The sequence below is a fragment of the Cryptomeria japonica genome, chromosome 3, assembly GCF_030272615.1.
Source record: "Cryptomeria japonica chromosome 3, Sugi_1.0, whole genome shotgun sequence".
Lineage (NCBI taxonomy): Eukaryota > Viridiplantae > Streptophyta > Pinopsida > Cupressales > Cupressaceae > Cryptomeria > Cryptomeria japonica.
In genome coordinates this window covers 177,080,956-177,153,044 of record NC_081407.1, presented here as the reverse complement: position 1 = coordinate 177,153,044, position 72,089 = coordinate 177,080,956, and the positions used below count along the sequence as shown (strand labels likewise).

Below are 72,089 nucleotides of genomic sequence, written 5' to 3'. Positions count from 1 at the left end.
TACTAGGGTAATCTGATTTGAAGTGTTGTTTCATGATAAAGGATGATAGATCTTAATAGTGAAACTCTGTTGAAAATTAGAGATCAAATTGATAATTAATCACTTTGAGTTGTTTGATCTAAGTTTATATGAAAGGTTGCACTTGTAATAACTTTATTTTCCCAAGTTTAAACTGATGCTTTTGATGGAAGAAAAGCTCAACTCTGAAAAGGGTGTCTGAAAATGATTCTAGTTTTTTTTTTTCAGAAAATTCTAGATTTGCTCTCTGTCTGAGATGATATCAAGTCTATGTGCTAAAACATATAGTGTATGCGCTACTTTGGACCACTTATGCACTAATTTGTCCTCTAGATGCGCTAAAATGTCCTATATATGCACTAAACTAGGGTTAATTTGACTCTTCTGACGGTTTTGGAGTTCAAAATTTTTGCTTGTCTGATGCACTATTGTTGACACTATATGCGCTACTTTTTTTCTTATATGCTCTAAATGATGACTTCTGTGTGCTATTAAACTTGTTGGACGCACTAAGTTTTGCTGTTTAATGCGCTAGACTGCTCTGTAACTAGAAATTTTGACAATTTGACTGTGTTTTTTCGTAAAAAAAAAGAGTGTTTAATGGATGATCTTCTAAAAAAAGATGGAAAAAACAACATCCAACAATAAAACAACAGTTTTCAATTTGTTTCACCCTATAATCTAAACAATGAGTGTATGTTCAAGGATCTTTTCCAATCTCTCTTGTTGTCACTAGGTTGAACAATAAAGACACATCAATCAGACTCTACTCTCAAGGGTCATCAATAATACCACAACTCACATCTTGATACTCCTTCAGCTCAAACAACCTTGTCACACCCGAGGGTGCGCCTGTTTTTTTTCCTTTTTCTATAAGTTGTACCAAAGAGAATTGCTTATCAAATGGATAACTTTCTTGGGAGATGTATAATGAGTGTCTTGGAGGCAGATTCTTCCCCACCCTTGCACTATGATACTACAATGTCTGGATAACTAACTCGTCTTGGCTTCTACCTTTAAAGTTTGTAGTAAGGGTTTTGTTTGGTGCATCAATGATAAACTCCCTCAAGAGGCTTCCCAACCTTTAAAAAAAAGGTTTTATGTATCACAAGGATATTGGGGGAAGGCTATCAATGAACACTACCGTTGGATGTGTTTTTTATCACAATCCACATTTGATTATAGTGAGTTAGAATACATGGAATTAGTCATTCCCCACTTAGGTCATTCTCCTATCACCAGCCTTATGGGCTTCTCGGGAGGGCAAGCCTGCTAAAGGATTTATCCTAATGCAAAAAATGAAAGTGAGTCTGGCATTTTGGTCACCCAATCAAGGGGAGAGCATATGCCTATTACAAAACAAAGCAGATATGTTGGTTCATTAACCCTTTACAATAAGAAAATAAAATCTAACTTGTTCTTTTTAGTCTTACACCAAAACGAGATGTGAGCTACTTGCAAAGAAATGAAGGTTCATTTGTTGTTATTTTTATCCTTAGCAAGTAAAGAAAGTGAAGTTCCTTTTATGGCACCAAATGAAATGTGAAGTTCTTTTTATCTTGCACCAAATGAATTGTAAGATTATTTTTAACTTTGCAAGAAAAGAAAGTGAAGTTCTTTTAAACCTTTGTAACCAGAAAGGAAAACTTGAAACAAAAATGTAAAATAAAAAACTAATCTAACTCAGGATTTATACCTGCAAACTAAGTTAGCCCCTACAAAAAACTTGAAATGTTAGTCCAATATTGTGGGCTCACAAGCCTAAAATCCTTCTTGGCATTACAAAATTTGGCTCACTGCCTGTGATAAATGCGCTACTCTGGTAAAATAGAAGCGCTAGAATAGAGAGAAAACACACTAGAAAACAAAGGATAAGCACTAAAGTTTGCAGTAAATGCGCTATTTTGATGACTAAATGCACTACAAGAAGGTAAGGTAAAGAACATAGAAGATTGTGGGATGCACTAAAACTGTGTATATGCGCTGCTCTCGACCTCCAATATGCTATTTCAAAGTTCTGATGTGCTGAAATATATGTTCAAAGTGCTACAAATGGCCACTTATGCGCTACTCTGGGATTGTTAAAAAAAATTCTTTGAACTTGTGCAAAACTGTTAAAAATATTGGGGACAAACCCCATAGTGGGTGCCAAAAATGTATGCTACCTAATTGTGGTATCATCCAATTAAGAAAAAAGTAACTAAACATACCGATGAAACATTATATATATATATATATATATATATAAAGGGATTAATTTAAACAAACAACCCTTTCCAAGACGTTTCATTGTTCTTTATCTATAAGGATTCTGCAAATCATGATTTGGCTCTTAGATCATTGAGCATTTGACTTTCAGAATGACAACTTAAAGGATGAGTGTTATGATGAGATTATCTATATGCTATGCAATTAAGATCTAATGAGATAATGAAAATGTTTCTATAATTGATCTATGATTTATGTGAGATTATGATACTACGATTAATGAGATTATTATGCTATGATAATTAAATTATTGATATGCTTCTAAAACACTTGATACCTAAAATGCTTCTAAAATACTTGATATCTAAAATTATTGATATGCTTATGAGAGATACAAAGAGGAACAAAATATAGATAGAGCTAACCCTGATAGACAAAAATGTGGATCTTTGATAATGAAAGGATGAGCCCTATTTATAGAGGAAATTGGTAATTGGATGGCTAGGATGGATTTAGCTTAGCACAAGCTAGGATTGTGTGAGGAGGGCATGATCCTCAATATATGTTTGCAACTTCCACTAATGCAATGGTGACAAGTGGCATCATGAGAAGGCTTGAGAGGAGAGGGAAGAAACATTAAATGCTTGAGGAGACATGAGGGTTACCTCATGTGGTTGAGTTAAAGCTAGGTTAATGGATAAAGATTTTATCTAGGGGATAAAAGAATGCACAAGGGTTAAATGGTTACCTTAGTCAAAACATTAAATGCTTGAAGAGACTTGAAGGTTACCCTGGATGGTTTGGTTAAAGAATAAGTCTCTAACCAAGAGTCAAAAGGTGAGTTAGCTTGTTGGAAGAGAAAAGGCTTTTAATGCTTTGTAAGAACCTTAAATTCTTTTAGAAGACTTTGAGGTTAAATTTGTGGAAGGAAAAAGCTTTTAATGCTATGTAAGAGCCTTAATTTTTTTTGAGAAGTGACTCCTTCCTAATCCTTAGTTTAGGAATGTGCAAATTCTTAGAAGGGGATTAGGCTAATTTTAGAAGGGTTTAGAAGAAAATTAGTGAGCGAGTGGGCATTGTAGGAGAATGCAAGTGGGTGAGGATAAGTAGGATTTTAAACAAATAATAATTTATTTAAATGTGACAGATGGGATTTATTTAAATAAATCTTAATTTATTTAAATGAGAAGAAGGGGGATATGAGTAATTAAATAAATTGAATAATTTGTTTAATTAAATAGAAGAATATAAGGTAAGTGAATTAATTAAATATGAATTTAATTAATAGTTGGGTGAATGATAATTAAAAAAATATAAAAAATATCTATTTAATTAAGTGGACAAAATAGGTGTCTACAATTATAAGTATTTGATTTCATACATAACAATAACATTCATGCATAAAAGTAGCGATTTCGTAATCATGCAAAATTATTACGTATTCTAAAGGTGGCAATTTAATCTTTCTACCATATCATTTCAAAACAAAACATAATGTAAACAAGGCATCTTCATAAATATCATTTGCATTCTACATTCAAACTACATATCAAGATTTCCAAGAATGCAAAACTTAAACATCTCAAATGCAATTATGAATATACTACGCGAGTGTGTGCAAGTACATTGGGTTCCATCATGCATATTCTTACTAAGTGACTAGGGCACTTCTACCTCAACCAAGTTCTCATCTTTGACATGTACCTGCACTAACTTGCACCCATATTTGCATCAGTGGGTCAATACCATAAACCATATTCAAAGCATGTATAAGATATTAAGCTCATAATCATAATATAACTTCATTGAAAGGAAACACAAGAGCAAGTAAAAAAAAAGAAATCCAAGTAAGTATGTTGATTGAAGTAATGTTACCAAGGTAGAGAGCAACTTGAGAGCAATCACCCAAAACTTGAAGACGAGACACAAGAGCTTTTGAAAGGGGAAAATCAAAGAAAAACCCCTTTATGTATTATGAATGAAGGCAAATCTGAGAGAGAGAGAGAGAGAGAGAGAGAGAGAGAGAGAGAGAGAGAGAGAGAGAGAGAGAGAGAGAGAGAGAGAGAGAGAGAGAGAGAGTCATTACAATAATATCTAAAGTGAAGAATGAGAGGAGAAGCATCTCTTAAATAGAGATGAGGAGAGGAGATACAAAGTAACTCCAAAATCTATCAATGCCACCATTCAGAATATGTGTGTGCAATGTGTCAAAATCCTCTTAAGGAGGATAAACTAATATTCCTTAATAAAGGAAAATAAAAGAAATGGCTTGTCGTAACACATGTACTAGAGGACAAATTACATGTAGGGATTCCAAAGGAATATCCCAAACTAAATACAAATAAACCTAAGCCAAGTAAAGATTAAATATTATAACACCCCCCCCCTCCCCCCCCCAAGCTTTCCTTGGGGAGTTTACATCAAACCCTTCAATGGGTTGAAAACCAATATTTTTACAATGAAATTGGAACTTCTCTTTACAAAGTAGCTTTGTTAGAATATCTACAACTTAATCTTCGCCCTTTCAATATAGAAGTGAAATTTTTTCGTCTTCAATTTATTCTCTAATAAAGTGGTGTTGGAGAGAAATATGTTTGGCCCTTGAATGGAAGATAGGATTCTTAGCCAAGGCGCAATGACACTTTGATTGTCACAATACAAAGGTATTGGATCTTGTTGAGGTAGCCCCAAATCTTCAAGCAATCTTCTAAGCCATAAGACTTCTTTAAAGGCATTAGTACATCTTTTATATTCAACCTCGATGGAACCAAGTGAAGTAGATTGTTGTTTCTTACTATTTCAATAAATGGCACCTGAACCAACAAATAAATAATATCCACAAGTAGATTTCTCATCATTGGGATCTCCCCCTAGATCTGAATCAGTAAATCCTTTTAAAGTAAAATCACAATTTGTATCATAAAATAAACCAACATTAAGAGTTCCTTTAATATATCTCAAAATTATTTTTGCAAGTTTAAAGTGAGTTTGTTGAGGTTTAGACATAAATCTAGAAAATAAACCCACACTATAAGCAATATATGGTCTAGTAAGAGCTAAATAATTTAAACTTCCAACTAGTTGTCTATATAAAGTAGCATCAACTAAAGGAGTATTCATATCAAGCATTAACTTTGTTCCTAATTCACAAGTAGTAGAAACATCATTAGCATCATTCATTTTAAACTTGTCTAAAAGATCTTGAGCATATTTACTTTGAGATAGAAAAATATCATTACTTGTTTGTCATATTTGCATTCCCAAAAAATAATGTAAAAATCTTAAATCAGTCATTTGAAACTTTTGATTGAGTTAAAGTTTAATTTTAGAAATCAAATTATTGGAACTTGAAGTTAGAATTAAATCATCTACATATAAAATAATAATCACAATGCCATCTTCACTATGTTTAATATATAAATTTGGATCATTTTTACTTCTAATGAAACTTTGAGAAAGAAAGAATGCATTAATCTTAGAATACCATTCCCTAGGTGATTGTTTCAAATCATAAATTGATTTCTTTAACTTGCAAACTAAATGGTCATTACCTTCATTAACAAAACCAGGAGGTTGAGAAATATAAATTTCCTCATGTAAATCACCATTTAGAAAAGCACTTTTAACAACCATTTGATAAATAGGTCAATTCATATTAGAAGCTAAAGCAAGAACAAGTTTAATAGTAGAAATTTTAGCAATAGGAGCAAAAGTTTCATTATAATCTAAGCCTTCAATTTGAGAAAAACCTCTAACAACTAATCTAGCTTTAAACTTGGTAACTTCATTATTTGCATTCAACTTAGTTTTATATAACCACTTACAAGAAACAAGATTTTTACGTTCAAGTAAAGGAACTAAATCCCAAGTTTGTTTAGCAAGCAAAGTACCATATTCTTCTTGCATAGATTTTTGCCAATGAGGTTGATTTTTAGTTTGCTCAAAAGAATTAGGATCATTTAAATTCATAATAGTAGACATAAAAACATAATTGCAATAATGTATTCTTCTAGCCTTAAGTTTATCCATTCTAGCTAAATAATCATCACTTTCTTGAATCAAAGTCTTAAACCATTTAGGCTTCCTTTTAGAAGTAATAGAATCATCACTAGAAGAAGAATCATTAGGAGTAGAATTATCATGATCATCATCACTATCACTTTTAGAAATAGATGCATTAGGAATAGGGTTAAGAGAAAGAGTAGGGTTTAGAGAAGGAGGTTTGTCCTCCACAACCACAACCTTACTTTCAACAAATTCATTATCCTGCACATTACAACAATCATGAATACCATTTTCAGCAATACAAACATCTCTATCAACTTTAACTTTGTTAGTGATAGGATTGTAAACTCTATATGCTTTAGAATGTTCATCATAACCAACAAATATATAAGGAGAAGATTTAGAATCTAATTTATGCCTCTTTTGTTTAGTCTTATGAACATAAGCAGTGGAACCAAAAATCCTTAAATGCTTTAAATTGGGCTTTCTACCAGACCAAGCTTCTTCAGGAGTTATATCCTTTAAGGCTTTGGTAGGTGTTCTATTAATAAGATAAGTAGCACAAGCCATAGCTTCAGCCCAAAACTTATAATGCATATTCTTAGCATGCAATAAACATCTATCCATTTCAATAATGGTTATATGTTTCCTTTCCGCTACACCATTTTGTTGAGGTGTATAGAAAATAGTAAGCTCATGTTTAATACCAAAAGATTTCAAATAACCATTAAATGCATTATTAACATATTCCTTACCATTATCAGTTCTAAGGATTTTAATTTGAAAACCAAATTGTCTTTTAACAAGAAAATGAAATTCAATAAAAACATCGAGAACGTGATCTTGATATGAAGGAAATAGATCGAAGTTCTCATAGAAAAATCATCAACAAATGTAAGTGCATACATTGATCCTTGGATGGAGGTATTCTCCATGGGTCCCAAAAGGTCACTATGAACAAGGTACAATTTATGATTTGCCCTCCATGATTGACCATGAGGAAAGGGCTCCCTATGCATCTTACCACTCATGCAACCTGTGCATACAAAATTTTAGAAGGAACAATGCTAGGCAATCCATCTACCATATTTTCTTTTTGCATCAAGGCAATATTATTAAAATTTATGTGGCCAAGTCTTTCATGCCAAACATTAAAATCAATGGTAGGAAGCAAAGAATATTTTGTATGAGCAAACTAATAAAATTTGAATAAGTTATGATTGCCCATTTTAGCATTAGCAATAACTTGGTTATGCTTTGGATCAATGATATAACACATCTCTTTATAGAATTCAATCTTATGATCTTGGCAAAGCTTAGCAATAGAAAGCAAATTTGATTTTAATTCAGGAACATACATAACATCATGTAATTTACCATTAGAAACATTGACATCACCAATAGCTTCTACTTTACATGTATAATTGTTAGCAAGTTGAATAGGAATATTCAAAGTATCAGGATGCATAAAATAAAAAAAAATTGAATGAGAAGTAACATGTTGAGATGCACCAAAATCAATAATCCATTCAAGAGACTTTGAAACATTGTAACTACAAGTAAATGCATGATTAGATGAATTACCATTATGATTACCTTTCTTATAATTAGGTATATGTTGTTGATTATTTTTATTATTTTGGTTCATTGGCTTTTTACAATTTTGTTTCTTAAAACAATTATTAGTCACGTGACCATCCTTACCACAATACGTACAATGGGGCCTCTTAGAGTAATTTTTTTTTTTTTAGTTATTATAATTGTTATTATAGGATTTAGAATGAAATTTATTATTAGAATAATGATTATTATGATTATTATTATTGGATTTAAAATGATTATTATGATTTTGATTTTTAGACATAAAAGCATATTCACTACTTTTAAGAGTACCAAATTGAATTAATTTGACTTCCCCTTGATGTAATAAATTACGAAAAATATCATAAGTTAATTGAGTAGCTAAACTAGGAATAGCAAGCTGAGCATGAATATTAGTAATAAATTGCTGAAATTGATGAGGAAGACATTTTTTAAGAATAAGATGAATGAAACGTATATCAGCTAGTTTAACTCCTAAACTAGTTAATTGACTATTGATAAAATCAAACTTTAATAAGAATTCATCCATGGTTTTAAAATCTGTATACTTGACGTCTTTGAGTTGATCTTGAAGTTGAATTTTGCGGGATTCACTTGAACTATCATAAGTTGTTTTTAAAATTTCTCATGTTTCATACACTTTTGTACAATTTCCAATAAGAACATACAATTCAAGAACCATCGAAATACCAATTAAACCAAGTGTTTCCTCATTTTGAGACTTCCACTTGTCTTGGTCGGCTTGAGGAGCAGTTGTAGCGAGATCTGAACTTTTATCAGTTGCAACATCCAAAAGGTGCTTGAAATGAAAAATAAAGGAAATATGTGTCCATTAATGATAATTAATGCTATTTAATTTAATTTCAGAAATTAATGTAGACATGATAGCAAAACAATGAACAAATTATGATTAGTATTGAAAAAATACTTCCTTTGATTAAAAACGAAAAAAATTAACCTCCATGATTAAAAAATTAATTAAATTTCAATAATAAAAAAAATATTTATCAAAAAAAGTTATTTTCAAATTTTTAATAACAAATTTGAATTTAAGAAGCCTTAATTTTAATTAAATAAATTTAATATTAAAAAGGTTAGATTTTTAATAGCAATAAAATAAAACTATTAAAAAATTTATTTAAAAAAATTAATATATATATAAAAAATATAAACCTTTAAATCTTTTGATTAAATTTAAACTTTTTTTAAACTTAAAAGCTATTAATACGTGGAAGCTTTTTATTTTAAACTTAAAACTTTACTTTATTTTAAAGTAAGGAAACTTTATTAAAAGATAACTTTGCTTTATAGTGGAGGAATAAACAGATTTTGTTTCAAAACTTTAAATTATACGTGCATGATAGAAAAGGCCTAAGATAAATGATAACGCTCATTCGCATGTAACCAAATTAAGTTTCTGAAATAAGGCAATTAGAGGACAAAGAGACATTTTAGGCAGAGAATACGATATAATGAGAGAATAATTTGTAAGCTGGAAGGTATGTAAAGAGGGCAGCGAGGAGACGTTACAAAGAAGAGGAGAAAATAATCAGAAGGCGGGAGGAAGAAAAGATCACACAAGTACAAAGCACACAACAATAACAGAGAATAAAAAAATTCAAAGAACACCTATCCTCAGGTAAGATGAGAAATGCTAAGATGCAACTTGCAAGACACTTCTATTTACCACAACCACAGAAAAGATGAAGTCTTTGTATGGACACTAAAAAGCTTAAATGCTAATACGAGGCGAAACACAATATCAAACACGAGGTGTTGTACAGGGCTATGCAGATAGAGAAAAAATTATTAAAATAGCAATGTTACGAAACTTCAGGTTGAGCAGAGATAAGTTAGAGATAGATATTTAACAATATAGCAATACCCTGCAAGAAGTGAAATGTTAAAATTCTAGTAACCAAATCCTGCAAGCAAAATCAGAGAACTTATGAGATTTTTAAGATGATTTTGTAAATAAAACAAAGAATGTCTTGACGGAAAGCCTTCCAAAACAAGTTATACAAAATGGGTTTGACGGCAAGCCTTCCTAAACCACAACTCAAACTAGAAAGAAGACTTTGGCGGAAATATTTCAAAAGCTTAAAAAAAATATTTAAACTAGAATAAAAATGGATTAGACCTGCATGCAAACTTGTTAACAAGATTGAAATTTAAAATAAAATAAAATTACAACTTAAATTAAAACTTGCACAACGAAACGTTAAAGAGCAAATTTCTTCTCTTCTCTCAAAGAAGTGCCTCCAAGAAAGATGAGCTCCAAGAAAAAGACAATCTTCATCAAATTTCACTTAAACAAGGATTAGTAACTTGCTCTGATACCATGAAAGGAAATACAAGAGCAAGAAAATAAAAAAGAAATCCAAGTATGTATGTTGATTGAAGTAATGTTATCAAGGTAGAGAGCAACTTTAGAGTGTTGGGATTAAGGTGTCTCAACCTTGGAAATCCTAACATTGGCTAATGCATTTATTTATTGCCTGCAAATGTCTAGTCATCTAGTGGGATCTACAGGCTTGGTGGCATCCTACTTGGAGATGACTGTATGACACATATGCTACACATGTGGAGATAGGCATCCCATGTGAGGATCTTGACAAGTGTTAGCCTATGACAGATTATGTGACAGAATGGACAAGTGGCAAGAGATACCTTTTGCATGGAGAGGGTTATGACGAGTTGTAAGAGAATAAGCTAAAATTAGTCATTTATGACAGATTCTCTTACAGCTATAATTGTTGTAAGATGCGTAAGAGCATCTGTCATACCTCAAAATAGTAAATTTTGAGTGCCCAACTTAGGAGGTTTGAATGGGGAGTCATTTGGAGACGTAAATGTGTCATTTGCATGCTTTTTGGTGGTCAAAAATAAGGCCAAATGCTATGCATGACCCCATCTTGATGCTTCATCTAGAAGCTTCCTCTTGAGTTGTATTTCTCTATAAAAGGTAGTCTTGAGGAGTGCCATGAAATGTAATGTTTGTAGGTGAAGTACTATGCTACCATAATTAATCCAGATTGTGGGTTGTAATTGTAGACTCATGTTGAAGAAGCTAAGTGTTGGCATTATATTGTAAGATTTCGATTACTGGAATACAAAGTACTATGCTTTTGGAGTGTGGGGTTTTTACCTGAAAGGGTTTTCCCCACGATATATCTTGTGTTCATTGTTTATCTTTATGCATGTTTATTATCTCTCTATGAATGTGTTTCTATTTCTGTAATAGAAGATTTGTAAGAAAAATTGTATTATCTCCCCCATTAGATTAGTGTTAGGAAGCGTTTTCCGCACCTTAGCTTCCTTTTAGTTGGTATCAGAGCTTGGCCAGTTTTGGTTCCATTGTTGGGTAGCTGGTTTTTCGTACTAATCTTAGTTTGAGTGGAAGCTTTTGCAGAGTATTTTCAAAATCTTGTTGCAGGAAGAAGATGGCAAGCACATCCATAAAAGTTGATATGGAGAAGTTTAATGGCAACAACTTTGAACTATGGAAGTTGAAAATGAAGGATATGCTTGTGGATCGAGATCTATGGGCGACAATATTTGGAACAAAACCTCAAAATATAGTGCAGGATGTTTGGGATATAATGGATCAAAAAGCTAAGGGCCTTATAAGGCTTTGTTTGGTAGACTCTGTATTATGAAATGTCCATGAAGAGAAGAATGTGAAAGATCTTTGGAAGAAGCTTGGAGATGTTTATCAAGTTGAATCCTTGGTAAATAAGCTTTTTCTGAGAAAGAAAATGTGTTCTCTAAGGATGGAAGATGGAGGATTTGTTGTTGATCATCTCAACACATTCAACATGATTATTGCTCAATTAATTTTTGTTGGTGACAAGATTGAGGAGGAGGATAGTTGCATACTTCTATTGTGTTCTTTGCCTAACTCATGGTACCAACTTGTTATGGCTATTGGGAGTACAACCACCAAGTTCAAGATGGATGAAGTGGTATCATCATTTCTTTCTGAAGAGATGTGAAGGAAGACTCCCTTGCAATTCATGGTAGATCAAAAGAGAAAGGCAAGAAGGAGGACAAGAAGATGAAAAAGGAAGATCCAAATCTCATGGGAGATCTAAGTCTCTTGGAAAGTCCAAGGCAAAGTGTTGGAACTGTGGAAAAACTGGTCATTTTCGTAAAGAATGTAAGTAGGAGAAAAAGAAGAAGAAGAGACCCTCCAATTCAGATTTAGACAAATCCTCTCAAGATGATGGTGAAGCATTCTTTGTCCTTGGCAACACATGCATCAAAAGATGTGTGGTTAATCGATTCAGGTGCACCTTTTCACATGACCTCACATCGGGGTTGGTTTTCAAAGTATGAAGAATACGACAGTGGAAAGGTGTATCTCAGTGATGATTCTCATCTGAAGGTTGTTGGTTGTGGAAGAGTCAAGATTAGATTCCTGGATAGAAGAGTGAAGGGGATCGATGGTGTAATGCACATCTTGGGTTTGGCACAAAATCTACTCTCTGTAAGTAAGTTGATTAACATGGGTATGCAAGTTATTTTCTCACAAGGTGGATGTAAGATGACTAGAGGTTCTTTGGTGATAGCTAAGGGTGTTTGGATAGGCACCTTGTATAAGCTAGATGCATGCACTATACAGTGCAACAGTGCTTCTGTGGAGTCCAAGAAGAGGGCTCTAGACTCTTCATCCTCACTATCAGATTGGGTTGTGAAGAGGACTATTGCTTCTACATCTGATGGTCATGCTTTCTGGGTACCTAAGGGTGCCAATGCTATGGAGATGAAACTACCAGCAGAGAAGAAAATGTTATGGCACCAAAGACTTGGTCTTATTGGTGAGAAGGGTCTCAAAACCCTGAAAATTAAATGCCTCGTAGAGGGGCTTGAAGATTGTAATCTTGAGTTCGATTTCTACGAACACTGCATCTATGGTAAACAAAATCATGTTCAATTTTACTCCAGTTCTCACAAATCTTCTAGGTTGTTGGACTTGATACATTCTGGTGTTTTTGGTCATGTTAATTTTCCTTCGATTTCAAAATCTGTCTATTTTGTTTCATTCATTGATGACTATAGTAGAAGGACATTTGTTTATTTTCTCATAAGTAAATCTGAAGTCTTTAGTCAATTTAAGGAGTTTAAGGCTCTTGTTGAGAATCATACTAGTAGAAAGATTAAGTGTTTGAGGACTGACAATGGTGGTGAGTTTTGCTTAGCAGATTTTGACAGGTTTTGTAAGGATCATGGGATTGAGAGGCATAAGACAACTCCATACACCCCTCAACAGAATGGAGTTGCAGAGAGTATGAACATGATGTTGATGGAGAGGGCTAGGAGTATGCTTAGTGGTGCTGGCCTCGAACAATTTTTTTGGGTTGAAGTAGTAGCCACCGCCTACTATATGGTAAACATATCTCCTACATCAACACTTGTTGATAAAACACCTATGGAGGTGTGGTCAGGAAAGAAGCCCTCGATGAGACATCTCAAAGTATTTGGTTGTGAAGCTTATGCTCATGTTATGAATGAAAATAGATCTAAGTTGGAGAACAAGGCAGTGAAATGTATCTTTATCGGCTATGGTATCGGTGTAAAAGGGTACAAGCTTTGGGATCTAGTGTTAGAGAAGGTTATCTATAGCAAAAGTGTTATTTTTAGAGAGATGAAACCTTCCACTATTGAGCTACAACCAGAAAAAGAGGAGAAACAAAATAAGGAGGTAGTTCAGATTCCTTCTACCCCTGAGAAAGAAGAACTATGAGCTCCTGGTGGACCTGATGATGAGGAGAGTTCTAGCAGCTCTGAAAGTTCTGAAGAAGATGATGAATCTCAACCTCAACCTTTGAGGAGGTCTACTTGTGATAGGTGTCAACCTGGTAGATAAGGGTATTCACCATATAGGTTTGGATATTCATTGTTAGATTCCAATTGTATTTTTGCTTTGATTGCTAACACTGATGAGCCTAGGGATGTTAGAGAGGCTATGGGTATGCATGATGCAGATTCCTGGATGGAAGCCATGAATGATGAGATGACGTCTTTGAAGAAGAACAATACTTGGGATTTGGTACCTTTGCTTGAAGGACGTAAGCCCGTGGGATGCAAATGGGTGTTCAAGAAAAAGTTGGGTCTTGATGGCAATGTTGAGAAGCATAAAGCACGGTTGGTCACGAAGGGGTATTCCCAAGTTGAGGAAATAGATTATGGTGATATTTTCTCTCCTGTTGCAAAGCTGACATCCATTTGGTTCTTGTTATCACTTGCTATAGTTCATGATTGGGAAATCGAGCAAATGGATGTGAAGACAACATTCCTTCATGGTGATTTGGAGGAAGAAATTTATATGTCACATCTAGAACATTTCATAGTGAAAGGTAAAGAAAATATGGTTTTGAAGTTGAAAAAGTCTTTGTATGCTCTGAAACAGTCTCCTAGGATGTGGTACCAAAAGTTTGATACCTATGTGTTGAGTTTGGGATTTCAGAGGTATAAATTTGATCATTGTGTGTACTTTAAAACTGATAATGGTCACATTCTCATTATTACATTATATGTGGATGATATGTTACTGTTTGGGAATGGACATTTGATTTCTGACTTGAAATCTCAGTTGTCAGCACAGTTTGAGATGAAATATTTAGGTGCAACTAGGTACATTCTGGGGATGGAGATCATAAGAGATAGATCTAACAAAAAGATTTGGTTAAGCTAGAGTAAGTATGTGAATTCGGTGTTGGAGAGATTCGACATGTCAGCTTGTAGATCCATAATAATTCCTATTGCATTAGGAACAAAATTATCTGTGGAGGATTGTCCAAAATCTCCTTCTGAGATGGAGGACATGGCTAGTGTACCATATGTGAGTGCATTTGGCAGTCTCATGTATGCTATGGTATGTACAAGACCAGACATTGCCCAAGCAGTGGGAATCTTGAGTCGATATATGGCTAATCCTGGATGGGTGCATTGGGTTGTAGTTAAGAGAGTGTTCAAATACTTGAGGGGTACTTCCAAGTATTCCTTGTGTTATCATGGTTATCCTACTGGACCTTGGCATTCTATAAGTATTCGTGGATATGTGGATTCAGATTGGGTAGGTGACATTAACAACAGAAGATCCACTAGTGGTTATGTTTTCACTATGAATGGTGGTGCTATTAGTTGGATGAGTAAGTGACAAGTTGTAGTCGCTTTGTTCATGAAAAAAGAAGAGTATATGGCAACTACTCATGCTTGTAAGGAAGCCATTTGGCTTAGGCAGTTGTGTTCAGATATTGGGTTTGATGCGGGATTGATTACTATCTGTTAGTTAGAGTGCTATTTGCTTAGCAAAGAATTCAACTTTCCATGAGAGAACGAAGCACATTGATGTTCAATTTCATTTTGTTCGAGATATGGTAGAGCATGGGAAGGTAAAATTGGAGAAGGTTGACACTTTGACGAATGTTGTAGATGCATTGACGAAACCAGTGAGTATAGAGAAGTTCAGATGGTGTTCTAGTTCTATGGGCCTCTCAGCCCCCTGTAGTTGATTTATGGGCTATTTGAAAGGTCTTCGACGAGTGGGAGAATGTTGGGATTAAGGTGTCTCAACCTTTGAAAATCCTAACATTGGCTAATGCATTTATTTATTAATTTATTATTTGTTGCCTACAAATGTCTAGTCATCTAGTGGGATCCACAACCTTGGTGGCATCCTACTTGGCGATGACTGTATGACACATATGCTACACATGTGGAGATAGGCATCCCACATGAGGATCTTGAAAAGTGTCGGCCTATGACAGATTCTGTGACAGAATGGACAAGTAGCAGGAGATACATTTTGCATGGAGAGGGTTATGACGAGTTGTAAGAGGATAAGCTAAAATTAGTCATTTATGACAGATTCTCTTACAACTGTAAGTGTTGTAAGATATGATAGTTGTAAGATGCATAAGAGCATTTGTCATACATCAAAATAGTAAATTTTGAGTTCCCAACTTAGGAGGTTTGAATGGGGAGTCATTTGGAGACGTACATGTCATTTGCATGCTTTTTGGTGGCCAAAAAATAGGGCCAAATGCTATGCACGACCCCATCTTGATGCTTCATCTAGAAGCTTCCTCTTGAGTTGTATTTCTCTATAAAAAGGTACTCTTGAGGAGTGTTATGAAATGTAATGTTTGCATGTGAAGTGTTATGCTGCCGAAATTAATCCAGGTTGTGGGTTGTAGTTGTAGACTCATGTTGAAGAAGCTAAGTGTTGGCATTGTATTGTAAGATTTTGATTACTGGAATACAAAGTATTGTGCTTTTGGAGTGTGGGGTTTTTTACCTAAAAGGGTTTTCCCCACGATATATCTTGTGTTCTTTATTTATCTTTATGCATGTTTATTATCTCACTATGAATGTGTTTTTATTTTTGTAATAGAAGGTTTGTAAGAAAATTTGCACCATCTCCCCCACTAGATTGGTGTTAGGAAGTGTTTTATGCACCTTAGCTTCCTTTCAGAGAGCAATCACCCAAAAATTGAAGAGGAGACACAAGAGCTTTTGAAAGGGGAAAAGCAAAGAAAAAGCCCTTATGTATTATGAATGAAGGCAAAGCCTAAAGAGAGGAGAGAGAGAGAGAGAGAGAGAGAGAGAGAGAGAGAGAGAGAGAGAGAGAGAGAGAGAGAGAGAGAGGTTCATTACAATGATATCCGAAGTGAAGAATAAGAGGAGAAGCATCTCTTAAATAGAGATGAGGAGAGGAGATACAAAGTAACTCCCAAATCTATGAATGCCACCATTCATAACATGTGTGTGCAATGTGTCAACATCCTCTTAAGGAGGATAAACTAATATTCCTTAATAAAGGAAAATAAAAGAAATGACTTGTCCTGACACATGTACTAGAGGACAAATTACATGTAGGGATTCCAAAGGAATATCCCAAACTAAATACAAATAAACATAAGCCAAGTAAAGATTAAATATTCTAACATTCATTTTAATTTCAATTTTATTTCCATGCATTTGAATTTAACCATCTAATTTTACCAATCACACTCATTTTAAAATTCAAAATAACCAAACAACATGAATTATCTCTAATAGTCTATCAATTATACTAATAATAATGTAAGCACAGTATCAAGATGCGATAAAGGTAAGGAGATAGAGATGGGGAGAGAGAGAGAGAGAGAGAGAGAGAGAGAGAGAGAGAGAGAGAGAGAGAGAGATCATACCATTAACTCTAATACTAGCATAACTATATTTTATAAATAAAATTTATGTAGAGGACGCCGAGAGATATCAAATTTAAAAAATCTTTACCTTTAGCATAGATTAATTAATTTCATATGATTAACATTGATTAAAATTTAGTCTTACCTTTTAGTATAGTTTATTAATTTAATAATAATAATAATAATAATAATAATAATAATTGTAAAGCGGAAAATCGCGATCGAACCTTAGGTGTTCCTCCCACCACTCCAAGGAGAGAGAAAGGAGGTCACTAGGGTTGACGGTTTTCACTTAAGAGAGACTTTACATTCAAAAGAGGGGTTGAAACCCACAAGATCCAATCCCACACAATGCAAGATTGGATTCTAAATGAGTTTCAAGGGTTAAGACAGCAAGGCTACCCTCTTTTGTAAAGAATGTAGATAGAAAGATTGAACTAGGAATGCATAAAAAGTGAGAAAGATTCACTTATAAACAGAGATAGGAACATGGGATGAAGCTGCGGACCTGGAATTGGCAGTAAAATGTCGAGACGATGTTGTCCTACAAATTTGAGCGAAAATTGACGGGACGATGGCGCCCGGCGTGCACATGGTCCTCCGAAAAATCCGCAAAACGAAGGGGGATCTGTTCGTCTCTGCACAAGGATTCCAGATCTTCAATTACAGCCGCGTACCTGCAACCTACACACAGAAAAGAGAGGATGATTGGGGGGTTAGGGATTAGGGGTTTGCCTTTAGGTCAAACCCTGGTTTTGGAATTAACCAAGAAATGAGAATGTTGTAAATGTAAATGTTTGTAATGTAAACAAGTACTGATACCTTGTTGTAAGAATGTTTGTATTCTTACATGAGAAGGTGTAATGTATGTTATGTGTTATGTGTTGTAAGTGATCTCCTCTTCAATGGTTGAATCCTTGTCTTGAATGCAACACTTAGCCTTGAATGGAGACTTAGAATGCTCAATTGCTTGAAGGAATGCTTGAATGCTTGAATGTTTGAATGTTTGAATATCGCTCCCGCATTTTTCACATATATCTCCTCCTCCCTTTTGAGAGGGGAAATGTAGTTTATATACTTGTCAATTAGGGCTGATAGACTGATTTTTACGATCTTCGGCCGACCTAGAAACAATATTTTCCAATTTGCAAACTTAAAGACCCGATGCCCAAAAGAGACCGGGCCCAAAATAGGGCCAGGGACCAGGGCGCTGGGCGCCATGGTCCCACCTCCCGGGACAGCAGGGTGCAAGGAGGATCAGGCCAGGGTGCTGAAAAATGCAGTTTTTGGTGTCGTAAACAGGTTTCGGGGTCTCCATTCAGGTTCAACGTTGCGCTGCCATCGTGAAGACCCAAATGCAGTCGAAATTGCAAGTGTCGCAATTTTAGGAAGCTACAATAATAATAGAAAGTTTCTATTAAATCTAGATTTTAATATTTAATTTATTTTTAAATTTCTAATCATTAAAATTACATGGAAAAAAAAAGGGTGAGTGTCATTGTAGTGTTAGGCCTCTCGACGTAATTAACAAATCTGATATATTTTATCTTATTTTCTTCAAATAATTATGAAATAAATAGTTTTAAATATTATAAAATAGATATCAGTTAATTTGTTTTTTTAAACTATTATTAATAATTTTTTGGGTTGGATGGTTAAAAAGATTGTTAAGTGACCAAAAATACCAACATTTATCTATTGAAGTCCTATCTACATAAACATTGATCTAGGCAGAAAACTTTGCTAGCCAACGATTTTATCCATTTTGAAAATAGCTTTGTCCACCACGAAATCCAAAAAACACAATGTGATTTCACCAAAATCAAAACTAGCATCAAGGAGAACAAAAGGATACACAAAATCCTTATTTTTTGGGGTCCCACTTCACCCTTACGTGTGTTGATTGGTAAATGAAGGGATATGGTCTACATACCAAAGTTATTATAGAATCGCCATGTAACTTAAATATAGAACCAATTATTGTTATATATTTAGAACATTAGTCCCATTTTTTTAAGAAATAATTCTAACTTATACTCAAGTCATGGATGATTTGCCAATATGTTATTTCTTAAGTAGATCTATGTACATTATGTACATGGTAAAAAAAAACTATATACAAACATTTGTATTCATTAACATACATGTATTTACTGTTGTTTCAAAGTATAAACTTCAAAACTTTTTTTCAATTTTTTAAATCATTATAATTTGTATTTATAAAGGCTTGACCCTTTATACTGCAAATCCTCCCATTAAAATTCCTAATGTCACTATGCTAAAATTCCTATTGATATGATTTGAAATTGAGACCCATGGTGCATATAATTTTGATCAAAGGAAGGATGAAACAAAATTCATTGCCTTAGATGTTACAAGAGTTGACAACTCTATCTCCTCCTCTATTGCCATAAGCAAAAACATGAAATTATTTGAATCCATATTTCCCTTAAATTAAGCAATGTGTAGCTTACACCTATAAAAGATACATTTGACTAGAGGAAAAAAATGGTCCATCTTGATTTTGCAATTCATATAGAAATTTTACCCCCATTTTTTTTAATTTTAGATTTTTCGAATTATTTTGGCCTAGCCCACTGAACAAATTAAGTTATTTGAATTTAGCAACTATTCTAAACAATCTCCATTTCTCAAGTACTATTTAAGCATTAGTAAGGCTAAAACTGAATAGTTTCAAATAAATTATATGCTCTATTGTAATAATGGGCAATCCAAAATGAGGGTTTCAAAAGCCCCAAGCTTAAAATATATAGAAATTCAAGGGAGAAAATGAATGGTTATGATCAGGTAGCATCTACGAAGACTGGTTTGACACATCATCAGTTGCATGGTTGAATGTATGTGATATGATTTATTTGGTTCTATGTGGACATCAAATTCTTTCAAAGTGCTTATAGGTTGATGGTGTCAAATTGTGATTTATGTTTGAATCTTTTCTTTTTCATATAGTTTCACAATGAGAAAGAGATCTTTCTTTCTGATAAAAAATCAGTGACGAAAATGAACGATCAAGATGGGTACATCATCTTGCACGTTTTTGTGAAACTCCACACTGTTGATTCCTCAAATCAAATTGTTTTCTTTCATAAGGAATGTCTTCAATGCAATTAAAAATATTGTGTAGTTAGTAATGAAAAATTATAAATTTAAAGGTTAAATTTTGATTAAATTTTAAAAGATGCATGTACTTGACATTAATTGAAATAGTAATAAAATAAAATGAAAGAAAAATTCTTAACAATGTTAATGACACTAAGGTCTATAGGACCCTAAGATATTAAATGACTTGTTATGCACATAAGCCTCAACCAATAGGAACTCTCATCATGTTTAATTGTCATCTATTTCTTTTCTAAGCATGCCTCTTCTACTATGAATCTTGATCAAATAATTTATTGTTTTCGCTAGCCTTTCCTTTCTAAATAAGATAATCAAGATCAAACATTTAAAATATTAGTGTAGTTGATATAATATCCTTGTAAGATGGATAGTTTATAATGTAGTGGACCATTTCTTTCCCACTACCCCAAAGTACAAAAACAAAATATTCCATCTACCCAATATTTTTCTTGGCTTTGCCCACCTTTTGGTCTCATGCCTTAGATGATGCAAGGTAGTCCTTAGTTGAGCTACTAACATATTTCCCTTCCAGTTTACTTCCATTGATGTCTAATATATTTGCATCCTATTTATACTTGAAATGTCGAACATAGGATTCTCTTTTCCTCTCAAGTTGCTTTTTTTATATGGTTACCTTGACTTTTGCTAAGGAAATTTGGAAAATGTTTTATGTTGGATTAAAGAATTGGGATGATGTTAGAGATATTAATTGGAAGGATTTTCTTATTGCTACTCTTAATCATTTAGATATTGTGGAATTTTTGGAAGGCAAGAAATGATGAAAAGTTTAAAGGGTTTAAGAGGACACTTACCGAGTTGACAAAACGACTCATATTCTTCAATGTTGCCTTGCAAGTTACAGTGACAATGGAAATTTTTAGATTCAAATTCATAAAATTTCTAAGTGATGGTCTTATACGAGTCAACAAGGAATAAGTGAGATATGGCCACACATGGTCATATAACCAATTTGACAATACACCCTTCCTAAAGGGACTCAAGGAATTCCAAGAGAACTATAATGACACACACTTGAGAACCAAGAGAAAACCACTATAGAACATAATGCAAGATTTCACATCAATACTATAAATGATTATGTTATTGAGGTAGTTAGATCTACCGCTTGAAGGTTTCAACCATTATCTTCCAGATTGGTTGGAGGAACCTGGACATCTACAGTGCAAGTAGGAACTACTGAGGAGGCAATCTAACATGAATATGTATAGCTTCATATATTAGTTGTCTAAATATAACTTCATGTATGGTTTTGTATAGATGCATTTTGCTTTGTATACTGGTAGTATTTTCATTAGGGGTTGCAAACTCTATGCTCTAGATGGTTTAAGCTAAACTAGACCTTAATGGTCTCCTTCATTTTGTTGTATAACCTTATGGGTTGATCTAGAACTTGATATCTTGTACTTTTATTTTTAAACTATCATTAATATAAAAAATTATAATTAGAGAAAAATAAGCTTGTTTTCATTTTTTTGGTGACGTTTAATTTGACCTCCCATTTTTTTGAATTTTTCAACAAAAAAAGTTTGCCTTCAAATATATAAAAAATATAATTTTTCTTTAAACAATAGACATAAACTTCATGCATATTTTTACATTTCATTGGTTTATGTGATTTTGAAATTCAAAACATACATGCCACTTCTATGCAGTCAAATTGAATAATTTTTGTTGTGTTGGTCATGTCCTTTATAAAAGTGTGACATAGATTGTATTTACTCCCTCATGTCATCAATATTAGTTGTCTTGTAGACCCATTCACCTTACAATAATAATGTAGTCACAAATATCCATTTTGTTTTATAAACTAGTGTTGTACCCTCTCCAAGTGATACATACATGTAGATCAAATTTCATACAAGAATACAAATAGAAATAAAAAAGAGACAAAGTTTAATGCTTTTTTTTTAAATTTATTAAAAAAAAAAGACAATATACTCTTTTAGATTTTGAATTCCAAAATTTAAAAAGTCTTAATTTTCTTTTGTAAAATTTTATTTTGATTGCATTCATAGATAAACATATCAAACCATACTCTCTTTTTTTTGTCGATAATTTTTGTTTTGTATTAATTCAAAAATAAAAGATATACATATCAGCCAACATCCATAAACCATTTACATGTTGTAAACAACATCCCCAAAATGTCCGCATCCATATCCTATACTAAAGCCATACATATGCAAGCCCAAAAAGGAAACTGTCTCGTGCATCTCCGCACCAAATATTACAGAAATATGATTTAAAACAACTAATAACAGTATATCAAAAAAGCAAAGAGAAAACAATGGCCAAATGGCCACTCACTCGCTCTCGCTCTGGTTCTCCTTCTCCCCTTCCACCTTATTAACCAGAGCTTTACCCTTTGCCACTTCACTTTTCATCTTTGGAATGCAATCCACGCATCCAAAGTTGGGATCTTCTTCCAAACTCGCCAGCAGTTGGACAACCCGCCCTTCCTCAAACCTGTCTCTCAGCTCCCTCCCAACCTCCATCCGTGCCACCGCCTTTAAAGCCTTCAAAACCTCATCCATCCTAATAAGTTTTACACAGATCTTCATGGCTTCCCATCCAATGCGAGCTCGTTCGCAACATTGTTCCTTTATGCCATCCTCTGGCCCACGAACAAAGGGAAACAACTCTCCTTGATCATCTCCCTCATTGATGGGAATTCTTGTCTGGGGTACTAACCACTCCAGAATGGAGTCGAAATTGGTCAGATACTCCTCGTCGATCAATTTGGTCAAAGTGAGTTTGATTTTCTCCACCTCTGGCTCAAACTCACATGCCCATGCCAAAATCAGGGAATACACCTCCATATTTGTCTTGTAACGGAAGTGGATGTGTGCCACCTCTTTTGCGAGCATAAGACGCACCACACTCCACAACTTCTCCTCCTTGTACCGGAAGAGCCCCTGCATCCTCTTCTCCGACACTTTGCCCAGGAAAGACACCAACTTCTTCTTTGTACGTAGGGTGAAATTTGCTTCCATGAACACCTGTAAAATATATTCACTCCTCCTCCTACAATATGAATGTCATAAGAAACACTAAGAGTTGCAATAATAAAGAAACACAACTCCAAACACGCAAACCAAAGGAAATAAATTCCTCCATCGTCTTTTGAGTTGAGTAATAAATGCAGGATTGATATCGTAAGAGCCATGAGATTGCACAACAGATTTGTTGCCTCCACCACCCTCTCAAAAACGTATTGTCTGTCATGGACAACTGCCCCTTTAAAGAGCAAGCACCATCTTGCAATGTACTTGCCATAAAGGAACTTACTTTGCGTGCATATTGTAGACTACAAATTAGACCTACATTTAAGACCACCTCCACACACTTCCGTCTCCTCTCCACCACTTGGCCATATAACTATCCATGTCGTAACCAATATTAGAGAGTAGATCAACCACTGCATTTGCACCTCGCCTGGCATGGGAGACATGGAATTCCATAAATAAATTGAGTTTCTCTTGGATAATAGACACCCAACGATTTAATTTCTAGCTAGGAGTGTTGCCTTTAACAATTGGATTAATGACCACCTGAGAGTCTCCTTCCAAATGCAGTCGTTGGACTTTGATATTTAAAGCCAACTTGGTTGCCAGAAGTGTTGCTTGAGCCTCCACTTCGTTATTCGTACCATCCTATAGGTTTCGTGCTCCTTTGAAAAGTATAGATCTGACATCATTCCTTGCCACTACCCCAACACTTGAGATTCCTGGATTTCCTCTAGAAGCACCATCGAAATTTATCTTTATCCATTCTTTGCTAGGTGGCTCCCATATGACCTCCCCTTTATTTGATGAAAGATCAACCCCCAAAGACCCATTAACGAGTTAAACCATACTTTTAAATAAGATAAAAAAATATAAGATTTAGAGAAAACCTAGACCATCATTTTAATTTTTTTCAAAACTCGTACTTATTTGCCTTTATTTATCTTCTTATAAATTAGAAATATCATGGAATTCTTGAGATCTTTCTTGTGAGAGTTTAATACTCTCAAAATAAATTGGCTCGTCAACTATGATTTGACAAAGAACTTGATTGCAAGACATAAAGAGGTCCATAATTCTTCAAAATGAGTACATAATCTTCTTATATTTTCATGATATTTTCTCTTCTAGAGAGAGATATATTCAATAAAGTAAATTACATTTCTAAATTCTTAAGGCATTGGATGATTAATCTTTTTAGATTTTCAAATATGGTTTAGTTTTATTTATCAACTATGTTATGTTACATTTCTAAATTCTTAAGGCATTGATAGTCATGATTAATGATCCATTTAGGTTTTCCAAGGTGATAGTGATTGCATAGAGTTTTTAAATTATGGTGTGAATGGACTTTGCTATTTCATATTCTAACAAAAATTATAATGCTACATGGAAAGATCTTACAGTGTTCTCATTCATTAATCTTTTTTATTTAGATGGTTTAATTGCAAGGAACAATCTTTGATTGTGTGTTTTTTCATAGCTATATTCTTTTATCTCACAAAAGGTTGTCATCATAAATGTCTATGATAGTGCAATTTAATATAATAATCAATGGAATTGGATTATCTCTTCATTGTAACTCAAAAATATATCCAAAAATCCCAGAAAATCTAAACTTATTTGAATTGCCTTTAGTGACAAAAATTTCCTATTAAAAAAAAAAATGAGATGGTGTACATGCACTCCAATCCCTCTGGAATGAACTTGCATCGTACATGTTGGGAAATTTATGTCACATTAATAAATATTTTCTATTTACCTCATATCAATAAATGCTTTTTTGAATGAAGCCAACATGCTTAATAACATGAGATCTTGAGCTATAGATAAAGCACACACAATTACATCAAGATTTCACTAAATTTAAAAGTTTGAGGAAAGAGAACACACACAATCTACTAATTATAGAGAATTTAGAAGAAAATGAACCACATTCAAAATCAAATGAATGATGTTTAAGAGATCCATTTTAAAAATGTATTCCCTAGTTTTCCATAGCAATCGTTCAATTGATTATAAACGAATATGTAATATGAACATATTACACTTATTGTACTATATGTATTTCAAGCTACACTTCAAAATTGTAAATGAAATAACACCTTCAGACATCTATTTGTCATCATTGTCGATTTAATCCACAAAATAAAATTGAACCTACAAAATTGACATTCTCCACAAAAAATGAAATTTTAATGCACCATATCTTAAACATCTCTTTATATAAAAATGATAATTAAAAAAATATTTTTTTCTAATGCACTAATTAGATTGCACTCTCTAACTTAATAGATTGTATATAACTTTCTATCTGTATAATGAGTGTACCTCCTTCTGATACAAGTGCAACACACTATTATAAATAACCAACTTTTAATGTTTTATCTATAAATAATAGTCTAGAATCAAAATCCTTGTCTACCCTTTCATTGGATTGGGTTCTAATAAGTTAATCATCCATGTATTAACATTGCTATGGTTAAAGCTACTATATGAAAGGGGAAAGTGTCGGTATGTTATTATATTATGCATCTAAAATCTAAACTAAGAACAAGTATTATTGAACACATTGGTATGCTAGTAGTTGTGCTTCATTTAATGAAGAAAAAACAATGAAAAACATTAAATGGATTATGTAATAAATTATTATGGATATTCTACAAATTGATAATCTACCATTATCTTTGAATATATTATAACCACTATACATGGATCATATGTAGATTCTTAGAAAACGAAAATAATTCTCTAATAGTTTTGTTTATATAAATAACTATTCATTATTTTTTTTGATATTTGAGAGGAATCGACAAGTGAGTCTAGTGACTTGGAGCTTGGCTCTTTGATGAGACAAGCCCCCCTATAATCTCTTGAGGTGATCGACCAAGCTTGAATAGGTCGGTCATTAGACAATTCAAGGTAGAGAGAATTCATCTTGAGATCTTTACAGGACAAACCCAAAGTCCTTCGTTAGCTATGCCACCCCTTCAAACTACTATTCACCTATAATTTTTATATCTACAATTTTATGCTAAAAATGTTTTTTATTTTTATAGTCTTACTTGTTTCAAAGAAGGAATTTTAATTTATATGATATCTTAATGTTAGTAGGAGCACAAATTTAGATTATTTGAATATACTAACTAGGGAAGAGGATTCTATAGTGGAGCGAGACCCTATAATAAGTATAAGAGTTGATCAAAATGAACTCTTTAGTGGAGCACTTAAAGTAATCATATGATATTCAACTTATCTTTCAAAAATATTCCTTAGATCTAAAAAGCAACAAATCATGTGATGCTACATCATACACTAATAAAACATTACTTTGCACAACTATTAGTCTTATATTTTTTGGGGCCATTTTGGACAATTCAACAAAATAATATCAATGTAGAATCATATTTGAGCTTGTGAACATGAAACAAATAATATAAGGAGATTTACAAAATTGAAAATGATTTGAAATATCAATAGATTAAAGAGGCGGGGACATTGGTTTTGGATCGTCTCATCTTAGTTGTATTTTATACAGTAATGTGTTGTTTTCATAACAAGTAATTTTTTGTGTTCAATTATTGATCCATTTAAGTTGGATAAAAAAAGTTAAAGATAACAAAGATTTATGATTATTATTAGGTATTTGGTCCTTTTACGTAGCATATAAGTTATAGTTTACATAAAAATATGATTTTTTTTTTTTCACTTACTAGCAATTTTTAAATTAAATTTTGATTGAATCTTTAAAAATTCATTTTTTTAGATAATTCGTATGAATGTACTATTTTGATCAGTTGCATAATGATTAAATAAACCTTAATTATAGATAAATAAACCTCCATTTTATATTTTAAAAAAACAAATAAAAATCTTACAATATTCTATATAGTAACTACATATTGACAAAATTAACCCTCTTAGACACTCTCTACCCTACCCTATACTCCGTTGGAATGCTCCACCGTTAGACCCTCCCTATTCTTGTTTACCTGTTTATTGTGAATAGTTTGAAGCTTAAAAAGAAATTGATTTTGGTTCATCTCAGTTTCTGCTTTAGGTTCTGAACATTTTTCTTGTAAATTCTGCCCGTTCTTACTCATAGGCATGGTTGACAGCACGACACGACTTGTATCTTGAGGTAAGTCTCTTGCCATGTTTTCAGTGATTTTTTTATTTCCAATCTGTGTGTGGCCGGTTCATTTTTTTGCTGTGTCATCTCATTTTAAAACAGATCAAAGTTTTAAAAACTGGCCAGAAGACTGGCGATGGTTTTTATCTCCTGGTAGTGAAATGGGAATTTGGAGTAAATGAGGAGTGTAACAATATATCCGTCGCCTCCACTTCAGTTACAAAAAAAAAACAGGAGCTGATATTTGGGTGTATATGAACGGGGAAGACGGTTTATATGGAGGCGGCTATGGAGGAGGCAAGGCGGGCTCTTTCCCAGATGGAAGTTCCCGTGGGGTGTGTGATTGTTGAAAAGGGTCAAATCATTGCCCGAGGGAGCAACGCCACCAATCAGACCAGGAACGCAACGAGGCATGCCGAGATGGAAGCCATTGATAGTCTTATTTATCTCTGCCGAGCTGCCCATCTGACGCAACAGCAAGTAACTCAGCGCTTTGCAGCATGCGAACTCTATGTCACCTGCGAACCCTGCATCATGTGTGCTTCTGCACTCGCCGTCCTTGGGATTAGGCGTGTTTTTTATGGCTGTGCAAATGACAGGTTTGGGGGATGTGGGTCTGTCATGGAAATGCACGAGCATGGATCTGGCACTTGTGGGGTCAATCATGCTTGGGATTAATGGCCGATAAGGCGATTCATCTATTTAGGAGTTTCTATGAGAAGGTGGAACCCTAATGCTCCAAGACCTCACAGGCCTCTCATTTGAGAATTTGGCAGCATGCATGTTAAATTTTCTCACACAATTTAATTAGAAATTTTAAAAGAATTATAATATGGATTGTGGATATCTGATAGCATTAATAGTATGCATTCCTTTCAAATTGAAGGTGTGTGTTACATAGAGAGATGATTCATAGTTGAGCAACCTAATTTTGGTGGAAATCTTAAATCACTCTCAATTTTTTACAATAGTTTACTTGGCAAGTTTTATGCTTATAACTAAGGTGTAGGGCAACATCATCAAATATGAAGCCACATCAACATGTTTTTTTGCCAAGATGTTCAAAACATTTGAAAAAAAAAAGAGAGGGTGAAACCAATGGTCGTGCCAAAGGGAGACCCATAACTGATGTGGCATCACATGATTGGTTGCTTTTAACAACTATGGGTAGTTTTCATCAGCAATAACAATTTTAAAATCACAATTATTGGTGCAATGTTGTCAAAAAAAATTGGACATCAAATAAATAAGTGCGGGTATTAAATCAACAACTACTATCAAAGTTGTTGCAACATGCTTAGGTATTGGGTCCTCTCCCCTAATCTAATATTTTGGTAGTAAATGTGTTATGTCTATCAATTTTTTCATGTTGATTTTTTGTGTTGCATTTGCTAGATCATGTCATAGTCATTAAGATTTATTTACCAATGAAACATTAACATGCTTAATTCAAAAATTTTAGTGATATTTTTCAATCCCTCATAAGGCCAAATTTGGCTTCCGTGTTTGTTTATCAGTGGTCTTGTATCATTTTTAATAAAGTCTCACATGTTTTGCATAGAAGATTTTTTGTAATTGTTATCTGATAAATCTTTTATTGTGGTTTGCAGGGATGTTTAAGTTTGGTTCGTCGTGGATTTGGCCCACAACCTATGGGTTTAGCCCTACCAAATTTGAATGAAATCGAGGAGAATTTCACTGTCTTTTAAGGAATTTGGACAAAATTTGATCAAAATGCATTTTTTGACTTTTTAACAGTGAGTTTTTTTTCGCCAAAAAGGCAAATTTGACCTCCCAACCCTAATTTGACCTATAAAAAACCAAAAAGGTAAAACCTATTTCATTTTTTCACAATAAACTGAAAAAGGTGGAGGACTTGGTCTTTGTATATTCAAACTTATGGCTCCTCACACACAAAGAAAATGCCTAAAAACAAGGGGAGTCAAAGCAGTAGGGTATTGATCTAGAGAATGTCGAGTTGGATGATTCAGTTTCCCACCTTACTGCACTTGGAGTTGATGATGACCATGAGCTACCTAGTGATCATGAGACTAAGTATGCTAGTATTGTTGCCAGTGCTAATGCCATTACCCAGTGGCACTATTTTTGGTTCTTCTAATTTACCACAACATATGAAGAATGATGATGATATTTTTGATGACCCATATGATATTTGACAAGTGATAGCTGATTGTTGACACTTGACATTGTTATTTTTGAACAAAACATTAATGTAGTGGTATAATGCTCTATTTTGCTATGTTGTTTGTCATAACAATTGAGTTTTGACTATTAATATGGCAATGTATTTTGCTATGTTATTTGACTATAGCATAGTGGTGTATTTTGAATTTAACTTCTACTCCATATATGTATATATTTTTTATTTTTATATGTTTTTGTATTGACAAATCCAAAAAGAACCCAAACCCCCCAAAAAGTTTTTGAGTGAACCTGCAAACCTAAACCTCAAACCTAGACCCAAGCCTGAACCATGACCAACAATGTAGATTGTATGCATTAGTTTAATAGTTTAATTATTTTCTTAAAGGTTTATTTTAAAATTGACAATCTTTTTGAGCTTGCGGTTTGGTGAATGTGCCCTTGGGAATAACATCTTACTATCAAAAGAAAACTATAGTTTAAATACATTATAACTGTTATATTTATATTCATTATGTTGTGACCAAGTTCTTTTTATGCTTCCTATTTTAAAATTAATTACATCAAGGTTTGTCGTAGATATATATTGCCATGGTTGTTTAACAAGTTGGTTGATGTTTTATGTCGTTTTAGTAAGCCCATAATGTTGTGGTTTATTTTGTGTTGTATTATAGTTTTTTGTGATGACGTGATGTGCATTCTACAAAAAGTTGTCATTGGCAATTGTTCATAATGTGTAAAGTTTTGCATTTTTAGATTTGTTAAATTCATTTGACAAATCTTTATGTATTATTATAACTAAATGAGCTTACCATTTAAACAATTATGATTTATAGATTCAGTTTTCCTTTATCACACAAATTATGTGCATTATTAAAGCAACCTAGCAATTCAATTTTGGACTCAAGATTGTTTGCATTAAAAGGGATTTGTTAGGCTCAAAAATAGATAATAATGTTCTTTGTTGTATATATGTTTTTTTGAGCTTGAAATTAGAAAACTAAATTCTTTGTTGTAAATTGGTTTATTTGCTCAATATTATCGAATAATGAATTTCTTGACTCATTGGCATAATAAAAAAATAAGTCTAATAGTTAGATTTCCTTTGGTATAAAATCACAAGCAATCTATACCACCCAATATTTCACACCTCGTATAGCATTTTTCTATCCCCATATTTAACCTTTAAATAATACCATGTGAATGCAAGAAAATATGCATATTGTAAAAAAACTTGGGAATGGTCCCATATTTTAAGAAATGTTTGTATTGAAAAGAGGTATCCATCATTGCATTTTGCAGTTTTTGAGTTTGACATTTAATGGCAATGCTTAAATTTTGAGTTCAATTGTCTAGGTTTTCTATTTGACTAGAGACCAAACATTGGTGTACTTAATTGGGACAAGTGAAATATTTATCCAACTTTGCATATTTTTACTATTTATGATCAATTTTATTGCAAGGTGTACATTTTACTATTATAGATTGTATTGAGAGTTTGACATATTTGGTTCTATTGGCAAAGGATGTGCATGTGTATCTTCTTGGTTTGGAGATCATGGTTTGACTCTTCCCTTTGAGAGCTCTTAGTGTTCAGTTCTTTGATCATGTTGGGGCCACAAAGGATTTTCAATTAGGAGATGGTTATCATGATTCCTTGAGATCTTGGATACACAATTCAGTAGGAGCTTTGATAGTGATGTGGGTTTATTATTTGATGATGGATGGTTATTTTCACGTGGTTTAGATATGGTGACATCTTGGTTTTTCATTGAGGGCTTTTGATTCTTTAGTGAGGTATTGGTTTATGATATGTTCTTTAGAGCATATAGTCTTCCTTTGAGGAGATGTTAGATCATGATGTCATTATATGTTTCTGATCTTATTGTTGGAACTTTGACAATGGTCTTGTTTTTTATTAAGGAAAAACAAGTTTTTAAGGGACCAGAAACCCTTTACAAGACAGGTTTTAGAAGGACCTGCAACCTGAACCGAAAGATAAACATGAAAGACCACTCAAAGAAACAGAACACAAAAGAGATTTGGCCCAACCAATCAAAAGAAGGGGAACAACATTAACCCCCACCAAAAACCTACAGGCTGCAAAAAAGCAACAGCCTTAACCCAACCAGGAAGGATCAAGAATTTGACCTACCCTTATGGGATCGAAGGGTCATATCAAAAGAGGACTAGGACAATTTAGATTTTTTACTGGGACAATGGTCTTGTTGGTTCTCTTTGGTTTTGAATATTAATTATGTGCTTGGAGATTCATGATTTTGTAGGGTTGAATTTGAAGCTAGCATGGATTGATTGGTGGATGCCCGTGGAGACCAAAGAGGCTTGGGTGAGGCTATGAGATATCATATTTTTGGGGATCATGCATTGAGATGGTTAGTCTTTGCTGATGATTTCAACAAAAAGATTGAGGAGCCTACACTTGGTTATGGATGTGAATCTATTATGAACCTAAAGATAATATTATCATTTATTATAAACTGTGATTTCTTGGTGTTGTGTGGTCATGGCAATCTTATATCCCACTCTTGGTCTACTCGGTAGGTGATTGGTCTGAGAGGTACTGCCCGCTTGGTTATTGAATGCATTCTTTATTTTGTATCTTGTCATCTCATGTGAACTAGTCTTGAATATAAAAGTTTTGAGGACTTGTTGAGAATAAGTTGCATGGTTTTATGGATTTCCATCGTTCTCCTTGTTTTTTATTAAGGAAAATCAGGTTTTAAGGGACCCGAAACCCGCTTACAATACGAAAGATGAGCAAGAAAGAAACAAGAGAAGAAAAGACCAAAACAAAACAACTACAAAAAACCAGCACAAAAACCAGCAGCTAGGACAAAAGGACAGCAAGGATCCAACGAGAAATTGGCATCCAAAACCCAACATTACATACCAAATGAAAACTTTTATAGACTCCTTAGCATTCTGAACCAAAAGTATCATGGCCTTAGTGGCTTCTCTCAGATCATTGCTCTCCTGTTTCAGCTGGATGTCTTTCGTTTTTGTCTCCATATTAGTGGTGGTCTGCCTGGTCCTTCGCCTGGAGATTTGATGGGTGGAGTTGGAGGTCGGTACATATTCAATGATTACCAAGTCCTTATCTTGATTTTTCCTCTCTAAGTGATTCACCAAGGCATTCATATTTTGGGAAGAAACTCTTAAGACCTCAAGACTGTGGTTCATGAAGCTTTTCAAAGGCTTCTCAGTTTGAGCAACCCGAGTGATGATGTTATCTTTATCCACCTCAGTCTATTCTTTTACAATTCTGATAACATCCTCTAGATGTTTCAAATCCCCTTTTATCGGGTCTTTTTCCGACCAGTCCTGCATCTCAATTTCCTCCTCAGCTTCACTGGTTTCCATCTCCTCACTCTTTTTCCCCAAATTTGTTTCCTTAATCAAATTGTGTATCTTATTTTCCAGGTCCCTTTGTTTGCTCTGAATGCTTGTTATGTTGTCAATAACCCACTTATGGAGATTGAAAGACTCCAGTGTGCAATTTCGGGTAGTATTCAAAATAGTATTCGCCGAATCCCTATCTTGCTCAATGCTCACGGATTTAGGGTTGTCTTCCTCCATTGAGTTCGAGGAGACATTCCTGCTACTCGAACCCATAGGGTCAGAATAAGGGTTTTCAGAATTAGCATATTTTTCCCCTTCCTCCTCTTCACCAGCATTCTCTTCCTTCTCACTCTCCATTTTTGTCTCAATATCCTTCCCCTTTTCCTCCTCCAAATCATAATGCACCTCCGTATCCACATTATCAATGTCAGCTCTCCATTTTTTATGGGTAGGGGCATTAGACAGGTCATCATCAGACTCAGAATCATTACAGCTCTCAGAAACATGTGCATTAGTTACCAGGTAATCATCCTTGATAGCCCTAGCTTTTTCCTTCAAGTGTTCGTAAATGAGCAAAATAAGCCCCTGATGGGCTATGGGGTAAGATTTGGGCTTTTTAGCGTGGTCAGCCAAGCTCTCATTCAAAGAAGAAGCTAAGTAAAAGGGCAGAGAAATCTTAACCCCATGGCGGAAATGATTAAGAATTGCAAAATGATAATTTTAGATTTTAGTAAATCTACCATCAACAGTAAGGAATTCCATCAAAACCCTTAACACTTTCTGCCAAAAAGACTTTACCTGCTGGGGGAGGTAGTAGGAGATGTTGTCTTTCTTGGCAAGCCGCGTCTTCTCATCCTCATATTTTGGGAAGTTTTTAATCGCTTCAGCAGCAAACTTCTGATCTTTATAGAATTTTGTGCCCTCCTTCTGAAGACCTGTGACCTCCGCAAATAGATCCTCATCAATATTCCAGGTCTCCCCAAACAAAGTGACTCCGTTGCTGTTCCAGCCCCTAATAAAGCCACAAGACACCGAATTTCTACTTCCATGCAACTTTTCCATATAGTCGGTGAATCCATATCTATGAAGCCTCCTCCACACTTTCCGCTCACTCTTCCAGTTTTCACAACCAGAGGGCTCATTCCGGTTTAAGTTACCCCCCATATTGAAAAACAAGTTGAAGTACCCAAAGGTGTGTCTCACAATCTTTAAGAGCCTGGATGATGTTGAGGGAGTCCCCTTCTAGCCATTTTTTTAAAAATTTGAATCCCTGAGCAAGCTGGAGGTTTTTTAGCATAGCCTGAGCTTCAACCACATGATTATTTTGGACCCCAAAAGGAGAAACAATACATACACCTTGAGCATTTCTGATGACTCCTCCGCCACCGGACTTCCCAGGGTTGCCTTTAGCCGCCCCATCAAAATTCACCTTTATCCATCCATGATCAGGAAATCGCCAAACAATATTATCTCTCCTTGACTTATTGTCAGATCTGCAAACTTTGTGGATTAAGTTCCATTTAGTAAGAATACCTTTTTTAATTTCATTCATATCAGTAAAAAACCATTGTTTATTGTTCCTGTGAGGAATATTTATGTTTTTTTTTATAGCCCTGCAAACTTTTTCAAAGACCACCTGAGAGGTGCACTTAGCTTCCCTAAATATTTTGTTATTTCTCTCTTTCTAGATTCCCCAACAAGTCATGGGAAGGATTAGGGACCAAAGGTTCTTGATAAGAGGAAATTTGGTGGGAAAGGTCCATTGCCAGATAATTTCCTTGAGACTCTTGTGCATGACCCAATCAACTTTCCAATTCACCCAAAACTTACTGCAGATTTCCCAAGTGAAGGAACAATGGATAAACAAATGATCAACTGATTATTCCTCTTTCTGGCATAGGTCACACCTGTTAGGGAACATAAAACCTCTTCGGACCAAGTTGTCAATAGTAAGGATCCTATTGTGAGTAGCAAGCCAAAGGAACACATTGATTTTAGGGATAAGAATTTTGTTCCAAACTTTACCCCATATAGGGTTACTAATTTGAGTGAAAGTGTTTTTGTAGGCAGAAGCAACCGTAAAGTCACCCCTTGGATTACTCTTCTAGAGGAAAACATCATCATAATCTTTGTTAATAGAAAAGAACAACAACTCCTACTGGAGCAGGGAAAACCCAACATGTATAACATCAAGCCTAACCCATCTATTCTCCTTCCAGTAGTCACACACCATGGACCTAAACCTCCTTTTACATTCCTCAATGAATTGATTGCAGTCTTGATTAAAGAGAGGTTCATTGTTCATCCAAGGATCCTCCCAGAACCTTATTTTGTCACGTTTTCCAAGGACCCATCCAACTCTAGCTTTGACCACTTTTATGGATTTGATGATACTATTCCAAATGAAGGACCCAATAGGGATGTCTTTAGAGTTGAGGAGATCCTGGAGAGGTATATTTGTCAAACCAGATCTGGTTCCAATCTTTCTTAATGTCATAAGCTCTCCATATTTGTTTAGCAAGGAGAGCTTTATTAAAAGTTTTTAGAGCTTTAATACCAAGCCCTTCTTTGCTCTTTGGCTTACACTCTTTGTCCCAAGCAACCGAGGATAATCTCTTTTTTTCTTCAACCCATGACTAGAGAAATCTCTTCTAGATCCTTTCTAAGGCTTCAACAAATTTAGCCGGGATACCAAATAGACTGAGAGCATATACAGGGAGATTCTGGAGAGTAGCTTGAAGAAGCTACAACTTTCCAGCCTGAGATAAAAAGGATCCTTTCCAGCCAACAGGTTTCTTGTTGAGTTTGCCAATTAACATATTCCAGAAGGAGTTTGGGGGAACTAATCCCAATGGGAGACCCAGATAAGTGGAGGGGAGCATTTCCACCTCGCACCCAATAATTTTAGCAATTCTTTATTGTCTTATGATAGGAGTGTTCATGAAGTATATAGTCGATTTGTCCCAATTGACTTGTTGGCCAGTAGCCAAAGAATAAGAATTAAGAGCACCTTTAAAGGCAACAACCTCCCCAATAGAAGAATATCCCATTAAGATAGTATCATCAACAAACTGTTGGTGAGAACAAAAAACATTAGCAGAGGAAGGTTGAAGACCTTTGATAATTTTATTCTTTCAATTTTGGGATCAGTCTGCTCATGCTCTCTGCCAAGATGGTGAAAAGAATAGGAGATATGGGATCTCCTTGTCTGAGCCCCCTCGACGATTTGAAGAATTTAGAAGGGGATCCATTGATGAGAATAGAAAATATAAGAGTGGAGATCAACTCTCTGATAATTTTGATTATCTTCTCATCAAATCCAAAAGCCTCCATGATTCTGAAAAGAACTTGCCAATCCACTCTATAATAAGCTTTTGCCAGATCCAACTTTATCAGAAATCCTTCTTTATTGGCAGCATTGAGGGAGTGAATATTCTCATGCACAAGAATGATAGAGTCTAAAATCTGCCTGCCAGGAACAAAACCTTTTTGCTCCTCAAAGATGATGAAGGGAAGGACAACCAAAAGTTTGGAAGTCAAAACTTTAGATATGATCTTATAGAAGGAGTTACATAGACTTATTGGCATAAATTCTCCCCTTGAATCTGCCCCAACAACCTTAGGAATTAAAGCAATAAAAGTGGAGTTGATTTCCTTAAGGATTCTTCTTGAACCAAAAAATTCTTTTACCGCATTGACCGTGTCTTTTCCCACAATATGCCAAAATTCCTGGAAGAAAAACATAGGGAAGCCATCAGGTCTCGGAGCCTTATCCCCTTGAAAGGACAATACAACTTTTTAAATTTCCCCATCAGAGGGGATAGCAGAAAGGGCCTTATTTTGATTAGGATTAATAATCTTGGGGATGATGTCAACCAGATCCTGTTGTTGGGTATAATCAATATCCTTGCTACCGATGAGGAGCTAAGAAAAGAAACTAACAGCTTCATCCCTAATATCCTCCTCATTAAGAAGAATTTTGTCCTCAGCAATTAATTTGGATATTTTGTTCGTAGCTTTATGTTTCAAAGAGTTCATGTGAAAAAATTTAGTGTTTCTGTACCCAGCCTCCAGCCAAAAAGCCCTAGATCTTTGACTCCAATAGATTTCCTCCCTAGATATAATGTTGTGAAGTTTGACTAATACATCATCTTCCTTAGCTTTGGGATACTTTTTATAGCCATCTTTCTGTATAGAGTTTTGGATCTGTTCTAATTCCTCCTTCAACTTTTTCTTTGAATAAAAAATATCACCAAAGACCTTCTTGTTCCATATCTTTATGTTATCTTTGATGTTTCTAAGTTTTTTAGCAACTTTATACATGGTTGTTACATTCACATCAATATTCCACCAGTTGGCAATGGATTTTTCAAGAGAGGGGTGAGAAATCCACATTTTCTCAAACCGGAAAGGGAAGCACTGTTTACTCTTAATGGACTCAGCAACAAAGGCAATGGGATAATGATCCGAACCAATTCTATTGACAACTGACAGGGAGCATCTATGAGCAAGAATCCAATCATTAGTAACAAGGGATCTATCAAGTCTTACCTGAATGAGATCTTCACCATCCCTACGATTAGACTAGGTGTAAGAAGCTCCAGTTAGGTCAATATCAATAAGAGCATTGACATTGATGAGGTCCATCAAATCAGATCGGTTGTCTAGTTGGGCTTGAGTTCCTCCAGATTTTTTAGAACCTTGCAGAGGAGTGTTGAAATCTCCCATCAACAACCAGTTGTTTTTAGGGAAAGATCTTCTATTCTGCTGGATTTTATCCCCAAATTTGCTCCTAGCAGATTTGGAATTAGGGGTGTAGATATTTGTGACCATCCATTCCTTTCCTTCATAGATGCTTTTAACTTTCATGGATACAATGTTACCATCTTCATCAATAATTTCTCCTAAAATAGTTTTCTTGTTCCAAAAAATAGCCACCCCACCAGATGCCCTGTTCGAGCTACTACCACAGACCCCTCCATTTTTAAAGAAGTTTAAATTCTCCACTTTCTCCTTACTCGTTTTGGTTTGCTGAACCAGGATAATATCTGGCTTATGGTCTCAAATGAGATTCCGTAATATATCCTGTTTATTGAGACCATTTAGGCCTTTGATGTTCCATGAGATTACCTTCATTTGGAAACCTGGGGGCAGGATTCCCGTATAGTTCGTTGCCTTCCATCAGCTATGTTTTGCTTGCTCTCTTGGTCCCTGTGCCATTTCATGGTTTTACATCTCTGCGGAGATTTGGGGACACCAATATCAGCCTTAGACCTGGTCCTAGTTTTCACCCCATCAGGGCATCCTGCCTTCTTGTTTTTCTTTTTTCCATTCCCTATTATTTCTCCCTCATGCTCATCTTTGGGCTCATCTTGCATGTTATTCCACAGTTCTCCTCTTTTCTGGGATGATGTGGGCGTATCAACTCCAATATTCTGGAATAATGCATTTAGATTAACCTTAGGCGATCCAAACTTATTTTTCCTTCCAAATTTAATTTCATGTCCTTCAAATTCATTTGGGCACTCTTCATCTCTTTTTATTGCTGAAACTTGAAGGGCCTCATGATGAGATTCAGTGACATCCTCAATCTCACCTTCTTCAAGAATCTCTTCATTGATAGCATTCTCTTCCTCTTGAACCTGTAAGGCCTCAAAAGTATTGATTGTTTTGATCTCAAACTCACTGATTTCATTCTTTTTATCTTCCTTCAATGGGGGAGTCTTAAGAGGGTCATTTCTATCTCCTTCTGACAAGTCTAGTATGTTACTAGTACTTCCACTTTACTAACTTCCTTATTATTATTCTTTTCTTTCCAAACCTGTTTATGGGGATTGTTAACCGTCACAGGTTTTTAGGGTTGCTAGGGCAAGCCTTAGCCTAGTGACCAACTTTTTTACAAGAGAAGCACACAAAGGGGAGGGACTTGAACTCTATTGTCTGTTCCCATAATCCAAGTTTGGAACTTATATCAATAGAACTAGGAAGATCCATCTTCTGCGAAATATTGACACATATGCACGCATAAACCAGCCTCTTTCGAGCTGCAGTCACTGGATCTATCACAACAAGCTCCCTAAAGGAGTTTGCAATTCTTGAGAAAAGATCCTCAACCTAGAATTCCAGCGGCAAGCCAAACAGCCTTACCCAGACCAGAGCAGATTCAAAGAAAGAATCATTGAGTTCCATATTAGGAGACCATTTTCTCATGGATAGGGAAGATTTACCGAACATCCAAGGACCACCGCTTGATGCTGCTTCCATATCTTCCCCACAAGAGAAGGAAAAAACAAAAAAACCTCTGGACAGGGCAGAATCATCAACCTGACCTTTCATCCTCCATTTTCTCTTAACAAAAGACCTTACATCCTCAATATTGGGTCGTGGTCCAACAAACTTCCCCACTAGAGAGAAAGCCATTAAAGAAATGCTATGATCAATAACCAAATTTGGAACCGCAATAGCAAGTTTACCCGTTTTTCTATTAGAGATGTCTTCCACATAGGGAAATGACGATTTTCTAGTCGGTTTTCCAGTCTGTTTATTTGCAAAAAGACTACTCCAGGGTTTGAGGGCCTTCACCTCTGAGGTCTTTTCTGAGTCAACTTTCACAGCCTTGGGACCCGATTTTGGAGAATCTATCATTTTTTTGCTGTCGGGAGGAGGGGTCCCATTGCCGTGGGTCCCCATCCGGTCTCCCATCCTCATCATCCATCGCTTGTCCTTGAGTTGTAGAGGCAGCAGAACCAGAGGACCTAGCCTCGCGGTTCCCTCCATTTCCAGGATTCAAAATTCCCCCCTCTACTTGTGTTGTTCCCTCCATTGTGTGTGGAGATAAGTCTCAATTATGTTGAGATCTACCTCATCCCATCGTTCTCCTTGTTAGTCTTGAGCTATGAATATAGTTCTAAGGATTTATTTAGAGAGGTACAAGAAATGGTTTGGGCTTGGGGCATATTTCCTTTGTTGTGGGAATGGTTGGTTTGTTTGACAAAACCTTCGGTATGAAAGGTTTACATCTATTGTTGCCTTGTTTCATTTGATTTAAATGTTAGATGTTTATATCTTTTTTAGTACGAGAACGATGAAGGAATCTTACCTTATACAACTTGGTACATGTTAGTGTGGAACAAGGATATGATTTGATTTGTGGGTTCTTTCTCTAGTCTTGTTCTTCTTTAGGTGAATGTTTGTATTAACATGGTTGAGTGTGGAGAACTTGGGAGAGCTATGGAGATTGGTGGTGAGAGAGGCATTGCAACATATTTGTTTGTAGGATTTGCAAATTAGTGTATATTTCCTTGACACTATGTGATAGAGGAATTAGCCACATCCTGTATGTGAAGTACTATAAATAGACTTTTAATATGTTTTTTTTAAAGATTCGACATTACTCATGCAATGGGATTTTTTGGATATGTGTCTAGTTATCCTCTTTGATATCTTCGTTTGTTGATTACAATGTGATGTTGAGTTTGTATGTTTTAGTCTTTGGATCCAAAATTTATGCACTTATTTGGTTTGATCACCTTTTTCAATTACAGTGGGATGAATCGGACGTAGACTGTCTATATCCATGAGATTGTTTCAATGTTGATGCAAACTTTGTTAGTTTGCCTTGTTTGTGGTCATTTGTATATTAGTATATTATGTTGAGATAGGATGATGGATATACAAATACTTGATTGCAGATTTAGAGTCAATATGTTGATGGCATGAAGTTTTATTTATGATTTAACATACCCTAGTTTGAGATATCTTGTTGAAGCATGAGGGCATGGTGAAGATTTAAATGGCATATGGATGTCTAAGGGATGTTTTTCCCTTATTTGTGATTCCTATGAGTGTATTTACAATGTATGATGTCAAGTGGGAGAATGTTATGATTAAAGAGCCATCTATCTTGTAAATCCTATGGCATAGTTCCAACATCCTTGGGAAGTGTCCCAAGTCAATTAGGTTGTACTAGGAAAATATTTTGTAATATTTATTCTCATTATTGTTTGTAATACATTCATAAAGGGTCAGGGGTTCCACTACAACAATAAGGGGAGTTGTGAACACAATTATTTAATATTGTTTCCCCCACTTATGGATGCCTAAAATGGGATAATTAATGAGTGAGCTTTGTGCTTCTCCAAGTGGTAGCTTGGAAGAGGCAACATGTGTCTCTTGGTATTCTATAATTTATTACATTTAATGTAATGTATATATTGCAAAATTGGACACCCAAGTTGGAGGGAAAGTATTGGAGCCAAAGTCAATGTCCTTTCAACTTTTGTGGAGGTAATCCAAGGGTTGTGGTCATTGGGAATGAATAGACTTCTTTGTACACCTTTATTAGTGGTTTTGTAGCTCTTGTCATTCTATAAATACAACTCTTTGGATGTAGAATGAAATGAATTGAAAAATGATTGAATGTAGAGTTAATCTATAAGAACAAGGATAGGTGGGAGACATAAGGAGGTTGTTTGCAGGTGTACATAGGGGCTACTTTGTTGGAGGCAAAGAGGAGAATTAAAGTGAATATATTGTAATCACAATTATTATTGATTCCAAGACGAACTTATCAATTTTAATATAGAAGGGTAAAAAATTAATGAAGATAATATAGAAGGATAAAAACCCTAGACATGACCCAATCGTGGAGGTTGCAATTGCAAGTATAAATAAAGGCTAGATGTAGCCAAGTCAAGATCACTTTCTTAATTTTCAGGTTTTGTGATCCAACAAAGCTATTAGTTGATGGAAAGATAGTCAAAAGGTCTCTTAAAAAACGACGTGTTACTCCACAAGCTACGTGGAACAATAGTGTCAAACCCATGTACGTTGATAGAACAAGATATGTTGGTCGACGAGAGAATCATAATCAAGGTAGTATTAAACATGTCTAAATAAAAAGATTGAATTTTGTGCTTTTATTTATAAAAAAAGTTATGTAGGTGAATAAATGTTTATGATTAATTTATTAAAATTATTATTTTTTATAATTTTTAATTATATTATATATTAATTTTATTAATATTTTATATGACTTATAAATATTACTTATATAAAAAACATTAGGAAATAAGGGTCATTGAATCTATTGTTCATGACAGTTTGGGCGCTTTAGCGGGTGGTTCAAATATGTATAGTGCGAGAGAACATGCAAAGGGGAGCTAGAATTGAACACTAGTGCCCAAAAATAGACGTGCAAGAACGTAATATGTTGATTTTTATGATAGTTGGAATAGAAGAGAATCAAAGTGGTAATTTGTAAATGTGATTTATGTCTAAAATTAGTAAGTCCTAAACTGATCCTTTTGGTTTCTCAATTTTAATTTTGCACTAGTGAGGCTTGGGTCTCTAATGCCATCCTGCATTTATATAAGAACCTCTGTCTAATATTGATCTCTATTGATGTCGTGTCATGTTTCATTTTGCTATTTTGAATCCCAACTAGGAATAAGTATAAAGTGGACTATTCAAGTTCACAAGAGATGGGTTAAAGAAATAATGACTACTCATATGAGATGAGTCTTAGAAGAAATGATTTTAGAACTAATACTCTACTTAGTTGATACCAAAAAATAATATTAAATAATGACATATAGTAGAAAAGTCTAAATGCTTAAAAGATTATTCCATATTACGACATAACTTAGAATATTCAATATTAAACTTTGTATGATTACCTTATATTGATAGGAAGGTTGTAGTTATAATAAGTATATTACTTAATAGAACCTTACTAGTTGTTGCACAAAAAAATACTCACAAATCTAGATATTAAATATTTTTTATAAAATCTGTATAACCATTGCAATCGAAAATTAATAAAAATAAATGATAACTTTAAGAAAAATCATAGAATCTAAAATCAAGATTACATTAAAAATAAAATACTATTCTAAACAAAAATTGTACTTTCTAATATCGAAAGGCAGACGGTCAAAACAACAGACATTATTGTAATCAAAGTTTCCGCAGAAACCATTACTTGATGACTCGCCAAAAGTATAAATATTGGTTCTTACAAACCCGGATAAGATTCTTTGAGCCATGGCTGCGTTCGTCTGTCGGACAGCATTTGTGCCCTCTGTTCGAACAAATTTTACACCCTTTCACGCCCGACCTCATCCAAGTGACTCTTTTAACAATTTATTCTGTTTATTTTAGTCTCCACTGGTCTGGGGCTCAAAACTTACCATCATGATGGTGCGGTGCAGGATTTAACTGGCCAGCAGCCAAACATGTTAGCTTCAAATTGCCCACAACAAAACAATCTAGATTAAAATGCGCAGCTTCAGAATCAGGTAAACCAATAGAGTACCGTTCTTTCCCCTTGTAGTGGTACATTATTTCTATATTATGTTTTAGCGTTTTTGGAGAAATGGTGGAGTAAAATGCGCAGCTTCAGAAACAGGTAAATCAACAAAGTACTGTTCTTCCCCGTTGTAGTGGTACATTATTTCTATATTATGTTTTAGCGTTTTTGGAGAAGTGCAGTAAATGTTGTGGATGCATGTGCAGATAGAGTGGCGGAAATGAGTAATTTTCAAAAGAAAACGACAGAGCTTTTATCGGAGCTTCTCAAGGCGGAGAATCCGCGGGCGATTGCTGAGAAGAATGTGGATTTCTTCACGGAAGAATTTTTCGCGATGTCATCTGCCTTTATGGAAATGGTATTCTATTAATTGCACTTAGGTTATTTTGCTGGTTTTTGTTTCTATGCAAGCTTTTAAGGATCTTTATTGATAAGCCTAACTGTAATGTCTCCTCTTGGGAGATTTTTTACCTTTGCCCTGAAATCACAAATTCAAGGCAAACTCGCTAGTTAACAATTTTCCTTCCAACATAAAATATGGTGTAAACCCTGTAATAATGTTAGCCGGTATTTGAAATGTAATTCATAAGATCACTAACAGCATAAAAATGTTCACATATAATCAATTAGGGTAACTAACTCTAATTAGGGTTTTTTCTTGTAATCTCAGCCATTGATCTTAACAAATTCGAGCCATTGAATTGTAAATGAGTCCTCTATATAAGGCTCAATGCTCTCATTTGTAAAGGTTAATAGTTAACAATTAGTAGTCAGAGTCAGATAGCAATTAGTGGTAAGAGTAGGAGGAGGAAGCTAGAGATTGTTACCAAGTTTATGTTGAAATCAATTTAATACTTTCATTGAAGTTATGGTGGATGTATGTGTTGTGTTTCTACATTTTGCATGGTTTCTTGTTACTTCTCAAGGTTAATAAGAGTTCGTTGAAAATGGTGGATGCTTATGAAGATATTGTGATGAATTCCTTGGTTCATACATTTTGTGGTTTGTTGATTGTAAGCTACAGTGTAAAGTGAGCTTGAACCTCATTATTGTGCTAAGTTCGATTGTGGATACTTGTTCAAGTTGTGCCAATATTAGGTATTTGGGTGATGTATGTGTAGTATGAAAAATCTTCTATTTCCTTAGAAGATTGCATCAAGTTTGTGTAGTTGTTGTTTCATGGTGAAGCAAGGCTTGGTTTGAGAGAATTTGTCTATCTAAGTATCATCCATTGTCATCATTGTTCTTAGGATTAGTATAGGCTTTTTAAATTCTTATCTCTTTTATCTTTATTTTCCAAGTCGTTTAGAGTCCATGTTCCACCGATGTTTATAAACGTAGTCCCCTTGTGATTCCAACAATATCACATCATATTCATTGAGTCTATCTAGAAATCAAATTCGATTATTCGCATTGTAAACTTTGGAGTTGTCTCACTTGATCATATTATTTAGCATGTGAGGTTTCTTTGTTCAAGAGAGGGTAGAATACTTTGTATTCTATTTTGTGTTCGAGATGTCCTAAAAAACACATCAATAGAACTATTATATCATAGCATCCACAATATTTTTAAAATTAAATGTTATTAGCTTATAGGCTTCTTATACGAGTTTTTGAGTCCAAGACATTGCATCACGCCATAAAATATCTTTAAGGTTACTAGCAAACATTTTAAAAGTTTCCATGAAATACTTTTACAAAACTGCCCAAAATCAAATCTTCTAGAAATTAAATCTTTGAACTAGAAAATACTCAAATCATCATTAACGTGGGAAGCCCAAATTGTTGTCCAAAGGAGGAAAGAAACACACCTATAGAAGAAGCTTGTCAAGAAATTTTGACTAGGGATTAGGAGGTGAGCAAAATTGCTCTAGAAAAGTGTACAAATATTTTTGATGCTACGGCACAATGAGTATGGCATTTGGAATGAGAAATTTGTATCAAGGTAGCATATATGGTGCTCTATTTTGTAGCAATGGCAGCCTGTGCTTTGATATGCGTTGCCCCTACCTTGAGCTTCTCTTGTTCATTTGCCCCTTGTGCCCTACAATATATGGGTTTTAACTTCATGCTGATTTTCAATGGTCTTCATATTGGAGCTCATGGTTCTATGGCCGAGAACTTTTCTAGCATGACTTTGCATTCTTGGATGAGCTTGGAGTGCTTATGCCATGACACATTTTATAGTGAATACCTTATTTTGTTGGGAATAATATCTTTAGGTTTGTAAATGTGTGTTTCGGATACTTATAATAGTCATTTGTTAGTTTGTTAGTACTCATGAGTATTTTTTAGTTAACTAATCTATGGTGTGAGAAACCCATAGGACAACACAGTCAAATTTAAGATTGCTATATGTTGTACACTATAAGCAAGAACCAAGTCTAATATAGGGGTTGCCTCCTATTCTCCGAATTAGTGTTGAGTTATTGACATTGTGAGGGTATAATTATAGGACAATAGTTCTTTGATAAACATAGCCCATCCTACTCATCTCAAGGCATAAACCAATTTATTAAAAATCTATGACTTCACTAGCATCTAAGCTTCAGCAAATGCTAGAAATGATGGAAGTTAGAAAGTGGGTCATTGAGTAGAAACAAACAATTGTATCAAAATTCTAGTCGACCTTCATTGGTAGCATAAGGTGCTAGGTGCTACCTACCATATGAGGGTTTGCATAGGCTTTTACTAGTAGCATCCAGGGGATAGATGTTAAGATTTACCCAACTCAAATGTTTAGAAGGTTGTGGTGAAAATGTATTTAGTGTGTGTTGCTAGAGTTGTCATGAGTGATTGAGTCTTTTACATTTGTATGTGTGTTTTGGGTAGTGATGCCTATGCTAGGGATGATGTTAAGTAATATGGGATGCTTGACACATTATCTGAGCACTGATGAACCAAAACAGAGGAGATATTTTAGTCGGTATAAAATGCCTATTGTTATGCTTGATAATATTGGTTATCTGGCAATGTATTAATTGTCCAAATTAAGTTTGTTGTCACTCTCTGGTAGTTAATGTATCGTTATCGGTTGGTTGACAGTTGTGTTCCTCTTGGCAACCGTCGGGTCCTTTGAATATGTTGTGTACCGTCAAGGAAGGTAGTAGGATATATTCGGATCAATTGTAATCCTTGGCCGACCATCTTTGGTCTTCTTCTTTGTAATAATTTAATGTGCGACTAAAGATATATTTTACTCTTGTATCTGGTATGCATTGTTATTTGTATTGTTATTTCGTGTATTTAATTTATCAGATATAGCCATAAACAATATGGTGTAGTATGGGATGCACTAACCTTGCTATTTTCAAGTAGTCACATTTCTTATGAAAGGGCTTATCGGGTAGTGAGTGTAATAGGGAGTCATCAATGCAATAGGGTTGCCTTTGCTACTTTTTGCCAATGTAATGTCCCCAGTTGGTAACCTTAGAAATTTTTGTATATTTGTATTTTCTGATTATGTAGAAAACTGAAAATAAATAATAGAAACAAACTAAACACTACTCTTAACACAAATTTGGAAATATAATTCTAGACAAATAATTTAGAAACCCTAGCAATCAGGTTTTATGTTAGATCAGATTATTAAATGACAATTCTAATGAATGAACAACAATTATGAAACCCCAGAAATCCCAAATCAATGAATAATATGGGATCTGTTTGTTAGCATCATTTAATGTGAATAATCAGCATTTATTACAGAAAAAGAAAGGTCTAAAATAAGTCATCAATTTGACAATCCACAACAAAGCAATTTATGGCAATTTAGCAATTTTTTCCAAGGTGAGTTATCACAAAAAATAGTAGTAAATTATGGTGAGGAACAGCAGCAACAAATTGATATTTAGTCAGCCAACAACGTCCACTTACTGTTTGCCATACAGCTTGTATGGCAAGCTAAAATGTTGCCAAGTTTGAGTACGGTTTTGCAAAGAGCTGCAGGGCTGGGAATAACCTAAAGATCATCTAAAATGCTATACATATTGAGAAGGGCTGGAAACAGCCACAACAAATTAGGTGTAGTTGTACAACTGCTTGGAAATGATACTGTAACAGCTAGAAGGTTGTATGGTGGCAGTTATGCCTGCTAATAAGGCTGTAAAATGATATTAAATCGGGTGTAGCAACACATCTTTGAGGTGCAGAAAAGTAGGAGATGGAAATCTTCAAAAAATATGCTGATTTGTTTTGTGAACCTTGTAAACTGTTGATTTTCTGATGCAATCCTCGAGAAACATCAACACAAATGAATATGAGGGTTTTTGTCTCCAAATCCAAAATTGAATCCAAGAGGGTTTTTGTCCTTTGGAATTTGCCAACCAAGTTTTCCTTTTTGAGTGTACAAATTTAAAAATTGAATTCAATAATGACAAGAATGGATATCTCAATATGGGCGCATGCCTTTCCTATATAGGCGCGTCCACTTTGGATCCCTTATTATTTCACCTTTTCCTCTTGGTCGAATTTTAAATTGCACTTTTAAATAAAGGCATGGGCCTCAGAATTGTCTTATATAGATGGTCCCCAATAATAACACTTCCATTCCCCTTTTAAAGATGATTGGGCCCAAACTAAAATGCTGTTATGAATTTCATTTCCCTTACCTCGTCTCTTAGTCTACAGGAAATAGAAACAGGCTACAGGTCTTTAATTAATTCCTTAATGCATAAGAAGGAGACATGTTAGGTCACTATGTGTACTTGTGATGTGACTGATAAGTCCTGTTAGTTTTATGCGTTGAGTTAGGTGCTCAATAAGTTAACTAGATATTGACAATAGTTCTTGTTTCAATAATACCTTGGATTTTTCCGGAGTGGGTGGGTGATGATCCCATATTACATGGTGGGATCATCTTGCACCATTCTTCCAGAACTAGAACTGAAACTTGTTGCATATTCTCAAAGGACTTTCTCAAACACAAGTGATGAACAAAGGAGAAAGTACTCTGTATAAGTTTGTTGGTATTGATAATTAATACATGTTTAGAATAACTTAAGTTTTATAATTTTATTGATAGAATATGTTTTAATACCAGTTTATGCCATGAACTTGGGAAATTATAGATATATTTTGGCTTCTTGATTTACCTTGTATATTATCAATTATGTCAAATTAGTATTCTAGCATTTGAGACTAAGATATTATATGGAACATATTTTTATAATTGTATTGTAATGAATATTGTCGCGATCAAGTGTAATGATTTCTTATGTTTTATTGAGAAAATAATTGTAGTACTGTATGAATGAACACAAGACCTATATTATTAAGTGGATGCTTATCCAGAATGTTACTCAACAAATTGAATTCCTTGAATAAATTCGTTAGAAAACTCATTAAAGAATTCATGTTTGCAGCAAAGGAGTATTAAAAATTATCAGTTTTAAGTTTTAACCCAAGGATGGTTATTAAATTTAATATTTTCTATACCCATATGAAACTTCTTTGTAGAATTCGAGCTGAAAGATCGCTTTGTAGAATTTGTTGCAGGAGTAACAGCAGGGTTTCAAGCGTATGTGCTGATGATCAAATTTACATTTGAGGCTCATTTGCTGCAGCAACAGTGGTTTATCCAAGCATGCCTATATCAGATATAGAAATATTTTCAATAGTATTTTCGTAGTTCTGATCGTTCAAAGGGCAACAAACACCAACATAAATCAGTTATTGCAGCATGTCTTTGTATCTTAAAATGCTTTTGGTAAGATTGCTGCATTGCAAGTCTCAATTGGAAGCACATTTGCAGGGTTTCATCATCAATAAACCTTTTGTCAATTGTGGTGGATTTTCAAAGATGTACGGGGCTTGCAAAATGCAAAGAAGGAACAGTCAATGTCCAAGTGCAATGTTTTATAGGAAGATCAGATGAGTTTGAAAATACACAAAAATTGTTTACTTAACACCTGAGATGTGCTTTTGGAAGGGAAAATCATAAATTTTTAACATTAAAATAGCCAAAAAGATCTGCAATTCACACCTTTAAGGGCTTAGGGCCAGATTTTCAACATTAAAAAGATCATTTATATCATTATATGCAATGCACAAACCCCAAACAAGAAAGATCAGTAGTTTGGAAGCATAAGTTAAAGGTCCAAAAACGTGGAATTTGCAGGTCTGTTGATCAGTGCACCGTTTTTGAGGATGCTAGATTTTCCAAGTGAAAATTGCAAGCACCATATAGAAGCACACACCCATGAATGTAGGGATAGACATGATGACATAATCATACTTCGCAAACTTGCAGAGTATTTGGCAAGTGTTTTTCATAAATGAGTTTTCCCAAGTTTAACTCACTACTCAACAGAAGAGAGTACTCGGTGAGTTTTATCCATGAACTTGCACAAGTACTTGGCAAGTCTGAGGATAAAACTCACAAATACATGGTTTTTGACCTGTTAAAACTCTAGACATGATTTTTACATGTGAAAATTATGTAACATGCCCTTAATAGAGAAAAGGTTTTTGAGTTTCGAAATTCTAAATGTGCATTGTAGTGTGTCTCAGGGCATAAAAAAATGAAATTTTGAACATCAAATTGCAGGTAAATGGTGGAGCACACATAGGAGTCAGGACAATGTAAAAAATGAGTTTTAGTTTATCAAATCTGCAAGGGCATAGTTGGATGGCAGCACTTAGATACATAGATACATCATTTCAAAATGAAAATGTGCTTTGTTGAAGATAGGTCCATGCCCGACAATGGAAAATCACTATTTTCCACTTCTGGTTTAAACTGTGTGTGATTCTTTTCATCATCAACATTTCAGATCATACTACATGATCCATCATGAGGATGAAAGAAATAGTTAGAGAGCTGAAATGCCAGCCCAGAACAAAGGCATGTGCTATATGGGATGTGAGTAAATTTTTCAAACACAAATTTGCAAACCACATTAATTGGCATGTGGGTAACAGCATATTAACAACATTTGATACATTTTGTAACTGTTTTCTACATAAAAAAAATGCCTCTGTAAGAAATTTAATTATTTTTTAAAGTTGTCAAGTTCTTCTGAGTTGAAAATGTTTGGTCTTCCAAGACCAAGTTTGCAAACTATGGATGCAACCCTTCTTCCTCCATATTGCATGCTGCTCATCAATGGTGACCTTTTTGATGCAAACCACCTCTATGGTTGCAAATCACACGCTCTAAAAGTTTACAAACTGATAGTGCCCTTTCTGATATAGACCACCTTTGACCAAACTCTTGATTCTTGGAGTATTTTCTACGATCTTGTGCATACTCCCATAATTCATTGTTCCTCTCCATCCAATGAGAATTACTAGGAGGATCTTTAAGTGTTTCCTTTAAATGAAGATCACAACCAAGTACCAACTGAAACATCGACAACTATGTCTTGAAGTGCTTTTCTAGCCTCAACGGTTGGGTATTGTTGCAAATCTAGTTCATTTTTGTCAATTCTTCGTTGTATGAGTATCACACTGTTCAAGTTATTTGCACTTTTGGTTTTCAAACATGCTTCTTGCTCATTTATTTGCATATCTGGAATGTGCTTTTTCTCTTCCAGCTCTAGTTTGGCTTTTGCTAGAAAAGAGAAATCTGCCATTTCAAACGCTCTTTCCTCTTTCCATGGTTTTAGGAGTTTTCCCCTTAATGTTGTACCTCATAAGTGTTCTCCCAACTATGGCAGATTACATTCTGATCATATTGCTAGAGTCTACCCAATAGCAAATGACATGCATCCATTGTATCCACAGGTACACTGTGATCCTTCTTCAACCAAGAAAACTTGAAGGGTAAGATTTTGGAATGCAAGCAAGCTGCAATCTATTAACCACATGAATATCCATACTCGCTAGATTGTTAATAGATCCACCATTAATGTTCTCCTTGCACACTTTGTCCTTCGACTTGCATTTTGTTTAGAAGACACTTCTTCTTCCAATCAGCTACATGGGTTTCTTTGCCCCTAGATATCAAGGTTCTTCTCAGCATCAATTCTCTTTTGTCTCTACCTTCAATTTTTTTTCTTAAGGGTTCTCCTCTTTCTTGGGCCACCATCACCCTTTTGGGGTTTTGAGGTAGTCTATAACCTTTTGGGCTTCACTACATATAAAACATCTCAAGTGCTTCCAATCTCCAGAATATTGGCATCTTACTCCCCTACATTTGAAGCCTCCCTTCCTCTAAAGTTGGCCCTTGCATTCTTGCTTTCTCCTGGCTTACATTCATGGCAGGTTCTGTTGAAACTTCGTTCCTTGTATTATGGCTGCTATCAGCCCTTTCACTCACTATCTTGCTTTTTCAGCTTGGTTTCTCCACCACCTTATCAAGGCATATTCATTGTCATGCCCCTGCTCTGTATGACTAAAAAAATATAAGATTCAATATACCTCTTCAAATTTGTTGAAATGAACAGTGGACTGCTTCAAGTTGATGATGGGCTCATCCATATACATTATGGGCTGTTATAAACCTGTTCAAGCTCAATTCAATCAACATATTGTTGTCGATATGCTTTCTAGTTTTTGCTTCAATGCTGTTTTTTCCCCTCTTTATCTGTTCTTGCAAATGAAACGAATGGCATATGAATATTTTAGGCTTGAGTTTTATATATATATATATAGTTTCTTTGTGTTTTTTGCATTACACTCCGCTGACAGAGTCTGAACAGCAGGACTCTGCAAGTCTGACCAAACTTGACAGGACACAGGACAGAGTCTCTATGCTTAGGTTTAATAGGGTTGCCCCCGGACTAAGTGAATTTGTTGAATGCTCAACGAGTCTTTCTGATACTTAGTTGCTTTAATGTACATGTATATGCCCTTTTTCCCAAGTCTCAGATTTGAACAAGAGAATTTGTTTTCTATCCTTGTTTATTTCCCTATTTTTATATATTTTCTGTTGTGCTTCTTTGACAATTCAGGGCACAGCCACTTCTACAAATCTGCAAGGCACATCTGTGTGCTGCTCTATAGTCTCTTTCATTTGTTATAAACTTCCAATCTTTAACCATTCATAAGTCCTACCTAAAGTCTTTTGTCTAAATTTCCTAATTACATAACATGATATTCTTGCTCCATTACTATGTAGGGTCCTATATAATAATATATTGCGTGGTTAATTTTAAGGGCCTTCATATAAGACATTTTGTAATGTTCATATGATGGGTGCTTATTATGCCACAGTTTTCTTCCTCACTTTACAACCACAGTTCACTATTTTTAAAAATAATTCTTCATCACTAAGTCCATTGTTCACTATCATTCGCAGCATTAAGAATAACAAACTCCATTAGGATCATGACCTCTTGGCAATACATCAAGTTAATTAGGTATTCTTGATTGTGAGATTGGAAGACATTTAAATGGTCTACAATTTTGGTGGGAGCTCCGTTGTTTAGTTCTAACCATAGTAAGAGAAATTATGATTAATTGTGGCTTGTGCATGCCGGCCAACAGTCTAATTCAGGTTGGATTGTTAGTTCAGTGGCACAAACACTTAGGTGATTAATCATTGATTTAATTGCCATTTTTTCAGAAATTGTGATTTCTTCACTGTTTGAAAAAATTGCAATTAATTCACAATTTTAACAATGCTGTCAATTTGCCTATAAGGCACTTGTTTTTCCCATTTGAACCTCATTTTTATTGTGTGGATTTGAATTTTTCATAGTTACTAGGAGAATCATACCCTGACCCTTGGTACTTGCCTCTTGTATGGGAAACATGTTCCCATCTTGAAGACGTATATGGAGATGTCTCTAGACGTTAGGAGATTTGACATTATGTTTCTTTGTGTCTCCTATACATCTTCTATAAGAATCCCTTTAAAATGAGGGAACTTACAATAGAGCTTTCTCAAATATATCACACAAATTACATTGAATTTTCTTAAGTGCTGATCTGTGGTTGACAAAAGTTAAAAGAACTAAACAAATACACTAATAGACTTGCCATTGTCTATTTTTTCATGAAGGTTTGCAAGTTTTTTTTGATGGTAGAAAAAATCTCTATTAAATCCCAAAGAGGTAAGAATATGAAGCAAAACAGTAATAAGGCTTAACATGTGCACATGCATTGAAATTTTATCAACTGATTGAAAACACAATCGTCTCAAAGGTTCCTCATACCATGTTTAAAAGAAAACGAGTTTACCCTCCTAGTTTCATTGCCATCTCAAGGTACTTATGGTTTTAAATATTGTTTTTCATATCATGACGATGATTATGAAATATCAATATAATCAATCTATCTCAATACTTTTAGTTTTAAATGTTAGTTTTATTCTTAATTTAAAACATTTTAGTATTCAGAAACATTTAAAACCATAATTACCTTGAGATGACAAAGAAACTAGGAGGGGAATCCCATTATTTTCAAAAACACAGTATGGGGAACCTTGGAGATTATTATCAAATATCAATATAATATATATATTTCAATACTTTTAAATTTTAGTTTTGTTTTTACTTTAAAGCATTTTTTTATTAATCGTTCTTTATAGACATCCATTATCAGGTATATATATAGTATATACATATATATACATAGCTGCCTCCAAATACCCGTCTCTGATTTTTTTTAAAATGACATACAAGTACCTGTCCTTGTCTCCGTACCAGTACCCATCTCTTGGTAACTATGGAATTTTTGCAGAGCAGATTTGGAGTTTGCCAAAATAGCCAAGCATTGATCGATTAGGGATACTCGCAGGCACTATTCTTCTGCAAATATCTGTTCCATTCTCATTTAGTTAGGGTAATATTTATGTTTTATCATTTTATGGCCTTGTAAACTTGCATTTTTTGAGGGTTTGGAGCTTAGTTAAAATTGATGAAATTATGAAAAATGATGTGTCATGAAGTTCTTTGTGGTCTCAAAGGCCTTAATTGCGAATGTGCCAGGGGGTGTCATTGGAAAGCAAAACATAAAAGTTGTTCTGGGCTGCACCAGATGAAAAAAGCAGTATTTTCCCTATTTTAACAATTTTCAGCATGTTCTATTTTCTTGATGTTTTTCTGATTAAATCCCAAGTAATTGAATTACAATTATACTTTTTGTTTGCAGAGTCAATCCTAATCTCGATTAATGCTACTATGGTTTTAATGACCTATCCCATGTTTTAAATTGAATACTCATCAAACCATTTTGGAAGAGTTTACTTAAAATATTAATGAGATCATCTTGGAAGATTTTACAAGGAAGAAAAATGGAATCATCTTGGAAGCTTTACTTCTTGTATGCCCTTGTCCGGTGTGGACTTGATTTCTGGTGGTTGATCATGATTTCTTTAGTTAAATGTTATTATCACTTGGTTCATGGGGTGCCCTTCCCTATCATCTACAATTTGGAGTGGATACTTGAACCAAGCTAGAATGTGTTCGTACAAGAATTTTGCTGTACTCTTTGTTGAGTTGTTTGAATGCACCTTTGCTTCACGTGCCAAAGATAATGTACATATATATCTTATTTCCATTCAGATATTTAAATCAGCCCTACGAATTCCAATCCAAATTAGTCCAATGTTTTGAGATCTCAGTATCCAGGCAAGAGTTTGAACATTCACACTGAGAATAGGGTGGTAACATTTACAATGGGACTAGGGTAGTACGGATTTCTTCTTTTGGAGGTCAAGGTGTGGAACCTGGGTTTTAATAATAGTTCCATATTTTGGAGAAATCAACGATCTTGTCTTCAATGCTATTCTTTTCTTCTTCCAAACTGAATACTGCCTTGAAATAACCACTGGCAAGGAAGTGTATCTGGATCGCTTGCTCCTCCCACTTCTCTTTTACCATTGTGGCAGTGGTGCCTGCTGTCCAAAGTCCAGCAAATCAACTGATTATCTACCACTTGTACATTTATATTTATTTCCTGCTATGGGTCTGCTTTGACTGCTCTCAAGGTGTTCAAATATTTGAGTTATGTGTTCTTCCAGTTCTTTTTTTCTCTTCAGGCCATGGTTTCTTTTGCTCACCATTGCTCTTTCTTTTCTGCTGTTCTGTTTTTGTGCTCCCTGTTCCTGATCGCGCGAGCTTATTTTGCTTGAAGGCAGTGATAAAATTAAAGGCAGGCCTTAACAAGAATCTCAGTTGCTGCTCACTCTTCAAGGCCATCATGTATTTTCATGGGCACCATTTTGGCATGAAGAAAATCAACTTTTGAGGGGTGATGGAGGATAGATAGAATCATAGTTGAAAAACATAGACTCTGGAAAAACTCACGAAACCCAAAAAACAGGACTCGGCAAAAACTCAGCAATTCAAAAAATTGCTTGAATTTCATTAGAAACACATTTTTTTCTTTTCAAAATTCAATGACAAGATGTATCCAGTGAGTACAACAGTGTTTTCTACTAAATTTGATTGATTTGAATGCAAATTGAGTACAAAATCACATCCTCGCGTGGAATCCTGATATAATAGTTAGCTGACAACTATTATGAATTTATGATGATTGCATTTGAACATCATCATAATTCATAAATTGCCTAGTACAACATTTTACATCTTCCTTTCCTCTGGTCTAATATCATACTAATAGTTTGATATTTCATCATTGACCAATGGGTTTGAGGGGCAGAGATGGCAAGTTGCACAAGGTGTTTGATGTGAGAAAAACCCAATGATTGAGGGGGTGTGGGCGATGGGGGTTTAGGGCTATGCCCCCCCCCCAAAAAATTTGATAATTTTTGACGCATCTGGGCCTTTTTAATTGATGCAGCTGAGTTTTTGCCACAAAATCGGCCAAAAAGTCGGCGAGTTCTCAAGCAAAACATAACTTCGTGAGCAAATCCTAAAATACTCGCCGAACAAAAAAACTTGCGAGTTTTTTAAAAACTCGCTGGATGTTCTTGCATCTATGGATAGAATACACAGGAAGAAGAGAAAGACCAGTGGGTACAAGCACAATATTATTCATTCAAATGTTGGTTGCCACTCACAGAAAAGATACTCCATGTTGATTTTAGCAGCAATTGCAGGTTGATAGGTCCAAGTGTATAAGTAAAGACAAGGGGCTTCCAGAACTAGCAAGATAGCGATTAAAGATCCTCATGACCATAAATTGAATTATTGATAGACACATATCAGGAGAGACTATAGATGGAGGCAGCAACATAATGGATATATTGATTTTGTCTGATTTCATTCATTTGGGCTAAAGTGCAATATAAAAAGCTGGAAATTGAAGATCTAGTCACTGGCGAGGATAAAAGATAGATGAACAAGTGACTAAAGTAAATGATGGCATAAACCTAAGAATCAGGTGGAGGCAACATTCAAAGACCCAATGAGGAAGAATTTCTATCTCCTTGCTGAAGTAGGGACGAGGTTCTAACATTCTCCATGGTGTGGGCAAATAATGGGAGGAACTGTGTCTTAGCATGCTACACATCTTATGTGCCTTGGAGTCCTCAGAGGTTGCTTTTTGGATATTTGTAAGGCCCCCAAGCAAATTATTTTTCTCTTGGTGGAGGCTAGAAAACCCATTAAATAGAAGACAGTGTTCTTAGGTAGGTTTATTTTGTAGTCGTAACCTAGGAAACACTCATAGTGAATTTCTATAATTATCTGGAATGCATAAACTCAATACTCTAGTGCCAACCAAGCAAGAGAAATTTAGACTTTGTTATAAGAAAGCTGATTCTTCAATAGATAATTGGTAGGCCACTAAAAAGAGGTTTCTGATTCTCTCTTTTTGCTCTCAATTGAATAAGAACAGTTTGTTTTGATATTTGTAAGGCAGTCTCTGGATCAAGACCACAGACGTTGCTAGGAATTTTAACATTTTACTTTGTTCATGTTCATATTATTAATTCCAAGCCTGACATGGAGAGAGTAAGGAAACCTCCTCTGCAAAATCAGTTACGTTTTAATGGCGACCATAGGGAAGAGTGCAAGGAGGCTACGAAGGGTTTCGAGAGGGCTGCAGACTATGAAATCGATTTGTCTAGCGATACAGAGGATGACCGAGCCATGTGGGATCATCTGTAGGGTTGTGGGACCAAAGATGACAAGGACTCACATTAAAGAATGGATTGTCGAGAAATGGGGAGTGGACTTGGTGGTGAAATTTATCCCCAGAGGCTTCTTTGTGGTTGTTTTTGCAGAAGGCTCTGAAAGAAATAGAGTATTGCATCAGGAGAATTGGTTCGTTGACGGCTACCCCTTATATATTCAACCCTGGTATCCAAATTTTGACCCCCTTCCTCTGGCAGTATATGATAGTCCTGTGTGGATTAGGCTATACAATCTGCCGATTGAATATTGGGGGGATAGCAGCTTGGAGAAAATAGGGCGAACTCTGGGCACCTTGTTAGAGATAGATGAAAAAATCATTGAGGAAGATTTATACGCATATGCCAGATTGAAGGTTGCGGCTGTTAAAGCAATTCCTTCTCATGTCACACTTCTCATGTCGGAAGGCAAATGGAGACAACAAATTGAGATTGAGAAGGATATTATCCCTTGTCAAAGATGTGGGAGCAAATTTCATCTATCTGCAAAATGCAAAATGTTAGTTAGGAGGGCGCGGAGCAGACTGTTCAGGCGGCCAAAGCAAAGATGGGTGGAAAAGGCTAACCCACCCCCACAAAATCTTCTTTGTTTGCCACACAAAGAGCATTCTCGGGGGGATGAAGTTCATCCGTCTGTTTCTATTACAAAATTGGATCAGCAGACTAAGATCAACACCGTTTTTGCTACTTCTGATTTGCCCTTGTGTGCGGTGATTGAGACCACAGAGAACAAATCTAGGGAGGCAGAGGCAGTCTCTTTGGATTCAGAGAGTGATTTTGAATTATTTTCAGAAGATGCAAAAGTCAAAGGTGACAGATTGGACAATGTGGATCCTAGATGTATCAGTCAGTCTGCAAATATCCTTTTGGGAAGAGCAAAGGGATGTAGGGGTCGTAGGAGCAATAGACAAGTCAGGGAGGATAGAGCCTTTGAAAAAGGCATTGTTAGTGCGTTGGAATTCCTGAAGAAACCCAAGAGATTCCTCCCTTGGGGGCAGATGAAGATTCTATCTTGGAATGTCAAGGGTCTAACGAGCCCTGACAAAAGACGCTTGATCAAGAGATCGATTGACCAAATGGCTCTCGATATTGTTTTGTTTCAAGGGACCAAGCTAAATGGTGAAAAGGCTCTTGATTTCATGAAATTTTTCTTCAAGTGGGAAGGTATGTTCCAAGGGGCTAGAGGAGCAACATGGGGTTTAGGAGTTCTGTGGAATCCTGCTTCAACATCAGTCTCCCCAATCACTTCCAACATTAACTAGATGGCATGTCTGGTCTCTAGTTTTGGAGGCATAGTGGAATTTCCCCTGATTAATGTGTATGGCCCTACAAAAACGGAGGAGAAGGTTAAAGTTTGGAGAGAGATTATAGACCAAGTAGGCCTGCTTAACCAAGATAGAGTTATTTTGGCAGGGGACTTTAATGCAATTCTAGACATTGATGACAAGTCTGGTGGTCTCAGGAAAAGCTCCAAAGTTATGGAGAACTTCAGAGATTTCATCGAGTCTATCAAAGTGGTAGATGTGATCCCAAAGAATGGATTGTATACCTGGACTAACAGGAGGATTAACTTTATGAAGATTTTAGAAAGATTGGATAGGTTCTTTGTGGGTGAATTTTGGATGAATGGGCAACCTTTTTATCCACATCTATTATTCCGCAAGCTGGCTCGGATCATCTCCCCGTTCTGTTGAGTTTAGACCAAGACAAGACTATTCAGAGAAACTATTTCAAATTTCTCAGCATGTGGTGGAGAGATTCTGATTTCAAAAGCAATCTCAAGAGGTGGTGGGAAGAAGGGATCAAGTTCTCGGGCTCTCTCAGTTTTTGTTTTGTGAAGAAGTTTAAGTATCTTAAACATAGAATCAAGATCTGGAATAAAATGTCTTTCAAAAATATCTTTGCAAAAAAGCTGAGGATCGAAGAGGAATTGGAAGCCATCAATGAGAAGGTGATGGTAGCCGGTATGTCAAATGAGGAGTTTGAATTAGAAATGAAGCTGAAAGAAGAATATATGAAACTTCTTAAGAGAGGAGCTTTATTGGAGAGATAAATCCAGAGAGCTTTGGATTGCGGAAGGGGATTCCAACACCAAATTTTTCCATGCCTTGACCAAGTAAAGAAGGGCACTCAATAAAATTTCATCCATCAAAGATGAGGGAGGCAATTGGTGTTCCATGGAGAAAGAGATTGAGCAGGCAGCCTTGGATCATTTTGTTCAAGTCTTGGGGAAAGGGGATCCTTTGAGTGTGGATAACATTCCACTCATCATCGAGACTATTGAAAAATTGGTCTCACAGGAAGATAACATGATGCTTATGGCTCCATTCTCAAAGGAGGTGAAAGATGCCACATTCTCCTTGCATCCGCATAAAGCGCTTGGCCCTGATGGCTTTACGGTTGAAGTATTTCAATTATGTTGGGATTTCATGGGCAACGATATTTGGGCAATGGTCGAAGAGTTTAGGAAAAAAAAGAGGTTTGTGAAGGAGATTAACCATAACTTGATTGTGCTTATTCCAAAGAAACAAGGCTGTGATTCGATGATGGATTATTGACCGATTTCTCTTTGCAACTCGATTTACAAGATTACATCTAAAGCTTTGGCAAATAGACTTAAAAGAATTCTGCCCAAATTAGTTGCTGACAATCAGAATGGATTCACCCTAGGCAAAGAGATTGCGGACAACATTATTCTGGTTTCGGAGGTGTTACATTCAATGCATTAAGAGAAAATGAAAGGTATGGCGATCAAGCTTGATGTGTCGAAAGCATATGATAGGGTTCTTTGGAATTTTCTTTTACAAGTTCTCATCAGTCTGGGTTTTGATAGTAAATGGGTAGAGTGCATCAAATTCTGTATTTCTTTGGTCAGTTTCTCCATTCTAGTTAATGGGTCGGTGTGTGGTTTTTTTGATGCTACTAATGGGCTGAGACAAGGGGATCCCTTGTCTCCCACTCTGTTCGTGCTGATGGCGGAAGTGCTAGGCAAATCTATTAGGAGGAAGTGCAGTGCGGGTAGGTGGAAAGGGATATCTATTCACCCTCAGGTTGAGCCAATCTCTCATTCCCAATTTGCAGATGATACGCTGCTATTTGGGGAAGCAACTTTGCAGGAGGCATCCACAATCATGTCCGTGTTGGATGAGTATTCAAAGGCATCAGGGTAGATTATGAACATAGAGAAATCACAGGTGTATTTTTTGAACACTAGCAAACAAGTCCAGGTTAGAATTGCTCGCCATTTGGAATATCAGATCGACACGTTCCCTATCAAATTTTTGGGAGTCCTAATCAACACGGGCAGCAGGCAAAGTCAAATTTGGGAGGAAGTGATCAACAAATGTAAGGCCAAATTAGCGCAGTGGAAAAATAGATGGTTGTCTCAAGTAGGGAGATTGACGATGATTAAGTCAGTGTTATCGACCATCCCCATCTACAGTATGTCATGCTTCAGGATGTCTTATTCGGCCAGCAAGAAGTTAGACGTGATGCTTAAAAAATCATTTGGGAAGGGGCGAAGGAGGAAAGGAGAATCCCGCCAATCAACTGGGACACTGCTTGTCTAGTTAAGGAAGGAGGGGCAAGGCTGAGGAAAATGGAACTTCAAAACCTTGCATTAGGAGCAAAAGTAGCCTGGAAAATGTATAAGTTCCCAGAGAGACTTTGGTGCAGATTGTTTAGAAGCAAATACTTGGATTCAGAGGAGCCAGATAGAATATTCATTGTGGCAAACACAAATAAGGGATCTGTTGTTTGGAATATTTTGTGGGAGTGTAGAAACATTATCACTGATCACCTATCATGGCAAGTAAGGAATGGGCAGAAGGCTAAATTCTGGGATGATTCCTAGTAAGGTGAAAAACCTCTAAGGGAGTTGTTTGAGGATCAGAACTGGGTGACTGAAGTTGTAAACATTATGGGGGATAGAGTGGGACTGTACTTTGAAGGAGGACAAGAGGGAGACATGGTCTTGTGGAAGAAAATAGGGATAGGGAGCAAGGAGATATGCTTCAAACTGGAAGAAATCCTAAGGTTTAGGACATTCTCTTTTGGTGTGCTTCCAAATGAGGGGAGTACAGTGCAAAGCTAGGATGCGAAATTCAAAGGCACAGATTAAGGGACACAGTATGGCCACATAAGATTTGTTGGAATAGTAGAATTCTTCCTAAAGTAGGAGCCATTCTATGGATTGCTCTTCATGACAGGGTGCTTACTGAGAGTAGACTTAAGACCATCGGTATTGCTGGTCCTAGTTGGTGCATATTGTGCAAAGGGAATGAAGAGACAACTAATCATTTGTTATTCAGTTGCCCCTTTGCTAGTAGGTGTTGGGATTGGTTTTTTGATATGGTGAATTTGATTATTGTTAGGAATGAGGGCTTGAAAGAATTTCTCTTATCTTGGCCTCAGATGGTCAAATCTAAATGGGGAGACATTTGGCTGGTAGGGCCAGCTATGATTGCTTGGCATATTTGGAAGGAGAGAAATAGGAGAATATTTAAGGACGTCAACCTTTCTATCGAGCACTTTATTCCCAAAATCAAGCAGCCATAAAGGAGGTTATAAGTGGCAAAAGTTCTAAGAAAAAGACAAGCAGTTATAATAATTGGGATAGGAATATGGAGACAAAGTGGTCATTTAAAGATAAAGGACTCGGCCTTTCCTCCAAGAAACAAGTGGACATGTGTCAGATCAAATGGATTGCGCTAGTGAAGGAAGGATTGGGTGAAACTCAACTTTGATGGTGCTAGTAAAGGCAACCTAGGCAAGGCAGGCTTCGGGGCAGTCCTTAGAGAGGAGAATGGGGGCTTTATGTGTGGAGTGTATGGAAATTTAGGAGAAGTCTCTAATAATGAAGTGGAAATCAAAGCTTTGGAAGTTGGTTTGAACATGTGTGTAAAGGAGAGAATTCTCAAGGTCATCATAGAAGAAGACTCCCAAATGATCATTAATGGCGTGATCAACTCCTCATTCCATAATTGGAGATTAAATAAATGGCTGCCTCGTATCATCAGATTGTTGGCTCAGATTGGTGAATTGGAAATCACTCACACCTATAGAGAGGGTAATAGAGTGGCGGATCTCTTGGCTAATTGGGGAGTCGAGGTGAAGGATTTGTTCTGTTTGATCAAGCAAGAAGATGCTCCAGATGAGATAATGGAAGCCATCAGAAAAGACATCCCCTGTTGACCTCTTGAGGGTATAGGATAGTGGTAGAGTCTTGTTTGAGACGAGTGGGGCTACCAATGCATCATTTTACAAGGGGCCTTATGTGTACTTGAATACCAGAAGTTCAGACAAGCCTCGCAGAAAAGGGGCAGAGAAATGATGACCGCCAATTAAAACAATAACACGTTTAACAATGTCATGGGGAGGCAGAGATATAACTTAGGATATTGAGGTGTCGATCTCCAGGAAGATAAGACAGCTCAAAGATGGCAGCAGTTGCAAAGATAGCAGGTAGAAGAGATCCTAAGTAAGATTCGAACAAGTTTTCTTAGATATAGGATTTGACATGAGACAAATTTCTTGAGACCGAATTAGTAAGCTCTAGAAGCAGTATGAGTCTATACATGGAGATCATGTTAGACAGATTTAGGTAGCTTCAGGAGGGAGAGAGCAGAAGAGTCGAAGCAGGATAGTGTCGTTTGCAGGTATGAACTGTATGAACTGCGAGAAGAAACTGGAGCATCAATGTTTAGACCTTTTCAATGCAGATGAGGACATATATGAGGTTATTTTGGAGATGGTAGATATCTCCTTGAATCTGGAGAGACTGGTGTGACGGGTCCATCTACGAGGTTGTGTTAGTGCCGCTGGTTGACATTCTGGAATTGAAGGAGAGGTGTGTTGAGATGTCGGGGGATTTTGTGAAGGAAGATAATGGGGACGCGGTGGCTGATGCTTTGTGTGAATTGCAAAATGGAGTCAAGGAGAGCATTCTGAAGGTGTATTTCAATCCCTCAAACTATTACTCATCAGACTCGGAAGAGGAATCTGAAGCGGAGGAGGATCAGGCAGAGGTTGACGAGGATCGCTCGGATAATGAGGAGCCCAACATGCAAGGATCTGAAAGGCAGTGATGAGGACTCTGAGGAAAGGGAGGAAAGGGTGAGGAGAGCTGCGAAGAGGAGGAAGAGGGGATTTGTCAAGAAGGCCTGGCCGATCTTTAGAGATGGGGTGATGAATGGTGATCTGACAGTGTTCAGGCAACTCAAGAATTCTAAAGATTGGTGGCTGTCAGAGGCGTCCTCTGATAATCTGTTCAATTTGGGAGAACTGGCGTCACAGTTGCTGCATTTCTTGATGAATAGGTAATGCTGTTGGTAGTAACAGTAGTAGATATGAGAAGATAGAATGCTGTGTCGGGGCAATTCTGGGAAGAGTTTGAAGGGATTTCAGAGTTAAGGTTTTAGGTTGGTTAGGGGGTCTGCTGTTTCTCCATGGTTTGTGTCGGATTGGAGAATTTTGCTATTATATGTAGTGAGATTGAAGATATATTTGTAAGTTTTTATGAAGTAATATAGGGAGCTATCCCAATTAAAGATAGCACTTACCTTAAAAAAAAAATGTTCTTATTATTAATATATATTAATGAAATGGGTGCCCACTCGAACTTTCAATATATTGAAGGATGTAAAACCAAACTTACAAGAGGATAGATAGTGGACTATGCCCTAGCTTAGATGATATTTCCAGAAACATGGAAACATTGTTGCAACTATATTTGAAAGTTTTGTATAGAATTAAAAAATGACAAACATATTTTCTTCCTAAACTAAATTATTAACTAGTGCTATCAGATTTCCACAATCCATGCTATAATTCTCTTGATGCTTCTGGATTAAAATTTTTGCACACAATCTAATCCAGAAGCATCAAGTAAATTATCAACTGTTGCTTGAGATGTTTTAGTTTCTAGATTTGTCTGCTACAAGATTAGCAAAAACACTTAATTGTTTTTATTTCAGTCAGGAAAAGGTGAAAAGTATATAATTTTAATTGAAAGCAAAATAATGTAGTTAAATGCAGTGGTAGAGATGTTCAAACTTCAAATACATACTTATTTATAGGCCTTCAATACTTCATAAAATGTTTGCAAAGACAAAAGTTCAGCTACACTGAACTAACCAATTGTGTTTATTCTCCTTCAAATCTGTGCTAAACATTTTTTTTATGCTGAAAATTAGTTTTTGAACGAGCCTTTAAAGAGCTGGATTTGGTTCATGTGTTGGCTAGAAAGGCTAGGAAAGAAGGAAACAAGGATATGGTAAAGCGGATGGGGATTGTACTCAAAGTTGCCATGGATGAAAAGGAGAAGACACTTCGTCCAGAAATACGACTTTTAAACCAGGTTAGATGCTACAAAAACATGTTTCTCTTTAAATGTGATTTATGTGGACTTCCTTATGACTCTGCTAAGAATGATGCATTGTCATTAACAGCTATTACAGCAACTGAGTGAATTGGAGCGGATGACAACTTTTCAAGGCTTTTTACATTACCTGAAAAGTGATGGCTACTTCTTTGAATTGTTAAGAATGATGACAAAGGACGTTGAAATGCAAATGGATAGTCTTCAAAAGTCAATACTTCTAAAGCAGCTTGAAAATATCAAGAGAGAAGCAGAGACAATCTCGAAGACACTTGAGAAGGCTGGGTAATCCACATTTCCTATGCTCCAAACGGGTCTGCAAAAGATGTTCTATAGAGCAGGTAGGCCTTGACTAATGGAAAGGACAATGTAATCTTGAATCTGTAGATTGATAAGGGAATCTCAAAATACTTGTAAGCAAAATGAAGATATTACTTAAAGAACCAAAGCTTTGTAATCACCATCCCTTTGTATCTTTAATTTGACATGAGCTTTAGATTGGTTCCCCCTGTGATTAAATAAGCATACTTTGAACATCATATTATGTAATTTTTTGAAAAGATTTAAGCATGTTGTCAGACGGAGAGATGAGAAAAAGAAATGGCTCCTTTTAATTATAAGTTGACTACATTTTACATCCATGCAAAATGTTTTACAAGGTTTTAGAATGGTCAAAACTCTTCATCATACGGCCAAGCTGCAAATATTTTACATGTAGTATCCACATTGATTGGATAATACAGCAAACAAAAAACTATGAATCAAATAGGCAATAAGAGATTGCAACATGTTTTCAAGATGTGCACAAAGTAAGAATTATCAAAGAGAATGTTTTGAAATCATTGTAAGTAATATTTTATTAACCATTTTTCTTGTTTGACAAGAGAAAACAAAGAGACCACTTTTTAAACTAAAAATTTCAATTATGATAAACATGATTTATATTAGTCAGGAAGCATTAATATAGGGAAAGATGAATAATGACAGGAATATCTTCCAGTAGAATAATTAGCCCTCTTGTTTGCGATTGGGTCTCATTTTGACATTATGGACCATTACGGTGTTGTTGAAGCACGTAGTCGTTGTTGAATTGCTATTGAAGTACATAGTTCCTAAAGTTATGCAGTCATGGGATATTTTAGTGGCTTGTTAAGGTTGACTTATCATCTTATGTGGCAAAATAGGCATCATAAATTCTGTCAAAACATAATAGTAGTTGTATAAAGATGAAAAAGTCACATTATAATTAAAAATGCACAAAAGGAGTAATCATTTGTGTTCCAAATTTGGACGTTGCTTTGTTTTCTCTTTGTATCGGTCTTCTTTGAGGTTGTAAGGAAACAAGACATTATGAATATTTAGAGAAGGAAGGATGGAAAGATGGAGAGAAGAAGAGGGAACAATTGGGGAGCTCAGAAAAAAAAGTCATCCTCAATTTTTTACAGTTATTAGGGCCGAGATATACATTTTCTAAGAAGTATTGTAGGACTGGCTGGAGCATAGGTTTAACAATTTTTGGCCTTGCTTCCGCTTAGTTGCAAAGAGTGTTTGCAAGTAGGAGGATGCTAACATAATTGGGCATCATATGGGCCTAAGAGAGGATAAATGCTTCTAACATTGAATTGTTAGTGGATCTTATTGTAAGAGTTGTTTTCCTATGTGGGTTTCTTGAAATAAAAAATGGTGTATTGACTTTCTTGTGTGTGTATTGAGTGTTTCTTACTTGTTTATCCATTTTAATGAATGTGTTTAAGATTGTAGATATGAAGAGCATTCATTCAACTCACAAGTGGTTAAGTACGCACAATTTTGCAATGAAAGTAGCATGTGGATTCGAGCATGTGAGTTGTAGGTATTTGTAAATTTAATACGGTGGTTTGTAGTGAAGGAATCAAAGAGTCCACGTGTTCCATTCCTGATGAATGCTGTAGATATCCATTACTTTTTTCAGATCAAGTGATATTAGAGCCATCTTTGCTTGTGTAAAGTTTTGTATTAAAGGTAAAACAGATTCTAAAGGGACCCAAAACCCTTAACAAAATGACCAACCACAGATCACACATTTGCAACAAATCAAGAACCACATGATTTGAAGGGGTCCTAACACCCTATACACAATTTTCTAACAATTAAACTACAGCAAAATATAACCATTGCACCTCAAGTCCAGAAACCACATATCCTATATTAGGCAATTAAACAATGTATGACTTTTCCTATCAATCCTCACTCCCTTAGTCTTGAGATTTTGATTCTCTCATTTCTAAAAGTTTAGGATTTTGTAGTATGTAAGATGAAGCCATGGGGAAATCCAACGAATGTGGACTTTCAATAATTGGTGCTTTGAAGAGAGAACTAGATTTTAAAGCAAGAGCAAGCTTAGTTGGGGTGCCATGCAAAGTTCCTTACAAACATTTTGAAGAAGTGCAATAAAAGGAAGAGATGTTGGCAAACTTAAAAAGAAAAAGTGAATGGAGGAGAGGAAAATAAACTTTTCATATGATGCACAAACTCAATTAAAGATATGTATGGTAGAAAATTTACCAAATTTGCTTTTTGTCCATCAAGAATCTTTTGGTTGTTTTGAAAATCATGCCAAGGGATTTGATTCTAAGATATTAACAAAGATTGGGTATGTTGGAAAAGGGCTTTAAAAAAATGGCTGAGTGGGAGAGTGTTCCAATAGTGCAACAACAAAGGAAGCTTGCGAGGACATGAATACTAAATCACCTAATTCAAAAGACTAGGCTTCCAAAATATAAATATTATTTCTTTTGTAAAAGCTAAGGAAAATTTAAAGCTATTAATTGTTGAGCAGGTTAATGAGGATATGGCACCTCAAGGAGACAAGAATGTTGACTCCAAGAAGATGAGAACAAATCCACATTTAAAGGGATTCCAAGAAGCCTTTCCACAAGCATATGGGAAAAATACAAGAAGCACCAAACAATGGACAATAATGTGTCAAATGAAAGAGCATTCAAAGAGAGTGCCAGTTGTCTCCTATGAGAGAAATTTGTATGGACAAGCCTAGGGGCAGCCATCTCAAGGTGGTCAAAATGCGCAAGGTATGCAAGAGGGAATATTACTGTTATTTGCTTATTTTGCAAAAATAAAGGCCATATAGCTAATGATTGTTGGAAAGCACATGTGTATGTTTTATGGTTTGAATAACCATTGCATCACCTATTATTGGAAGAAGAATAAACCTATTGCTAGAGAACTTAAAACTTCTAAAGGGAAGGATTTTTTGCCCAAAAGCAGGGGTAAGTATTTTTGCTCTCAATGTATAAAGATATGCACATAAAAAATGTTTGAAACATCATCCACAAATTATTCCAAAGAATTGCAAGAGGAGATGATGACTTATAAGCAAGAAAGAGGAGGATATTGAGGTAGACGCAAGGTTGTTAGAAGAAGAAACCACTAAGAGGGAGCAACTCAAAGAGGGTCCCTCATCCTGAATTCAATAGGGTAGTGGTAAAAACATTTCCTTCAAGCTTGAGTAAAATGATTGTAATTGTTAACTAGCTAAATTCATTTTCCACTTGTTGAATGGGAAAATGAACTAACTCAATTTGTGCAAGAAAACAAGAGGTATGTGTGATTCAAGGTATGAACAATTCAATAAGTTAAGGTGAGAACAAGCTTGGGTCACTTTCACATGCAATTTTGTTACAATTACACCAATGTAGATGGGTGTTTCTGCATGGGATCATCACCTCTTTTTAGATTTGAAGGTTTTAGCATGCTGACAAATTATTTTGTATGCATCTAAAAAGAAGTTTGTTTATTTTGGGAAGCTATGTGCACTCATGCAAAGATACAATATGATTTTTTCAAAGCTTATGAGGAACTGGCCATGCTCAAGGTCCTATAACATTCTCTTTTTTCTGGTAATCAATTGGTCATGCCATTTTAAAGAGCTATAAGGGTCGAGATATGCATTTGTGAAGGTTGTTTCAGCTAGTTGAGCATGATAATGCTTGTTGGGCCATAAATGAACACTCGACGAGGTTGCTGTATGTCCAACGACATTCTCTTGTCGGACGGGTGTCAGAATTCCGATGTCCACCTAGGAAACATCCAATGAGAATGTTGTATGCCCGACGACATTCTCTCATCGAATGAGCAGTCATGGCCGCTGTCGAAAGAGTCCCGGGTGTCATCGGAATTTGCTATATGACCGACGACATTCTCTCGTTGGATGAGCGGTCATGCCTGTCGTCAGAAGAGTCTTGGGTGCTGTCGGAATTCCGATGTTGGTGAGCACCATTGGAATGTCCGACTACAAGTTTTTGACGGCTGCGTTTGTCGGCAGTCTGACGAAAAAAAGTCAAAATTCCGACAAACGACCGTCGGAATTGAGCCCCAAATGTAGTAGTGTTTACACCTTTGTTCCACTTAATTGTAGAAAGTGTTAGCAAGTAAAATGATGCTAGCATTGAGTGGACATCATATTGGCTTGGGAGAGGCTAAATGCTTGTGATATTTACCTATTATTAGATTTGATTGGAGTTTGCATTCCTATCTAGGTTTCTGTAGGGTAAAAATGGTGTCTTGACTTGCTCGTATGGATAGTGAATGTTTCTTAATTGTTTTTCTATTTTAACAAATGTGTTTAATATTGCAAATAGAAAGAGTGTTCATTTAACTTCTAATTGATTAAGTATGCATGGTTTTGTAAAAAAACGTAACATTTGAATTTGAGTATATGAGTAGTTGTAGGTATGTATATGTTTGATATGTTGGTTTCCATTAAATGAACCATTAAGGTTGGTGCAATACAATATTTAGAGGGGATGTCTGTTGTTAGTGCAAAACCATATTTAAAGAAATATTTGTTGTCAATGCAATACTGTATCTTTCTAATTCCACTTTCTTCAATAATGCATATGCAAATTTATAGGAATTGGATCTCTTGTATCAAAGGAGAGCACCTATACCAACCCCCTTTATATAGATGAGTCGTTTTAGCTTCTAACAACTCAAATCCCTATAAGCACATATCAACCTACAAATTATAATGTAACAAAGCATAATAAATATAATATCAAACAGAAAAAAAAATATAATACTCATGTGAACACTAAATTTTAACAAAATATTATTTATTTACTAAAATATTCTATATGCATATATTAACTTACACATTATATTCTAACAAAGCATAATAATAATAATTTTTTTGAAAATGGTTTCTCCCACTCTGCCCAACGGCTCCTCCCCTATGGTTGTTGCTTTGCCCAACGACTCCTCCCTAGCGGCTGTTGCTCGGCGTTCCTCTGCAGTGGTGCCTCGGATTGTTGTTGGTGGGATCGATGAGTTTCCCCCACTCGTTGCTGCTTCCAGTGCTAGTACTGTGGGTTCTTTGTTTGCTGCATTTTCTGCTACTGTGGAAGGTCCTCCTACAGTTCTGGGTTCTGAAGTCGAGGGTTTGGGTGTCAAGTTCCCTATTGGTGATTTTGTTCCTCCCAAACCTGATGTCTGTGATCCAGTTCTGAATTTGGATGCCCTTGAGGCTGCTGCTGGTGCTATTGACGACCTTTCTCCAGGTGATAATGCTCTACCCAAACCCTTTGCTAGGAAGCGTAGCTTTGCTCGTGTGGCTAGATCTATTGTCCAACCTTCTAAGGGGGTTCATCCTCTTCCTTGTGCCAAAACCTCTCCTATTGTGGTCTGTGGTCGGGAGGTTGTGGAGAATGTTGATTTCTATCAACACAACGCTTTGGTCTGTAGATTTGCTGGGTTTTGGCCTTCTCTTCCGAACCTTCATTTCTAGGTGAGTGATTCTTGGAAGCCTCTTGTTGCTCATGGCATTGAGCTTTTCCCTTGTGCTAAATAATTTTTCATTATTTCCTTTACCTCTACTCATGATCATGATACGATTCTGGGAAAGCTGTGGACTTGGGGGGATCACTCTCTCTCTATTAGCCCTGGACTCCTTCCTTCAACCCCCTTATTGAATCTCTCTTTGTTCATCCGGTTTGGGTTCGCCTCCCCAATCTCCCTCTCCATTTTTGGGAGCCCTCTTGTTTTGAGGCTATTGGTAACTCCATTGGCAACTTCTTGAAGGTTGATGATGCCACGTTCTCCATGGGTCATTCTACCTTTGCTCACCTATTAATTGATGTCGACATATCTCCGACCCTCCCCAGGGATGTGGTTCTAATGGTTGGGGATAGGCCTTGGACTCAACCGTTGGATTATGAAGGCCTCCCCTTTCGCTATCGAAGGTGCTTCTCAACAAGTCACCTTGCTTCAGACTGTTCTCTCTCTCGTCGCAGAGGTGCTGCTACTTGGTGGAAGGATGCTATGGAAGATCACTTGACAATTAATTCTTCAAACTATGTTTCGGTTGATTCCTCTCAAGATGAGGTGCCCCTTACTGTTGATGAAGCTTTTGCTGGTGATACTGCTGTTGTGGACTCTTCTGCCCCCTTCGCTCCTACTTCTGTTGCTCCTGCTCTACACCACCACTCTTCTCCTGTCGATTAGACTCTTGTTGTTGTTCTATAGCAACAACCTGCTATTGTTCTGCAACAACAGTCTGGCAACGACTCTGTCCCTAATGATAGTGTTGCCTGGACGGTTGTTTGTCGTAGGCGAAAGGGAAATTCTACCCCCCTTTCCCAATCCCCCCCCATTGTCAAGTTTTGGGTATTTCTCCCCACTCTTGAGTTGGGTTGGGTTGTTGTCAGTTTGACAAGTTTGTTTGGCATGTTCGACTTTGTTCTTTTGGGGTTTGTACCCCTACTTGGTCTGTTTAAAATTGATAGTCTCTGGCTATGTAAAGGGTCAGCGCCCTAGTTAACGCTGCTTTTTTTAATAAAAAATAAAGCATAATAAAGATAATAACAAACCTAAAAAATAATATAATACCCATCTGAACACTAATATAGTTTCTAATATATGAATTTTTCTGAGATGAGGTTGTGCCTCTTATTGTTGTGGCCTCCTCCGCCCCCTTGGATGCTACTCCCCCTCTTGCTATTGATGTGGCCTCCTCTGGCCCTGAGGTTTTTACTCCTATTGCTCCTGTTTTGCAACAACCTATTAGTCAACAATCTACTCTAGGTGTCGACAAATCCTCTAAGGGGATTCCCCTCCTTGATCACACTTCTAATGATGTTCCTAACAATAGTATTGCTTGGAGAGTTGTTAGTCAGAGGCAAAAAGACAATTTTGCCCCCCCCCCCCCCCCCTCCAAACTCTTACTCGAGTTGTGGGTGAAATTTATTTCCACTTTTGAGTTGGGTTCCTAGCTGTTCTACTAGTGTTTTGTTAAAGGTCTATTTGGCCTTTGTTTTGTTAACAGTGGTCTTGTGACCCACTGTTAATGGCTCGTTTGACCCAAGTTTGTATAGGGTCAATACCCTTGTTTTGTTGCTTTAATTATCAAAAACAAAATATTATTTAATTACAAAAAAATTAAATGTGTATTAAAATATAAAAAGTTTACATCATACTTTAAATCTTAATTTTGTCTTCATCATTTTGGAGTTCATTATGAAATGTATGTAAAAATGTCTTTATAGGCATTTTCATGAGAAGTGTCAAAAA

At 35.6% G+C, this 72,089-nt stretch overlaps 1 protein-coding gene and 1 pseudogene across 1 annotated transcript; both read left to right on the top strand.

Annotated features, from left to right (window-relative positions):
- Nucleotides 1-27,142: 27,142 nt before the first annotated feature.
- On the top strand, nt 27,143-28,162 carry LOC131048579 (tRNA-specific adenosine deaminase TAD2-like; annotated as a pseudogene).
- A 14,658-nt stretch (nt 28,163-42,820) lies between these two features.
- On the top strand, nt 42,821-65,165 carry LOC131048576 (uncharacterized). Its single transcript, XM_057982575.2, has 5 exons — nt 42,821-42,978; nt 43,064-43,150; nt 43,368-43,519; nt 64,395-64,505; nt 64,597-65,165. The coding sequence occupies exons 1-5, from the start codon at nt 42,897-42,899 to the stop codon at nt 64,813-64,815; spliced, it is 651 nt and encodes a 216-aa protein (XP_057838558.2). The 5' UTR covers nt 42,821-42,896; the 3' UTR covers nt 64,816-65,165.
- Nucleotides 65,166-72,089: the final 6,924 nt, after the last annotated feature.

Excerpts from the sequence above, each read along its gene's own strand:
- LOC131048576 (XM_057982575.2), top strand. The coding sequence starts at position 42,897 with ATGGCTGCGTTCGTCTGTCGGACAGCATTTGTGCCCTCTGTTCGAACA. Across the intron at positions 43,151-43,367 it reads ATGCGCAGCTTCAGAATCAG|ATAGAGTGGCGGAAATGAGT; the intron begins GTAAACCAATAG and ends ATGCATGTGCAG. Across the intron at positions 64,506-64,596 it reads AAATACGACTTTTAAACCAG|CTATTACAGCAACTGAGTGA; the intron begins GTTAGATGCTAC and ends TGTCATTAACAG.